Consider the following 71199-nt stretch of genomic DNA (forward strand, 5'->3'; position numbering starts at 1 on the left):
TACTGTCTCATTTTCCAGTAAATGGGAACAAATCCCTGACAAAGAAGCAAATCCCTGATAAAGAAGGGTGAAGACGCACTTCATAGATGTATAGGTTTATGTCTAAGTCTGTGTGAGTGTGTGTGTATTCTCTCTCCCTCTTTGGCCCACAACTGAGGTAGACAATATAGGTAAAATGACTGATGGTTAGTAAATGTTCTCCCTCCTTTGTGTGTCTGTTGTGGGCACCCTCAGGTCCAGTATCATGTCAGTTTAAAGCTATTACAGTTTCAGTTTCACATTGTTAAGAAATGAGTCTTTATACTTTATGAGTATCTCTCAGTCTACGGGGTTAAGGTTGTAGAGGGTTGGGGGTGACTCTGACAGTGCAGGGTATCAAATGAGCAGCACTGGAACATTGCGTTTAGACTCACAGGAATCCACACCATAGGCTATGGGTCCCATCTGGACGCATCAGAATCAATAAATCTGCTCCCTTACATAACCCATCCTGCAATTCTAGCTCTGCATAAGTATAACCCCCCCCCCCCCCCCCCCCAAGCTTCTCGAAGCTAGTCTCTGCAAGCAGTCGGCTGTCTGAGCCCACAGGAAGCAGCTTCCTGCCGCTTAGGTAAAATTGCACAAAAAACGCTTGGCCTCTCTGTCAACGCAGTGGCTCGTGAGGACTTCCTTTATGGAGCGGTGGAGTGCGCCGTGGAGAGCGGTCTGAGCGCGCTCGCGCCTCCGTCCCGGGCCGCGATTCAATACCGCCGTCCCAGGGCCTCATTTCCTCTCAGAGGTCCATATGAATGTGATTCCCATTTCCAGATGTTTCTCTTTCCCGTGGGGACTCTCCACGACTTATGTAAGACCCATGTGATGCTCTGCCCCCCTGAATAAGCGGGTAGCAGTGCTTCAAGGCAGCGCTACACACATGGACTGGAAGGAAGGTGAGAAGCAGCTTAGGATTTTGGAGGTTAGAGGGGCAGTAATTTTCCTGCTGGTTTTTAGGCCTTAGAGATTTAGAAAAGTGATGTGTTAATCTGTGACTATATCTATGTCACTGTAGAGAAGCTGGCCGACACTTCTCCATAAAAGAGCCCAAAAAGAACACAAGTTTAAAACAAACAATAATTTATTTTAAAATACAACAAACAAGACCAGCCTATGCACCAACAGCAGGCACACAATGTACCTTACCCTGCTCTGCAGCCACACCTGTATTGAGTCAGGCCTCAATCAGTAAGGTGTGGCTCGTTATCCAATAAGCTGGTACTCCCACAAATTAAAACAGGTGCATACAAGTGATTGACACCAAAGGACCATTAGCGCTTAGGGAGAGCTGGTGAAGGCTCTCCTTCACAGTCATATATAGGCAATCACATTTCCATCTCAGGAATCACTCTGTGTGTCTGTAATTACCTATTGACTGTGTCAGAATGAATGACTAATAGTGACTAGCTAGTCATGAGACTTGTCAAGTGCTTGCTCAAGGATTCAAATATTGCAATAACAGTGGATGTCTAATTAAGCTCATCTGCATGAATAACTGCAAACATGGGCTCTCGGCCGTTGTGTCATTGCTCTGTGTCAGAATGATGTTTCACTTTTGCGTGGTGGTTTCCCTACTCCAGTTATGGAACTCAGTGCCTGAGAAAATTGAGGGAGGAGGGCTTCTGACAGCAGTCTCCCGGAGGTCACTCCAGGACAGCCCCACAATACGTACCCCCCAAGGGCTCTGTTTTCTGATGTGGGGCCAGTAAAGGCCAGGACCCAGGTTATTTCTGGACACAGACCTTCCATCCACGATGCTCTCACAGAGACGCGCACTGTCCATCTGGCTTCTTGTGAAGCAAAACAGCAACATAGCCAGTCTGAGACTGTAAACCTGAAGGCCTGTTTAAAGGGTACCCCCCTCTCCCCCTCATTTGAAAGTATTGGCTTATTGATTGAACCCTGGCAATGACACTAAATATAGAGATGGGTTAGAGTAGTGCCTGTTCCATTGTTTATGGATTTTCCTGTGTTATGTCTGCATTGTGTCTGGATCACATCAGCCGACTGTCTTCTGGTGGTGAATGCGAACAGTACACATTTTCTGCAGTTCGCAGAACTGCAATTAATATGTCCCTCCTAAACTTGACTGTACCCACCATCCAACGGAAAGGAATGTAGGTTTGTGGTATGAATTGCATTAGTACAGCACTGGAGATTTTTTCATCTGCATTTCTCATAGTGTGTATGGTTGGTAATTACCATAAAGGTACTTGTGTAAACCCTGCAGTGTGTTGATCTTTCGATCTAACCGGTCAAACCATTTTGTCCCCAACCTGTGACAGTTAATAAGTTAAAAGACAAGTTAATAAGTTACTTCATCGGCATCAACTTTTATTATTATTATTATTATTATTATTATTATTATTATTATTATTATTATTATTATTATTATTTAGTAGTAGTAGTAGTAGTATTAAGATCGATAACAAAACACTAAACATGTCTGCCTTGTATGGTGAAACACTAGAACAACTTACAGCGTCATTGCAGATTCTTCTTCAGTCGCAGCCGAAGTGATCGCGTGATAAGACTTCATTTGTAAATATAGCATCAAATATAAATATAGATAGAACAACCAGAAACCAGATCTGTGGACATTTTGTGTGTCAATATTTATTGTACATTCCTGAGTAAATCAACATGACTGTGGACATTTCCGTTCGCCTTGCAAAGTTAGCTAAAAAAAAAAAAAAAACAATTAAAGGTCATTACATGGGTTGCCCGTGCGTGTGAAGAAAGGGAAATATTTCACGAAAGATGTCTAAGACGACGAACAGTAATATTCACTGAAAATCTTACTCAAATTCTTCTAATTTATAACTAGGCTACACCATGCAATGTGTAGATACAGTATATTCTTAATCTCGATGTACCTGTACAACACCATCCTTCTTCAACGTTCAGTTTCCGAGATGTCTAAAATGTCGTAGGCACATTTTAAACCGTCTGAAACTGGCAGAAACTTTGTGGAAGGTGTGTACGAGACATCTGAGTGGGTTTTACAGGTGCACCACTCACTACGCGCTCAGTATCGCCTCTGTCTGACGTCACAGGGTAAATATTGCAATATGGAAAGCTACAGTAGCTTACAGTTGTTCGGAAAGAAGCGCACACAACTTGAGGCACTACGAGCTGGTACGTTGCAAATATTATTTAAAAGAGCAGTGTGAGGGATATTACATTGCTGGATGTGTTCATGTCTGCCTGTGCTCCTTAAACGTGTACTTTATTTTGTTAGACTTTGAAAAAATTGAAAGGAAGGTTCTGTTAAAATGCATTCGGAGCTGCTGTTGGTTGCCCTGTGTTCTTTTACACGGTTTTTCGCTCTCAGAACAGCGCGCGGTTTGCTTGTCAGCGTATACTTGTAGTAGCTGTAATTGCTAAGGGATTTCTGTTTCTTCTTATCTGTTTCCCAGTTGCGCTGTTGTTTACTTGTTAAATACGGACGTCATTTGCATTGGAGCTGCGACTGCGGAGTGAAAAATCACTTCGAGGGTCCGCAACAAATCGAGTTCATCCACTTCTTTAAGAACTGTATTTGTGCGCAACAAAAAATGGCTGGAAGAAACGGAGATGGGATGGAAGGCATGCAGTTAGCGGAGGACCAGATCAAAGTTCTGGAGGAGAACTTCACCAAAGTCACCAAGCATCCAGACGAGGCGACACTCATGCTGATCGCAGCTGAATGTGGACTATCCGAACAGGAGACAGCGGTGAGTGTCGGGTTCACTGCAATGGTTATAAGCTGATTTCTGAAGTTCCTGGGTTTTATATATTGGGAGTTAACTACCTGGTATATTGAGATTTCAGACAAATCACTATTCGGAAAATAAGTGTATGAACCATTTGTGAAAGGACACACGGAAAAAGTAGTCTACCTAACTTGTTTATTTAAGTAAGACTGTTTTAAAAATGTTACTTAGTCATTTCTGTTTCGGAATTTACTATACATAAAATTGTGTAAAAAATTTCAATCATATTTTGATATATACATGCTTGAATCACTCCAGCGTCAAATACACAAATATTTACTTTTAAGGGAAGGATGTCTGATAGCTCAGCCAATGTGTTGGCATTGTCCAAAACCGCATTGTCCTTTCCAAAGAGTGTTTATGCGCCTGGGAACAAAAACCTTTCACTCGAAATCACGGGTAATGATTCGGCTGCCATTGTATAGAGTTACAAACGGAACCCGCTGGAAGCGAGCGGACGAGCGACTGCGGTTTGTGGAACGGATGCTTGTTTTGACAATAACGCTTCCAAGCCATGGGCGCAACTCAAACCCTGGCGCGACCACCACTCCCTGTACGCGCTCCGGGAACGGTCAGCCATGTGCCTCTTCGCTTAACGGCTGTCACACTGTTACTTTTGCGGTACTTTGACAGCAGTGAGCCAGTAATTTAAACGAATCCAGAAAATTCGGCGCTAAAATCGACCGCTGATCATATTTAATATACTCCAGCATCCCAGCGGTGTCACTCACGGCTGCTTTAGAGGTGACCAATGTCAGACCATCTGTGTGACATTTCTACCTTTTGTAATCTCTTATTCCTAGCCACCTTACGCAGAACGGTCTCGCAGCACTGCCGTGGCTTTAGAGGTGTGTTATATAATATAAAGGGGAATTCGCGACGGTGGCTTGTGTTACCTGGGCGGTCTCAACTGCGCCGCTACCGTTCTAGCTGCAGACGCATGGGAGATGGTCCAAGGGATGGCTGGCAGTGTGCCCTGCGCGAACATTAATCACGTCTGTCCGAAAAGGAGCTCATCAGCTATGCTTAGGACTTATCAGCAGAGCAACAGATGTAATATCTCAGGCCTGAATATCTGTGGTTTTAATGAGGTTGGGTCTGCAATGTGGATGAAACCATGCATGAGGGCGGTGTGGTGTTGACATTGCACTGGAGCTCTGCAGATCTTCCTGTTGAATTCCATATCTTACACAGAGCCATTTTCCTCCCTCAGTATTTGGTTAAGCAAATCTGAAAAGAGAGAGGAGGCGTAGGCGAAACAGGCTATAGCTGGAGCGCTTTGTGAGCATATATGGTATGCTACAGCTTCAGCATAATTCCTGGCAATTACTCAGACAATTCACCAATGAAGTAAATGTCAAAGTACCTACAACAAAATGGATAATGTAGCCCTTAAGAATGAATGCATAGGCTGTGTCTGTTTTAGAGTATGAGTCATGTTCATTTTATAGGGAGGCTGAATTCAGGGAGAGGATTTTGTGAACAATGCCCTCCTGAAGCCTTGGGCTGATTTTTTTTTCCAACCTCACATTATTTTCCTGTCTCTGCCTATATTAAGGATTATCAAGTACAAATGTACCAATCAAGCAGTGACAGATGCTTTTAAAATTTTCTCCCCCTCTCAGTCAAACCGGTTCTGCCTGCTCATGTTCCTTCGCGCACAAGGCGATCGAGAATGTTTCCATTGTGAGCGCACAAAAGCGGGAGAAGCACAGCCAGCTTGACTGGGCATCTTAGCTCTGGACGAGGTGGAGCGCTTGGCTCCCTGTCAAAGAGGCTGACTTCATGTTCGGCTGCGGTTTCTCGCCCCTGTTGTTCAGTGGCTAAGGAGCGGGCACAGAGGGCTGATTGACAGGCCTTACCTTAGAGTGAGTCACACCCCCCCCCCCCCCCCCTTCCTTTCAGAGCATTTACAAGAAGTTTCTTTTTTGCCCTCTCCAAATGACTAGAGGCACTGTTTTCCAGTCATGCTCAGCCAGGCCAGTGAGGTAGCTTGCATTCTGTTGCTCCGTTCACCAATGCAGATTTTATTTCTCAGAAGGTTTCTGTTTCCGAAACGGCTGCCATGACCTGCGTGATTGCAGCATGATTGTAGATTGTCATGAGTCAACGGATCAATCCTATCTGGACTGGCTGCAGTGTCTGTCAGTTCAGTTAACGACTATGTTCTGTGAGTTCTTTGGCTGTAGAAACCTGCCTGCTAGCAGCACTGTGCATAGTATGACAGATGATCTTTTTCCACAGTCAGTGGTGCAGTAATGTTTTGATTTTGATCAGTTCCCAAGGCACCTACTCTGACCTGAGAAAATCTGACTGCAAGTATATTTCATCAATAAGTCATGTTTTCTCCAATATAGCTTTTTAAAATATATATATATACACACACACACACACACACACACACACACACACACACACACACACACACACACACATTTTAAAATAACATTGATAGCTGCACCACTATTTCGCCATTTTAAAAATCAGACAAAGTTCTTGCCTAGGAGAGAGTCCAAAAGAAAATCAAATGTGTGCACGTCACCAAAATTGCCTGATTTCATTCCCCAAAATTCCCCAAGGGCATTTAGGTAATTGGCAGTAACGTCTGGAAACGCTGTTTGGGGATGTCAAAGTCAGTTTCGCACCTTCCCTAATTTCACAACACGGTCTCAATGATGTCACACATGCCTTGGAACTCTCAAAAACACAGAGCTGTTAACGGTCACATTACTGCAGCCATGACTACACTGCTTTTCCAGCGTTTTCTAATCATAGTGTAAAACCCTGCCTTGGGGGGCCTGTGTGATTACCTCTTGCAGGCAGTGATGCATCCCCCCCCCCCCCCAAAGAAACCCGCCACAAACAAACACTTTGTGTCCTGTTCTTGTCTGAACTGATTTAAATCTAGAATGCAGTGGCACCTTGTAGAGAAGCTGGCTGATACTTCTCCAATAAATGAGCCCAAAAAAGAACAAAAGTTTAAAACAAACAATAATTTACTTTAAAACCAAACAACAAAACAAAAGAAATGAAACCGGCCTATGCACAGCACCAGCAGGGACAAAGTGAGCTTCTCCCTGCTCTCAAGCCACACCTGTATTTAATCCACTTCAATTACTCAGGTGTCGCTTGTTAGCCAATAAGCTGGTTCCCTTACAAATTGCCAACATGTGCATACAATTACCCAATGATTAACACACAATTGGCAATTAGCCCTTAGGGAGAGGGGAGTGAAGGCTCTCCTTCACACACCTGTTAGAAAATACCACTCTGTCTCTGAATGGACACTTTTTGGGATGTGTTTGACAGCTACTCTTTTGTGAATCTGGATGCAATATAATTGGTTGGTTGATTGAGTAATGACAGCGCTGTGAGTGTCCATCAGGCATTACGTTATTGGCATTTAGCAGATGCTCTTATCCAGAGAAACAGTGTTATCCATTTATACAGCTGGATATTTTACTAAGGCAATTGTGGGTTAAGTACCTTGCCCAAGTGTACAGCAGCAGTGCCCCAGTGCGGGCTCAAATCAGCAACCTTTTGGTTACGCATCCTGTTCCTTAACCACTATGCTACACTGCCATCCCGAAAGTACTCATTGTCCTCATTGAGTTGGCTCCCTCCACCAGGTGTTGACTCGTGCTCTGGTTTGCCTTTGTTCTAGAAATGGTTCAGGCTACGCAATGCCCAGTGGAGACAGTCTGAGGGCCTGCCCGCTGAACAGGGATCAGTGAAGGACTGAGAGGGCATCATGGGTGAAGAGGTCATTCTGCCATCTCAAACTGACCCAAGGCCAACAGAGGAGCACCAACCTGTCTTTGCCTCTTGCCTCCTCCTCTTGTATCTAAGCTCTGCTCATTTGCTGAATGTGAACTGTATGTAAGTCTTGTTTTTGATCTTTTTTTTTTACCAATGTAACCACCATGTTTACATGAATAAATATATATAACTAAATAGATCTAACTTATTGTACAGATAATATTTCAAACGCAGTGTGCGTGTTTTTTGCATCTGGTGTGGAGTGTGAAATGGACACGCCGAAGCTGGCAGACTCTTTGTGTGGGAGATTTGATCAGAGCAGATCTGTGAGCCAGGAGCTGGATAACACTGAGCCCTATTAATGATGTAAAAGGTCTCTCCAGTTACCCTGATTAAAAAGAAATCAGACTGGAATCGCTTGTTTCTGCCTCTGCAGCTTAAAAGTGAGTGAATGTGGAAAATATAAACATTGATGTGAAAACAGACAGTCTGCTAATAAAGGATCTTCACCTTTTACTTTGTGTCCCTTCTTTAGAGTGAGCGAAAGCGTCTTCCACCTTTACATTTAGTTACATCACATTCAGTCATGTGGCAGACACTCTTATCCAGAGTGAATTACAAAGCAAAAGTACAGGTGGTAAGGCCACATGAACAGTAGTACATACAGAAAATGCCAGACAACATGTAAACAGGTTTCAGCTTGTCACACACTGTTCTAATAACCAGTGCCAGTGTACCAGTGTACTGAGTGCAACAATAACCAAAAATGTCAAGGAGTAATTTAACATAATGTAACGTACAAGTAAAGGCAAGCTTGAATAATTGTTGTGTTTGGGCGCCTGCATGATGGAGAGGAGGGTTTGATATGAAAAGTACATGGAGAGAGACAGAGAGATGGACAGGAAGGGATAACACCCTATAGTGACCCAGGTTACAGATGGTGGGAACTCCACACATAATAAAAAATACACACCAACAGAGTTTCAAGCTGATAAGGGCAAAAACAGGTATTTCTGGTACTTTAACCAATTTCAGTGACAGCGTGAATCAGACAGAGGGCTCTCAGGGGTGGTGTATACCACATAGCTGTTGACAAAGCCTGAATATAGCATATTTCCTTTTTTAAGCCTGATGTGCAAAAACAAAGCCACACCCTGACAGACTGAAAACAGAATTACATGTATGTTTATGTAATGCTAGCACATACAATGTGAGGACCAATATAACTTCTAAAATGGTCACACTCACCTCATGGATTAGGTCTGCTGCACTTATTAAAAAGGAATGGATGCATAAAATACTCAGAAAATACCAAATGGCATAACAATCAGTCAAGTCAATTAAGTCAGTATGTATTTTCTGTACCTCCAGAATAAAATGTATTAATTCATGTAATTGTATATAAATGTATATAAACTCATAAGACTGTCCTTATCATACCACAATGGTGCATAGGTTTACCCCGGTAAAGTGTGTATGGTGTGAATGTGAGTGTGTGTGGGTGGGTATGTGTGTGTGTTGTGGGGGGGCATTTCAGGGTACAAGACTGAGAACAGTGAGTACGGTGTGTGTGTTGTGGGGGGCATTACAGTGTATGAGAGTGAGGACAGTGTGTATGGTGTGTGTGTGTGTGTTGTGGGGGGCATTTCAGTGTATGAGAGTGAGGACAGTGTGTATGGTGTGTGTGTTTGTGTCGGGGGGCATTTCAGTGTATGAGAGTGAGGACAGTGTGTATGGCCTGTGTGTAGTGTGTGTGTGTTTGTGTTGTGGGGGCCGTTTCGGTATACGAGAGTGAGAACAGTGTGTATGGAATTTGAATGGACTGTGGCATTGTCTGTTGCCAAGAGGACTCTGCAGACACGTGTGGAATCTGTCACCCGGGACTTGAGAGACGGTGTGGAGAGGGAAGGCCATGCGGTGCTCCAGCTGGCTGGCACTCCAGCCAATCACTCAGCCCTGCCACAGCATTTACAGGGCTCTGCCCTACCCTTCAGGGCTCCGCTTTTACAGGTGAGGGATTGCCTGAAGTCCTGACAAGTTAATTTGTGTTAACTTTACCTAGGCCAACAACATGAGCCAGTCTGGGTTTGTGAAGCCAACACAGAGCCAGAGAGGAGAAATTATCTCTTCTCTCCATGAATGCCGTATTCTGAAACTGAACCATCCTTCCACCAGAAAGGTAGCCAGATTTCAATGGTTTTAGCTTTCCCGGTACTCATCATTTTATTGTATGAATAGCTGTCACTTGATAGGTGTTTGTGAGTTGAACATCCAGTTCAATGCAGTATCTATATCAAGCAAAATATTTCCCAATCACGCAATGAGGCTCTGTTCATAACAAGAGTGACCTTACCTTCTCTGATTAATAGATAATAGATATGACTTTGGAACATACTTTCATTTGAATAAGGACCATGTGTTTGCATGAGCATTTGAATGCTGCCGGAGAGCTGATGAAATTCTTTGTTAGCCAGATCAGTGTGGAGCACAGGACGGATTTAGTCTTCAGAACACACAGTGCACAATCAATCTATAAATCTGTGAACATGCTGTATGACAGAAAATGCATGCACAGAACTGGTATGAACCAGTTCAGGACATGCAGTCTTAGAATGAACCACACTCCTCAGATATGGCAAACAGTATGTAAACACTAGATTAACAGATAAAAATGATGACTTTACGAGCGGAAAAAAAAAGAATATGCCAGGAAATGTGAGGGAATACACTATCTAGCACTTTACAATATCAGCTCTGAAACATCTCTGAGTTAGCTAGAACATTTATCAGTTTTTAAAAAAATCATTAAACAATGCATTCAATTACTAAGTGAAAACTAATATGATGCATTAATGTGTCAAATTAATTTGACATTGTCTGTGGTAGTTTAAACATCATTGGAATGAAAGAAAAGAGTTTAGATCAGATTGAGAACCACTGGTCACGTGATCCACTGGGGCTGATTGAATTCAGGCCTGGTATATATAGTCTTTGTTATCTCATTATCATTTGCATATGCATTTTGAATTGACAAGAGTGAACTTGAGCCACAGCCAGCACAGACAGGAAATACGTGACATTTCTTACCATGATGGGGGAATTTTCCAATCTTCTCAGTTCCTCTTACACCAATTTCCTACATGGGAAAAAATTCTATATCTTAACAAGTTCTCCAGGTGAAATGGAAGTTTAATTTAATAAAAAAATTTATTAGGTTGCAATACACCTGCATTTTATCGCGTGTAAACTGGAAAATCTTTCTCACCTGCTTGACCTTTTAAGGTTTCTGTGCCTGTGAGAACATTTTGCAATGAGATCTTTAGAAAATCCTTTCATCGTCCTCCCACAATGGAGGAAAGAGTTTAAGCGACAGTGCTGTTAATGTTTAGTCAGATTTATTGCCTTCCCTGCACTAGGCTCTGAGCAGATGTGTGTTTGCATGGACCTTATTTGCCATGATTTATGAGCTGATTGTGGTCGCATCTCCAAAGTCAACAGCATTGAAAGACCAATGAAAATGATTGTTGAAGTGGTACTATGACTGCATGACGGATGAACTATAAACCAAGTTCAACATCACCGTATACTCTTTGATATAATTCTACGAGATCCAGACAGGGGATGAAATATCAGAGAGCAAGGAGAGATAGATTTACATTTAAATGCTGTGAGTAATGCCTCATTCCTTAGGGGTCCTTGTGCTGTAAATTGTATCCTATTCAACTGAAGCCTGGAAACCTGGACAGCACATAGAAAGCACAGGAACAATGTTATTCTGGCGAGGAGCATGAATACCACATGGCCAACCTTCAGGCCCAGTGAAATGTTAGCATGCACACATTATTGAAAGGTATGGACTACCGAGAGCTCTTACTGGCTAACTATGCCTATCTCAAAATCACAAGACAAATGCATACTCACACAAAGCCGTGGGTTGGTCTATACTCCATTTCTCTGTCTGATGGCCGCTCATTTAGCATGCTTTCCCAGGGGAATAATCAATAGCACGTGTCCATAATTGCAGATTAGACAATTACAATTTCCTTCTAAATAGCTTGGATATATGCTCTCTGTATGGTGCCAAGAGGCTTGCCTGTTACATGATGTGAATTCTTTTTCCATCAGCCACATGAGGTTGTTTTATTGTTATTTTCTGCAGGCATAATGCATGTGTGTCATTGGCTTGATCTTTAGCCGACAGAGAATTTAGGGTATAAATTCCATCCAGTATTAAGGAAAGATATCAAGCTGTTACCCTTTAACAGAGGGTTATTTTGCAGAAACGTCTGAGACATTTGAGTCTACAAGGGCTCCATGCAAACTCAGTGTGGAGTGTGGAATGAGCAAGAGAATGTGAATCATGTAGGAATTTAAATGTAATAAAACTGGTGCCCCCCAAAGGGATGCAAGCTCCCTGTGTCCCTCACCCCAGACTCCAGTGAAACCTAGGACCGCTGGCATCAGAGATGTTTGTAGAAATTTATATTATTGAATTTTTCTGTGGTAAATGCCTAGAAGCTTTTGTACATTGCAGAGAGTTCAACATCCCTGTGTTTGATTTTATTTTTCTTACTTTGCCCTTTGTTTTTTTGGGTGAAGCAAACTTCCTAATCGTCCACAATATTATATCGTCTGTGACTCAATTGCAGAAGGTTAACAATGTAAGCTAATGGCACATGTTACAGTATCACAATTTCCCCCTTGCAGAGGCAGTCATTTACATTGACATGATTGAGGGCATGCATTTTTGACTTAATCTTCAATTAGTTCCATCAGGTAAACCTACATTCTTCATATTACACAGCACAAGACAGCATTGTACCACAGCCACTCATTAAAACATACATGCAGAGTTTGCAATCATTTCTTACATGAAAAGAAACATAATTTGTTGTGCCAAATTAGTGTTGCAAAAGAGCAGACAGTTCTTGCAATCACAAAGCCTCCTATTAAAATCCTAATGCTAGAAGTGCAGATAAGTCAGAAAAACCCAGCTGAGTCTCCCTCAGAATTATGGCATCCGTGTTGATCAGAGTCACTGACTGTTGCTAGGGTTGCTGTTGGCAAAGAGCCAGACCCTTTGTTGTGAACAGATGCATTCTGGGAAATAAATGTCACACAGAAACCCCCTCCACACCGCCTCCCTCCAAGCCACAGACTGACCCACACCCCTCCCCTCTCCGTCCTAACCGCCAGGCCTTGGTGGTGATGATCGCTGGCTTATCCCAGATTACACCCAGCAGGCCCTCCGGTCGCTTTGAAGTCTGTGGCAGCACAAGCTCACTCCCTGCCAGTCCACCTCCAGCGGTCAACGTCGGCGAGCTTTGCCCACCAACAGGGATCAAAATCCAAGCGGTCCTTTGAGTTCTGCAGAGCCCAGTTGCTTACGCAACCCTGTGGTGTAACCAGGATTAACTCTGTATGAAAAATGGCTAAAAAATTTTATCGCTCACTGCAAATTTATATTTAACTGTACTGCGCCATATCACAGTTATAAACAAACCAGAGGAATGTTCTTGATGATTTTGAAGTAAATGAATTGTTTGAGTTTAAAGCTCTGATGAAGAAAGTCTTGTTATTAATGAATGAAGTTTGAGTGCCTCTACAAAAAAGTTAATGCATACAGAACACAAAAAAAGTTTTTGACAGCAAATTCCCTATAAATCGCTTAGCTCTTTCTCTGCGGCCTGGATACCGACGACCTGAACCATTTGATAGAGAGGGTTCCAGACAAAACAACTGCAATGGGGGAGGAAGCCAGCTTGCGCTGCCCACATGCCAGAGAGAAGGTAATACTTCAATCTCATCTGAAAAATGTTGAAAGCAAACTCCTCACAAGAACAAACATACAGTGAAAGAAAAGGCAGCCAGTTACCACCGCACGTGGAGCAGCTATGCTACAGATCACAACAGCCGTTTATGGGCTTTCAACTACATGTCTTCATTCTTTGTATTCTTTTATGCTGTTTTTTTCTTCCAGCTACAGGCTAGCGAAGTTCCTGTGTCCTGATGGAGGCTTCTGCTGTCCGTATAGTGCGAGGTGGGATCCATATCGGATCCCGTAAAGGGACATAGTCCTTCACAACTCCTTTAGGTACCGCCAGGCTTTTAATCCGAGGAGATGCTGTGGCCCTTCTGGCATACTTTGAAACCTGTTAATGATAGCAAATGTGTGTCACGCCATTATCAAACTGAATCATGCACTGCACTAAATACCACCTGGCTTTTGGAAAAAAAAAATTATAAACTCATAAACATTTTATGTGTTATATCTGGTACAGCATACGGGACATTTAATTAGGACCAATGACAGCTTCTCTAGGCACAATAACTATGGCCTGGAAGTTGTTTCACATGGTTCTCTGCACTCTTAACACCACAAGTTGTGATCACTGCATACATGTAACAATGGTAACCCCAAACAATTGTTGCATTTGCCAACCTAACTGGATATACAACATTATCAGCACATTTTTTTGTGCAATTTTCAATCTTTTCATGCTGCGCTGCAACAGCACTGAGAAATAGATATGTGATGACTAGCTGCACTGGTTTTGGGTTAGAATGGTTTGTAAGCATAAGCAATCCGAACAGCTGGTGCAGCCCCTTACTGGGCGAATGGGTTCCTCAGGGTATCCCAGCTCAAAGAACATGTTGCTCTCCCTCGTCTTGGGCCTGGAGAGCTGGTCCACCCTTGGGCTTGTGTGAGCTGATTTTGCAGAGTTGGAGATATATGTCTCCACCAACTCCAGAAGGTAGATAGATAGATAGACAGACAGACAGACAAATAGACACACAGACCAATAGATAGATAGATAGATAGATAGATAGATAGAAGAGAAAGAGACCAGCTTAAATATCAGCAGTGTCCCATCTGGGATTTAAACTAGCATTCTTTTGTTTACGAACCCATTTCCTGCCCCAGTCTATGTATTTCTTGCGTCAGAGGACAATGTTCCATTTAGTTAGACACCTCCAACTGAGTATTATTAAAAGAAGGAGAGGCAGGCAGTCTAGTCATGCTTGGACAAGAACGCTCACCTCCCTGTTGCCTTTGAAGTCGGGGTGCGTCCTTTTGGGGATGGCTAGCTGCAGGAGGCGTGGCGAGAGGGCAGGGGGGCGCGCGCTCGTGTCGCTGTTCCAGATCGGCCAGCTGTGCTCGCACCACGTCGTGTGAGGCGGCCTGGAACGTCACAAACAACAGCTTCCCGCCCTCAAAGCTCTCCTCGCGGCTGCAGCGCTCACCCGAACCCAGCCTTATCTACCCACGCACATTTACAACGCACAGCTCTTTGATACAGCAATCTGAAAAGCTGCACAAACCCCCCCCCCCCCCCAAATAAACAAACCCAATTGTTCACAAAGGATCTGAAGCCGATGCAGACTAGCTACCTTTCCCCCATTGTTCCAAGCATTTTTTTTTCCTCCACAGTGTGTCCTGAACCCAAATATGCCACCCCCTAAACCGCGTAAGGTTTATAAAAAGACTTCCGCCACAGTCGGAAAGTGTCCCAGGAGCTTCAGGTTGGGACAATGGGGCCTATTGTCTCAGAGCACGCTCTTTACCCCCACAGATCACTACTGAAATAACAGATGTCAAAACACTGGCTTCCCAGCCCACTGTGGCTAATATTAGTCCTCAGCAAAGAGTGTGCTGATTTTCTGGATTGCACAGATGAGACATCTTTTTGGCAACTTGGTCTCTTTACCTGATTTCTTGGGAGCTTCGAGACCAGTACTTGGGAGTTGACAGTCGGATCAGGTCCTCGTACTGGATGGTTTTGGAGGCTGGGCGGTCACTCCTGGAGGACCGTCCCTCCTCCACTTTCCTGCTGTAGAAAGCGAGTGATTCTTTTTGTTTTTTTCCCCATTTATTTTCATAAATAATTAGTAGAACTCAGCCTTTTAAAAAAACTACATTTGAATGAAAACTACTTTCATTAATGCGATTTGTCGAACTCAATATTTTGTTCATTTGCTTGAAACTCTTAGACACTATTCAAGTAGCTGAACTTGACTTCTTCATTATTTCATTTGAATTATCTGGTTTATTCGTGACCCGCATATTTGAAAAATGCCAAATATCTGTCTCAGTCTGACCAAGGGAGCATGGAGTTCTGTAGTGAAACCAATGCCCGCTGTTCTTCAGAAGACTTCTATGGACTATTGTGGTGTCATTAAAATGGATAGAAGGGTATTATGCTGGGAAGCATCCACAATGCATGTATCATGACTTCACTTGTATTGCACTAGTATTACATCAGGTCTTTCACATTCTGCAATGCTGCCCTTTCCAGTATGGTTCCTCTGAAATTCAATTAACCGGGCTTCCTGAAATGACAGTGAATGAGGTTATGACTTTTCGTTGAGTTATGTCTCTGCCAAATGTCCTCTTTGCCAAATGTTGCACTTGCATCAGCTGATGAGGGAAAAAATAGCTTATACAGCTGATGAAAAAAAATGTCTGGGCATAAGTATTTGTGCCAGAAATGATTTCATTCATATTCAAAATGCTCTCTTTTGGGGATAACAGAATGAGCATTATTTTTATGCTCTGAGCTTTCACAGAGAGTACACCCCGGTGAAACAAATAAAGAAAAAAACTGACTAGCACAGAGCTGACTTGTCTAAAAATCACAGACCTCTACAGGAGGAAGTGTAATTGATCATGCACGTTGCCGTTCCTGTTACTTTAATACAAAAACTTTCCATAATATTGCTACTGGCTTGAGGCAACATAGCAATGCTTCAAAACACTATAAAGAGACAGAACTGTTTTGAAAACGTCAGGTGACTAGCTTATACAAAAACGCACAAATGCACATCCTCTGGCAGTATTCAACAATATTCTGCATCTGAAAAGACAACTGGGGCCCTGTGAATCAGAGTCCGGTGATACTTTTCATAAAGGCAACTGTTACCTTGACTCATTTTCCCATGCAGAAAAGTCTCTCTTGTGCTTAGCGAGGTGCTGGATTCGCTCTGTGGGAAGTGTGCAGAGGGCAGCATAAGAAAGCGGCCATATGGTCTCCTGGTTCCCCCATGTCAACCTCCTGCTAAACCAATGGGAAGCATAAACAATATCAAATAATGTTTTTTTGTTTGAGGTACGTCAGCAACATTTTAAATATCATTTTAAACATTTTAAATCATTATCTTTACTGCTGTCACACTATTTGAGGAAATACAATACACATTAAATGGTGTTTTTCTTTTTAACGAATATGTAATTGTGTTTTGTGTGTGTAATTGTTGTTGTAAAAACAAATACATCTGAGTACATTAGTGCCCTTTAGAAGTACACGCATACACACGAAAGGTTAAAAAAATAATGAATCATGGTTATGACCTCACCAAGGTGTGGTCACCCATTCTGTTTTGGAGACTTTATGCTGAGCGAGCTGCAGGATTCTATGGGGAGAGAATGTCTGGGTCATATGTCTGGGTCATTAATCACTTTCTTTGACAATGTTGCTCAACAATGAGGCCCTGATGAGGTTACAGCTGACAGTGATAGTCTTACACTGATACAGATACTGTATGTAGACATAGATCTCATGTTGAAGCCAAACTCCACAAGTGGAAGCTCCGAGTGGAACTGGATATAAAATCAAAGATAAAACAAGACTTTTACTTTCACATTTTTTTTGGAAAGCAACTGTGCATTGAAAGAAACTAAATACCACCTGTTGGAAGAATAAACTAACCCTGCAGATATCCACACCCACCTGGTAGATGGACAAAATCTGCATTTACGACCTATCAAAAGGAGAGAATTAGTAATTTTTATGGTAAGATACAGGGATACAATCACTGCACTTAAAACTGGCAAAATGAACTGCTAAAAAAATTTGCTATAGCGAATAGTGCATTATGCCACTCAGTGCTGCCATTGCAATACAGTTTACATCCAGCTTAGCCTAGCGCTTACCTGTTTTTTCAGTGACCATCGTATTTCCGTCAAAATAGAGAGGCTTTCCCATATACAAATGCACAAACGGAAAAACGTTCTGTGTTTTACTGACAACAGAGACACTGGTGTTGCTAGGGCATTGGAGTACCTAGCAACTAATCACATGGCCTGCATGTCTGAAACCTGAGTGAGTGAGTTTCAGAAACCCAAGAGTGCCAAACAGCACACAGAGGAGACACACAAGAAATATTTTATTCACAATTTTAACAGGGTTCTTTTTGGAATAATGCAAATTGAAGGATGCTGCAATAAAGGACATATTGGATTTCATTCATGAAAAGAAGCCATTTGATTACACACATTTTCAAGTAAAATCTTCAAAAAACTGATTAATTTGAATCAATGACAAAAAACACTTCTCTAAATTTCCCACTCTGTACAGCCAGATGATTTTCGGTGTGAAATAAATGGCTGGTCCATGTGAGATTTGCCCGTCCTGGGAAAGGCAATAGTGCTTCTATCTTTGCCCCCAGACTTCCTGTACAGGATGTCACATGAAATGTGATATTTGAGATCAGCAAAAGGCAGTTGCTCAATTATTTATAGTGAGTTGTATTTAAAAATTATTCTAAAAATAATGCGTCACTATTGCTCTTGATATTTGAAAGTTTTCCAGAAAAGGCAAATGAGGTAGTAATTGCTGCATTTGTTGACAATAAAAAAATTTAATTTTATGAACTTAAAAAAATCCTTCATTTGTATTAGCAGCCATCGATATTGTTCTTGATTCTGTCCTGAAGATGACAACGCTGTTTTCGTTTAACCAGTGACTACTGATAATGTGAAAATATACAACATATCCTTGATCAATTTCTTTTCGGTATTTTCATTTATTATTTCTCACATACGACAAAAACAGTGAGTTATTAAATAACTTGTTGTTTTCTTACACACAGTCACACAGAGAAGCATTGGAGCATGGACATTAAGTGTTTTTAATTTGTTGCAGAAACCTAAACAAACATCTGCATTGTTTTTTGACATTTTCTCTCAAAATCACCACTCCCTAATACAAAAAGTCAACACAACCGTTTTATTTTTTCATCTTAAAATATACAGTACTCTGTCAGTTATTAAAATATTCATATAATTTTCCTGATAAGAGGACTCCACATCTCCAATTTTTTGCTCAATGAAATACAAAAAATAGCTCTCACAGGCAAGTACAAAAAAAAAGTTTTGAAAGTGAAAGCTGCAGTTCATATAGCAATGTCAAGGAGTTAAGCATCTATGTTGAACTGAGTACCAAACAATAAACTTAAGTAAGACGTAATATAATTAGTTGACCTCAGTGAGAGGAGATTTCATTGGAATTTTTGTTCTAATAGCCATTTACCTCTACAGCATTGTAGTGATTTGATTAACATCTATATCCAAATCATTCATACTTAAACTGGTAGTGTTTCAATGACGGACACCCAGTCAGTACCATTAGATAAACAATAAACACTATCATATTAATCAGGATGAATGGTTCATACTGTTTTTTTTGGAAGGACTGTTTACAATGGTGTATGATAAAAATAAAATCAGTCAAAATATAACTGACCACCAAATTAAGACATCACAAAAAGAGCCAAAGGATCCACTTTTTAATCACCCTGAACTACTCTTAGAACATGTAAACAACACTATCTTTGTCCATGCTGGAAACTTTGGGGCTACAACACAGCCAAGTGTAAAGCCATTTCTGTCTAATCTTTGGTCAGCTGCAGCTCTCTAATGAATAGCATCAGCACACTGCAATGAAAATGCACAGACAGGCTCCTCTAACTGCTGCCTGACACCATCTGAACGATCAGGTCCCGAGCGTCCTGGACGCTGGCGGGGACCTCGGTGTCACCCTTCTTCACGTGTGTCCCGATAAGGAAGAGCTTTCGCTGGTCTCCCACTTCCTCCAGGCTCAGAGCTTCATGGAGGTCTGTGATGTTACAGGCCCCCTCCACATCCTGCAAATACACAAAGAAAGGAAAAAGGCTAGTGACACAAACACTGGTGCACCTGAAGTATTCCTCCCTGTACTCCTGTGAACCAAACAGCATTTTAGTAACAGCATGTGCTAGTTACTAAAAAAAACATGACAAATATAGAAATATTTAGCTTATATGGCAGTTGTCTTCCCTCAGAAATGTGCAGCTAAATCAATCACGTGAAATAAAATAACAGCATGCATATGATCAAGAAAGTTGCAACACTCATCCACCAGGGATTACCAATCAAGGAGCTTTTTCACTGACCTGTTTGTTGGCCAGTAACACCAAGGAGAGATGGGGTACATCTGCAATCAGCTCGTGGAGGTGCTTCTTGGCCAATGAGAAGCGAGCATTATCAGTCGAATCGACCACGTACACCAGCACCTCAGCTTTGGGCAGATACATCTTCCAGTAGGCCCTGAGATTTTCAGTACCGCCAACTTCATGAAAAAAGAAAATGGCATCTTTAAAAGGCATCATATATTAGCACCCAGTATAAAGTTCCATTATAACCTACATATGCCAAAAATGCTAACAGCAAAAATGTTAAATAAAAAAAAAGAATATATATATATATATATATATATATATATATATATATATATAATGCCTACTTGTGACCATGTTATAACACACTATGAATGTGATTTGAAATACAATGCATTATTCTGGCTGCCTTGGCATTGTTTACTCAGGACATTGTGCAATGTGACAATAATATGTAGTAGTCTGCCTTCATTTACTTTCAAGGAACTCGATCTTGAGATCCTCTTTATTGATGGAGACAGCATTGAAGCCCTTGGTTGGAGACACATCCTGGTCCAGTGTGCCAGTGGTTAAACAGTGCAACAGGCTGGTCTTCCCTGCCCCATCCAAACCTAGAACCAGGACCTGCTTGTTGCCAGGTTTTACCTACGACACAAAAACACATTCTGTTAAACTGGGGTAAAGGTGGGACCATATACAGAATACTACTCTATGCCAATGTACACCTTCCTAATATATGCAAGTACCTAGCTCTGAACAACTCCTCGTCTGTTTAGGGACTGAGTCTATAACTGTGAGATCAGACGTACACATGCTCATTTTTCTTCACTGATGGGAAATCTACATAACAAACATGCTTCTGCAAATATTTAGGACTGGCACAGAATCTTTATACAGCAGCAGCCAAATATTTACCAACTTCACACAAAGGGGCATTGAATTTCTGTAAAAAGAATTTCTGCATCTCCCCAATATGTTCAAAGATAATTTTAAGCATACAGCGCGCTGATTGAAAAATGACTTACATCAAGACCCTGATTGCACTCTGAATAAAGCTGCGTTGTAACAACTTTGGCAGTTGTTATACTTGTTGAAGTTTTACTAGTGCTTGGGGGTATAACTATGACATTCACAGAAAAAAAAAAACTTTGCATTAAAGTTATTAAAGCTTATAGCTAATTTTTTTACCTTTTTCAAAAACATTTCCCCTGCATTAAATTGAACTAGCAGACAGAGGGACAGGGACTTTTACCGGTGTCAGGAAATGTTTCCTTTAAAAGACTTGGGCTTGTTACCAATAGTGTGGTACTGACAAGAAGTTCACAGAAGTTGCAGAGTATGCATAACCATTACCTGTTTTTAAATTTGTCACATCAACAATACATAGTTTGAATTCCAAGAACCATAAATTACAAGAACCTTGACATTTCTGTCATCTGGCTAGCTGCATGTTAAATGTTAATGCCGGTGAAGACTTCCACTCAACACATTTAGAATGTGAGTAATCTAAGCCACACAACCAAAATAACAAACAGTAAATACAAATGAAATACATATAAAGCATGAGATACTGATATGTGCACTGAATTTCCAGCAACTGGGTTTGACTCAGCATTTCTGTTTTTTTTTAGTAGGGACTGCATATCTTACATTCCATGAGGCAAATTCTCTGGACCTGTTCAAGATACAAGTGTATCTAGCCTGCAGCTTCATCTAGTCTGTGATCTGAGGCTCTGCAGCGTGACAGAGAGCTTTGGAGCTGCCAAGGAAGAGCTAAATGGCTAGATCGTCTGTTCTAAGAAAAGCCTATAATTTCTGTGTGTGAACTCAAATGCATATGATTTTTACCTTCAGTAACACAGCATATATTTCAATGATTTAAAAGATGCATTCATCTCAGTACCCACATTATGTTTATAATGGATCAGCTCCTAGGTGTCTAAACTTCCACTATGTACAGGAGACCTGGTGTCAAAGTGGTACTAATAAAAAAAAAAAGAGAAAGAGGGGAAAAAAAAAAAAAACTTACCATTTGTACGTCATTTCTTTCGTGTTCTTCTGCTACAGTCTGGCTTTGCTGGGTGATAGAAAAAAAAGGATCTCTCATTTCCACAGTTCTCTTCATCATACATTTGAATAGAAGATATATTTCAGCTGCAATGGTCAATACGCAGTTGTTATGACCTTTTTCCAAGTGGAGGCATTTTGGCATTTCCTGTCCTGTTTGGTCTAACGTGGAGTGCACCAATGATAATTTGGTTAGACAGTCAGACGGTATGCAGGGCTGCTGCATGTGGAGCACTTTTGTCGTGCTCTTGCTTTAAAGGGGGCAGAGCATCCACCTTGCTCTCATCTTTGTGCACCAGGCCTTGACACCTTTATTATTATGGGTAAAGTCCTGGGAGCTGGAAAACATAATATCTGTTCAAATGATTGTTTATGCTGTGATTAAAGCTTACATATTAAGAGTGCTGAGAACAAGAATATATAATTCTTCATAATCGCATTTTTGCTGGTGTGACATGTATTTGTATTTGTGATATCACGGAATTAATTCAATGTTTTGGAACGGTTACATTTTTGTACATCCAGGGTAAACATTTAGTTTCAGTTGATATTTAAGTCAGGCTTTTTGACATTTCAGATAGCAAAGCTGTTTCAGTAAAATAAGCTCAGCACTGAAAGTGGCCTAATTTCTCTCAGAAACTTTGTTTCTTCAGTTTGAGCATTGTAGAGCATATATACATTTCCTTTTACAGGCAGACTCTAAAGTAGCTGGAATGTAGCAATGTTAACTGTCTACCTGTTTACTTAACATTTCCTTTATTAACCCTGCCAATGAAGATGCTATCAATTTCAATGGGCAGGCAAGTATAAAAACACACAAGCTGTGGCCACAGCCATGTAGTGCAACAAAGCTGAAATAATAACTTTCATTGTTGTGTTTGATGTGTTCAATTACTACCCATCCCAGAGGTATCAAATATCTTTCAGCAAGATGGAAGACTGTCTACCAATACCAAATACTCTTAGGGCTGATTACTGCATGTAGCATTCATCTTTAATTGATCCGGAGATAAGACATTTATCCTGAGATTAGCAATGGACGTACTTGACTGTATGTAAGAATAAAGCCTGCCCACTGTCTAGTCTTTATCCTTGAGTGACAGCACTGTTTAAGCTTGCCCTCCTGAAGATCTGACTTTTTAGGAGCTGCATTACGTAATGAACGAATTTCAAAATTCAGAATGAGATGACTAACAGGGAAATCATTGTTTTTTTTTTCTTTTTCTTTTTGGTAGAACAAAGAACGGCAAGCGACAGCACTGCAGTCTTTGCACCTGGCATCGTGAGTGACAGCAGTTTGTGAAGCGATCGCTGGGATGCTTTCTAGCTCACTGCCTTTGAGAAGAGCAAAATGGAAACGAGACTGAGGCTAGTCAGACCTTATTAGGTTGCAGTCAATGCCCTGTCCTTTGGTAAAACCCAGGCAGTCAGACAAGGAAGCAAGCACATGTGTATGATAGACAGTTTTAGTTGTCGAGCCCATGGATGCCGCAAAGTCTTGGTAACTGGACATGCACTTCATCCAGTCACAGTTCCTACATAATCTCATATCCGCTATGCTCTTTCCTTGGCACTTCCTGCTTAAAGTTGGTATAATTGCGGACAATTGTTCTAAAGGATCCGAACTGTCCGCAAAAATACAGCAGTGCATAATGCATTATAGTCGCGCTTAAAACATTGCATAGTTTCGCAATATTTGCACACGTACATGGTTTTAGGCAAAAAAAGCTACTAAGACTGTTGACTTCGTGAAGGTTAAACCTCCCTCGTTACTACAAAACGTGTCAGCACTGTCGCAATTTCCGTTTTATCTGAAGGCAACATTTTGAGCGCTGAACAGTTTTTCGCAGATCAGATGCGCTGTAACTGTCGTTCACAATGGCACACTTAGATCAGTTGCAGTGTCTTAAAACTATGGAGGTTCACTGGTGCAACAGCTCAAGGAGCAACAAAAAGTTTTGTAATTCCCTGGTTCTCCCGCCATCTCGATATGATACAACATGAAATGTGAAATATTCCCTCGTGTAACTAGCTAAAAACTAACTACAAAGCGTTTGTGCTTGCCAAACAACTACCACGGTCTAACCACTAGCATTTCCCTATTGTGAGCGGATCACTTAGCTCAGCTAACGTTAGCTAGCACGTAAGCATCACGGACATTGACAAAAGTAGGCGTGTCGGAAAAAAAGTCTTGCACGAAAAAGGACAGTCAACGAATAAATAAATCGTCGTTTACCTCTGATACGATCGGCACCTCTTTATCGGTTTCTTTCTCCGTTTCCTTTTTAACGGATTCTTGTTTTTTCCTCGAAGAAACGCAGTTCCAGGTGACGTACGCAACTGCTCCCGTGAGCGCAACAGCTGCCCCAACGAGTCCCGCTTCTCTCAAACCAGGCATGTTTGTATGAACGAAAATATCTCTTTAAGAACTGCCACGGAAATATTACTGTTTCAGTCCATTTAGCGTGTTGATGCTTTCAATTACAACGGAAGTTTGTCACCATAGTCAACAGGTACGGTTGCTTTAAAAGCATTTCAGACCTGCTACAAATGACTGAACACAAAGAACCCTGGGCAACGCAGAGCAAAACAACAAACATCAACTTCGGAAGATAACTTAAGTCCTTGGTTATTACAGTTCAAAGGTTCGCAAGTAACGTCCTAAAAAAACCTCACACATTACCACAATTTGACTAACGGAGTGTCTTAAAATAGCTTGGCTACAGCACGAAAGTCGGTGGTTGAAGTCACTGATAATTAGGTACGCCCTAATCCCCACGTGAAGCTGCCCGTCAAACCGTATGAGCTTCACGGCAGAACCTTCCGACGTCGCTTTCGTCGCACTTGGATTACAAAATCCAATCCACGCAAGGCCAAGACCAACTGCTCAAACATTAATGAAACTTCTGTAATATGCATTACCTCAATGTCTGTATTGTAACATGAAACTGTGCCATCTGATGAAAACATTCAGATTTTAGTAGTACTTATTAGAAATTGATGAAATTGACAGTGTACTCCTCTGCTATTTGAATAACTTTTATTTCTAAATAATCTGCTTACAAACCATTATTAAGGAAATATTTCGAATGCTGGAGTATGCTACTAATCACTGTATTGGCAAAGCCACAACACGCAACAAATAGCCGTGACTCTTAACTGAAACGACAGACAAAGGCCTGCAAAACGCAGCCATACTGGCGAGGGGCCCACTAAAAATTAAAATTCATCTTTCAAAAAAAAAAAAAAAAGATATTTGTAAACGACCAACCAACACGAAATACATCAACACTGCCATCTACTGAGCGGTGTGCGTATAGACTCTGATAAGCTTCTACTGTGGGCCGATGGAGAAATATGGAGATTGTCAGCATGATGTTACTTCTTCGTTGCAGGGCAGTGTAACTCCAAGGCCTTATGGCCAACGCACCTGCTGAAACGGTCTGGAGGAAACACACAAAAGGGTTTATTCAGGATATTCATCAAGGAACCCAGTTTATTGAGTGTGTGCCAAACATTACACTTGAGGACTCATCTACCTGTCTGTTCATTATTTTGGATGGTTCCCTGTACAACTTGCAGACAAAGTACAGCAGCCTAAGGATAAATCTCATTTCTGAAATTATATTTGGGTGTATTCTATGTAGGGAATTTAAAAAATAAATATTTTTTAACTTTGCATACACAGAGTTTCTTCATTTGGTTGGTTAAAAAAATGTTTATCAAAGGTCTACTGTTTCATATGGAACATGCCTGCATCTTACAACCAAAAAAAAAAAAAAAAAAAATCCTGCCAGTGGCTAAACATTAAACTCAACTTATTGTACCCCTCCTGAAGAACAAATAACTCCCTTGCAAAAAAAAAAAAACTGCAAAAACAAAAGGATAAAAACATGTATATTACAAATAGTAAAGGAAGATGGTTTTTGTCCACTGATTTTTTTTTTTTTTCCAGAAATTGCATCCTCAAAAACAAAGGTGGCAGAAATGGCAACACGAGATGATTCTTTATTCTCTACACCTGTGCAGTTGTTCGAAAAAGGAAAACAAAACAAGGACATTAAAAACAGGAAAGCTCATGACTCATATCGCTTCCATTCCCATTGTTGTGAACTGGCTGTGGTGGGATCCGGGAGACCCCTGCAGTTACCAGCCTCCTTTCCCTCCCTTCTTCTTCTTCTGTTGGGGCTTTTTCCGGGTTGCTCCCGAGGCAGCCGGTTTCTGCTGCCGAGGCGGGACCACATTGGAGGCGGCCGCGGCGGTCGCTGACCCCGGCCGGGGAGACGTGGGGGGGCTGCTCGCCGTCTTACTCGCATCCCTGGGAACACGATTGAGAATTACGCAACATTACGTCATCCGTTTGTCAACTGTTCGTACAGACATTGTCTTCCAGGTGCAGTTTCCTTGATTCTGTGTGGAACAAAGGAACTACGGCGATGTCTTAAACACTGATTACATCATTAGCTGCGGCAAAGGAAATTATGATGATGGATTGCAGCACATGCCTAAGTGGTTTAAAAATACCACAACTACTTATCATAACAATCCTAAATTTGTACACTTATCTTTGCAAGGGAACTACACTATGTTAAATCTTGCATTCTAAATAAAGAATGCCTCATTTGTTGTCATGACATGCACTTAATTTACGAGAGCAATGGAGAGAACGAGACAGCGAGAGAGCAAGGCTGTGCTTGTGACAGGATGGGGAGACACTCACAGTTCAGCTGCAGCTCCAGAGGTCGCGCCCTGGGTTCCTTTTCCCACTTGCTCCTTCTTCTTTCCCTTCTTCCTGCCGCGGTAGTAGGAACGTTCTCTCATCGGCAGCCACCGCTCCGGGTCAGGGGTTACGTTAGGGTCATAGTTCTTGGGTAGTTTACCTGAACATAAACAGAGAAGAGAAAATGCCAGTGATAAAACTGAATGATACGGTTTGAAAATGTTCAGGCCTAAACATCAGGCAGGAAACATTACCATAACAAGGCAAGCCAAATTTCAAAGTGCCTAATCAATGTCTATTTTGTTACTGTGCAAAAAAGTAAGACCAGTAGTCAAATCTATGAAACATACCCTTCTTTTTCTTTTTCTTCTTCTTTGTATCCCCTTGGCTGTTGAATGAGAAGAAGGAGAAGTTCAGCCACTGTGACAACTTCCAAAATAGTTCATGCGAACTTTGTGTGTCCCCTTACCCCTGTTCCTTGGGTAGATTTTCACCCGTCACTTTAGCGGCCTTCTTCCTGACGTAGGTGGCCCCGTGCGAGTTCTCCAGCTCGTCCACGTCCACGTTGAACTTCATGGTGTCAGCGGAGGGGAGGTGTTTGCTAAGACTGAGGAAAATGGCTAAGGATTCCTGCTTATTTGTGGAAGAGAATGTGGTTCACTGAGCTAAATGTTTGCTTGTAAGACCCAAAAGGAGGGCATTTCATCGGTTTGGGGAAAAAACCAGACAAAAATACCGATACACTAAATATTTGCTTTACAGAGGCATGGAACAATATCAGGACCTAAAAGAATTTAATTTGTATTGCACACTTTAAGATACTGAATGCATTAACTGAATCCATATCTAACATTTTGAATTTGTATTTCTTAGTGTGTACTATGAATGAATAAACTGAATATGCACTGTACTATGAAATCTCTAAATCAAATTCAGAACCCTTAAATTCAGGTTTACCAATTCATTTTTATATTACTTTCTTCAGATTAAAAAATTAGGTTTCAGAATATTAAATATTAATTTCATTACCCCTTGTTCCTTCATTCATTATTTAATTATAATTCAATTTTACACACCCTAAATCCAGGTTAAAATGCAAGTTTTGTACTTTAACATTACTTGTAAAATGCATAAAGACCCAAACTGCAGCCTTACATACAGGTTAAATCACACTCCCAAGTCATGCTCACGTCCCCAAACTGAGGAAAGGATACGACTTTGCCTTTTCTTGATCCACCAAAGAGTAGGCAGAGATGAGTTGTGCCAAGGTGTGGATGTCATTGGTGTTTTGCCTGTGAAACAAAGTAACTGAAATGTGTATCAACAATGGCATGTAGCATCACCACTCCACCTTAAGAGTTTCCCTCAGTACAACTCCCAAGGACACAGAAATGTGTAATTACTGCAGCCCTGGAAGGGGGGGGTCACACACACTCACTTCCACAGCTGCTCCAGGTCACTTATGGCTTCCTTCTTCCTCCCGTACTTCAGCTTGAAATCCGCAGCTTCGCGAACCAGGGACAGATGAGCGGAGGACCCGGGCTGGAGAACGCGGAATTGGACACGGCTTAGCTGGTGTTTAATTTCGTGCGAGTGTTCCGCAGCACAATGGGCACTTAACTCACCAAAGTGTACTTCTGTACTTAGTATCTGCCATAACAGTTTGTAAAACTACCCAGAGAGCAGGCTTTCATTTCTCAGAATGACTTTTTTCAGAAGGTTAAGCAATAGCAATCCAGTTCAGCTCTGAATTACCTTACATTACATTACCGATGCCCTTATCCAGAGAGACTTACAGTGGTAACAATTTTAACACGTTATCCAGTTATACAGCTGGATGTTTACTGAGGCAATTGTGGGTTAAGTATCTTGCCCAAGGGTACAGGCTTAATGCCACAGCAGGGAACTGAACCAGCAACCTTTTGGTTACAAGCTCTGCTCCTTAACACTATACTACACTGCAGATTCAGTCAGCATGACAAAAAATAAAATGCATGACAAAATAAATACACACACACACATATTATATATATATATATATATATATATATATATATATATATTTAAATTCATCAAACTGTTCTATTGTAGAGTTAAAGTTAACAGGGGTTAGCCACCATGGATGTTTCAACATACCTGTTCTGCCTGGTAGTACTGAATGGCTTGGCTAAAGACATCTATAGCACTGTCAATGTCTTCTTCATGGCTGTACATTGTAACCAGAGCAGATATCTGTGGAATAAGTATAACAGTCATTGGATTTAGAAGTATGTTAGGAGGATGTGTTAATACCTATAACAGTACCAGTATTTTAGATTTAAAAAAAACTTACCATCCCTGGCTTGTGCTTAAAATCTTCTATTGATCTTAAAATATCACATGCTTTTGTAACGTGACCTTAAGAGAGAAACAAAGAATGACATGTCAATGTAAAATGCATGCCATGCAAAATGCGCCACAGTAACAGATATAAGGCAAGCGAACTCTACCGATGTGTTACACAGCATATGCTTCAATATTACTTCAGCCGATCATTTGTGGGAAAACAAACATTGTAACTAGATGTATTTTATGAACTGCATTAACCTTTGTAGCTATGCCTGATGTTTTTAAAATGGACAGACACCACAGGGTGGTTACCACAGTACCTTGAATTAAGTACAGCTGTGCCATGGTCAGTTTGATTTCAGGCGCGCTTTCTGGGTGCTGCTCTGAGAAGCGCTATGAGGAAGACAAAAAAGGCAACAAATTCAATAAATTTTTAATCATAAGCTGTGGATTTGAGAAGAGGAGAATGTGACAGCCAGCACCAGTGGGAATCTCAGCCTATGTCACAGTTTAATCTCTGGAATCAGTCAGAGGCAGAAGCAGTGGGGCTGTGTACCTGCAGCAGCTCTATGGCCTTCGAGTGCTGCTTCTCTCTGCAAAGCTGAGCCGCCTGGATGAGCGCGGGCCGCGGGTGGCCGGGGTTCTGCGACTGGAGGCTGGACGACAGCTTGCGACACTGATCCGCCTGCGAAGAAGCAGTCAGTCAAGACCGATAATGTCACGATTCACAGCTTCAACCAATAACGGCTGACAAGGAGCATTTTAATCAAGCTCAAAAGGTAAAGGAGGAGAAAGCTGAAAAAGCAGAAGACTACACATCCTTCATAAATAAACTTCTCAACTGTCTATTTTCATTCTTTTGTGTTATCTTAAGACTGCCATACCGAATGAACCTGAATCAACACTCGGTACAATGGTAAATGGAGCATCAATGGTATCAACATTCCATTTAACTTTACAATATATTAACACAACAAATGAAAACGTGTGTTAAAACAGCATGTACCTGATTGGTGTACATGGCAAGAAGGGCCTTGTTGAACTCAATAGCCTGCAGCTGCTTCTTGGCAAGCTTGTGCTCCACCCCATCCGCATTTGTCAGTTTCACCTTCTTCTTGGAGTCGAACACATTTTGGTCCTGCAGAAACAATTCAAAGAACATCAAAACCTATCATCAAAACTCATTTTAAAATACAATTAATTAAAACTAAAATTTTCCTTACTCTAAATATTATATATTTATATTCGTTTAGATATGCATTTACCTTGTTTATTGTAATGATGTTATTAGCCGTCACAGCAAGTAATCCCACATCTGTTGGCCTGTAAACCAAAAGTGTTGAACACACATTAAAATAAGTTTCCATTAGATTATATATTTGTTAACAGTATGTTCTGAAAATGTTTAGCACAAAGAAATTCATGTTATTGCAGTCATTTAAACTACTACACACTTGTATGAACAAATCAGGCATGGGCAGCCATTGTTTGTGATAGATACTGAAGGGATTTCGGGTAGAATTTGAGAAGGTTAAAACAGAAAAGAAGTGGTTTGCTATATACATGGGTTTACTTTTAGCATCTGAGACGACTTGCAGCAAGCCACTTAGGAGGACAATCTGCTCCTCAACGGAATTGCCAAAAGGTATCAGTCATTACTGAAAACTGCTTTCTGCGCCTTTGACAGATGCTCACTTTAATTTGATAACTTGGTTGTAGAGCTGCAGTGCATCCTCGGTTCTTCCCTGTAGCTGCATGGCATAAGCCATCTGGGAGTGGATCACTGCAAGCTCCGAGTCGATATCCTCCTCGGTCATGTCCTGATTAAGACACACCAGTTAAGACACTACAGTTATTGACAGCAAGGTTATAATCAGTAGCATTACACTTCATATAGCATCAGACTGGTAGTTACAAACCGTTAATATGTTCATGTTATCTAAGGACTTTGTTAGGACACACAGGTGGTGTAGTTTAGTACATGAGTACTGTAGTAAACCACAAACATAATATATTATAAAACAGTAAAATTGCAGTAATACAAAATAACGTACCGAATCCTCCGACAAAGACATCCGGCAAAGCTCTGGGAAAAGAAAAAAAACCAGACAGCGACAATCAGACTAATATAATGACCAGCTTTGGACATTTCTAAGATTTTCAGGGACCCAGCTCAATTGTACCCTGTGAAACTCACACTTGGAAAAAATTATGAAACGTACACAGAGGCAATGAACAGGGGGAAATAAATGCATTAAGTAGTGTTGCCTCCATGATGACAGATTCAGAAACCCCTTTTAAAAGCTGTTTATTAGAATCTTGATCTTACCCTCTGCTTCTCTGAGCTTTTTCATGGCTTCTGCAAGTTCACCCTTGCCAATGAGAGTGCAAGCTGAGTTGTAACACAGCTCATAGCTGGTCTCTGGCAGGCCAAGATCCTCCTAAAAAAAAAAAAAAAACAACTATGTTAGTGACACAGCAGCGGAAGACTGTCAAAAAGGGCCCACCTACATTACAGATAGAAATTCATAAATGATTCACTGCAACTGATTTTACTTGTGTAATATTTTGCTTGCGATTACAAGTGATATGAGGCATTCGCTAACAATATCGTCTGATTTGTTTGATATATTTTTCCAGTGGGAACATCTGTAGGAACCACTGTGTTCCACTGGGGACCAAAATAAGCTTGGCACTAAATGGCTGTCTTCTTGGTGCCCCTCTACAGGTGTTCGAGGTCCGGCAGCGCATATAGGACCGCAGTATACTCACCAGCGCAGCCTTCTCCCAGGTACTCATGGCTGCCATCACGGCCGACAGGTTGGTCTTCCTCTCCTCCTCGTAGTCATCCTGGGAGTTCCGGATCAGGTCCCTGTACACGGCCTGGCACTCACTGTAGCGCTCCAGCCTATACAGCTGTGCATAGAATTTCATTAGAAATCCGCACCTGCGCTGTTTATTTTACCTGTGACCTTCACTGGCTGTCTCAGGGGAGGGTGCATGTTGTCCCACAAGGTTAACATCCTTACAATGCCTTCATAATGACTTACAACTAATATCTACAGGCACCGGATCACTCCCAGGATTTTGCATTTCTATTTAATTCCCAGCTGGTAACAGCTCCATGCCAATTCTTTTTTTTTTGGGATAGAGGGAGACTATACCACTTGGCCGTAGAGCTCCTTTAGCTCGTCAGTCTGTGCAGCAGCACTCTCGATTGTCTTCAGGGCATTTTCCACACGGTTCAGCCGATATTCACAGTACGCTTTTTCAAACGCAATGACATCACTGAGGGGAAAATAAAAAGTTTCGTGTTTTCACTTTTTTGTTTTCCTCTCCATACAAGTGATAACTTCACAAAAAAATGGAAACTGTAAGTAAGTTCTCTATGCTTGAGGAATAGATTCAATACATTGAGCGGATGCACAATTTAGGTGTAAAACTCAGTATTGCTAATTTTACTGAACATAACAATGTGATGACCAGGTGGGCTTACCTGCCAAGTACTTTTGTGTGGGTGTTTATGACATTCAGCGCTTCCTTGAAGCTCCCATTCTGAATAAGGCAAACGACTTTACAATGAAGAGCAGTCACATCGTCTTTACATTCCTGGAGGACTACAAGAAACATAGAAGACATACAAAATGCCATCAATTCCCTCCCGACCACAGCGGTCTTCCTTTTAAACATTTATACAAATATTTGCCTGCTGGAGAAACTGATACAAGCTGACCTCCTCTCAAACCCACTACCTCAGGATAGACATCATAACTTTGCAAGACAGGAGTAGAAATGTTGTGCTTTAGAAACTGCTACACACGATTTGGTGAATCCTAGACTGGTCTCAAAATTTCCTTTAAGAAAATCATGTTCTGTCCACCATCTGCTGTAACTATACAGACCTGGACGTGCCATGTGTGTCCTACATAAGCAGGAGTTACGTAATCGAAAACAAAACCATAAGGGCGACAGCTAGAGGGCTGCATCAGATATCTCCATCAAGATATTTTGACTCATTATATATGCGGGCAGTTACTGAACGGTGATAAAAATGCCTGTGCATAAGACATGTCTACCTGAAGGTTAAAGGAGTGCTAACTAACAATGAATTAAAGGAAAGAGCTTTAGGACACACATTCATATACTAACCGAGTTTATATGTCTTAATAATTAACGACATCACAATTTTGCTAATATTCATTACATCGTTGTCAAAAAATGCAGTCAGCTTGGTGCCCAGCACAAATACTTTCTTCAGACTGCTGAGTGTGTGTATTAAATAGCCAGATAGCTTCTATGCTAGCTGGCTCACTCGGCCTTGGTTTGTGGAAGTCTCGCATGACATTGCTAAGTGTTTATTTTGGAATGACGTTAGCTGCCCAGTTATGAAAAACTGTCTAACAATTTTTGGTATCGTAATATGCTGCATGACTAAAAAGCCGGTTTAACAATTCAACAAACACACAAGGCATATAGCTTAGCCCGCTGCTTCGCTAGTTTCAACGCTACAGCTCTAGCTAGCTAAACTAGGACACGTAATCATTCACCACGACCCTCGGACGCTCATGCACAAAACACCACTGTGAAACAAAATGAACAGAGGAAACATGCTGGATGACTGTCCTTCTAAATAAGACATTGAAACATATATAATTCCCAAAATCATAAAAATTTAGAACTTGGCAAAACGTGACCATGTATCGGTGGCTTACTAGCAAGGTGGTGCACCAAAAAAACTGATACACTGGCAACCTAGCTAACATTAGCTAAAATGAATACACACTGACACTTGTTAGCAACACAGAATGCAACCGCGATGAATGCTGTGCATGACGGTTGTTATGTGACATATAGACGGATAATTTTACTTTTATTGACGGATTTCAGAGCCCGGGTGAAATCTCCACTTTGTCCGCATCGATTTACTTCGGTCCAGAGGGAAGCTACTGCTCCTCCACCGCTCGCCATCTTCGCTGCACATGAGAGAAGATGGGAAGAACTTCAATTCCGTTTCCGGGTTAAATCCGGGAATTCTGCCACAGTCGCCCCGCCTGCAGTCTGCCCCAACACTGATTCAGAATCAGTTTACACCGGCACAATTTCCATTCATAATTAAAAAAAAAAAAAAAAAAAGAATACTAAGCAGAGAGGAGATATCACCGGAACGCCGCGGACACGACTTGGCCGGAGGGCGGATTAAAGCAGAGATGCTCCGGAGCCTCTCCACTGTTGTTGAAGATAATTTAATGTAAACCAAAACAAAATAGTTAGTGGGCAGTAGGGATGTCGAATGAGGAAAGTTAATGTACAATCCGGAAAGAATGGAAGAATCGAAACAAGACTGGTGTAGTTCAAAAAGAAAGCAAAAATATCGAAATGTATAACAAATCTGGTTTCATGCTCCTTTATCTAAACTGCTATGACAGGTAAATCATTCACTCACTGGGGCAGTTTTTCAGCGGGCAGGTCAAATATTTATTATCTGGAGTGCTTCACAGCACCAAACACTTAAGTTTCACAGTTAACCTCAACGGGCGACTTCTTTGCAGCCATTTAACGCAAGAGTGTATGTTCGCGTACCCGTTATGGACGAGGACTATTGTGAGATAAACATGAAATCTAGTAAATTCCTAAAACACAGCGGCTGGTTTGCTAGCCAAGATATGACCAAACTCAAAATCGAAAGAACGCAAATACTGGTGTGCTGGATTTGCTGATCTGTGACTTGCATCGTGGAAGAAAAAACGATTCTATTTTACTTACACGCATATAATGATACAATACAATAGTAATACAATTCTGAATTATAAACCGACATATTCACGGCCATTAAATGTGTACAATTAAAGCAGGCATTGCATAGACCCAGTAATATACACAGACGCACCGTGGTGTCCATTACTTAGACCACCAACAATGTGGTATAAAAATCAGTCGATAAGCAGATGTGCTCTGAACTAAGGAAGCTTGAACAATTAGTTCGTGTTTGTATGGGCTCACGAAGAATACCAAATTGTCTTATTCTTTATTAAGAATAATTTTGTGTATGGATTTATCAGTAAGGAATGGGTAATAAAAGCTCTCATTGTACAGTATTCTGTAAAAGTGTATGATTCAATCCTCTTTTTTGTTTCATAAATACTCAAGCTACACCACTATCACATGGTTCAGCATATTAATACACATATCCATAGGTATAAAATTCAGCTGATGAAAAATAAATATCACTCAACAAAATAGGCAAAGACCATGGTTTGTTTATACAGTAAAAACAAGGATCTGACACTGTGGAAGACAGTATAGCATACTATGGAAAAAATACCATAATACCACGTGTAAGATGACCACAGAATATGTCACACATTTCCACATTCTCCCATCTATGTCACTGTAACATTAACAGGGGTTATACAATACAGTCCATCTGGAAGTGATGTGGCTAGCATCCCCTCCATATCTGTGAACAGCACACCTGTGGATTTCCCTTTAAGGGAGGCACATAAATTGTACTATCGCACATGGGGGCTTCAGAAGACTTTCAGTAGCTGTTCCCCCCGAATGCCCCTCCTATGGACTACAAAAAGGCGCTCTTTTCCCAGTACGCTACATCTCCAAAACAAAATTCATTGTGTTTCAATGACATTGTTACAACACAAAAGTAGACAGACAGGAAATGCCTTGGAAACCAGGCATGCTTGTTTTGTATTGCATTCCAGCTTCAGGAGGCTCTCTTTTTACTGTTCTTATTTGGCAAAAAAAAGACTGGTAAATTTTATTATCCCTCAGTGAAGCCTCCAAAAACCTTTCACAGAAGCTGAAGAGCCAAGTGCATTTTTCCAGCTAGATGAAGAAAAATTGCTGCAAGTTTTATTTGTTACACAGTGACTACCTTCTTTGAATATAAAGATAGATCAAATAAGCAATGAATTTCAGCTGCTGCATACATATGTACACTGAGGCTTGGTAAATATACAGCAGCAATCTTGCATTTGTGCTACAGTATGAAGCAAAAAAGAACTAAATTCCATTGCCCTTATATTCTTTACATTCAAGGGAAGTTTGTGTAAAAAAAAAGAGAGATGGACAAAATGTCCCAAAATAATTGTCAGTCAAACGTCAGAGCATTTTCACAAGTTGAAAAACAATTACATATATTCAGGTTATTGCACCGATTGTGTGCCCGTGGATAGCTGGTCGTTTAAATAATCATAATAAAATAACAGTGGTAATAACAGTTTTAAAGTTCAGGACCAGGTACCCAACACACGCGATTTTACCACTGCTGCCAACTGAAATCATCATTCGACCCAAAGACCAAGAAGAATCCCAGAATAGTTGCGAAGATGATGGTATTGCCCGTCACCACAAGTGCACATGCTCCCCATTCTATCTGTAAATGAAATACAAAATTCAGTCATTTCACTTATGATGTTCTTGAGGTTTGTACTTACCTGAGGCCTTCATGTAATAAAGAAATCTTGCTACTACTATACAAATAAAAACCAAATAACAAAACAACCAAAAATCATTATGTCATCACCATTATTAAATACTACAAATTCTACTATTGCGGTTACCATATTTATATGTTATAGGACACATTGCTTCATATACTCCGCTCTGTTTGACAAGGCAGACAGTAACTGTCAAATTCAATAAAATATGTTTTAAAATGCAGAGTACATTATCACAAAACTTGCCACACAAAGAAATACAAATATGTTACTTTATCAAAAAGTGGAAGATGCCGACCTAAATGTGCAAATACATTTACAGAACAAATAACAAAATAATAGATATTTACCACATCAGCTCTGGCAAAGATAATGGGGAGCCCAAAGGCTGAGACCACTATTCCTGTGGTTAGAAAAATGGCCAGCTCTTTACAAGCATTGCTGGCAGCGTCCGTGTCATCTATAATCCTTCGGGAGATGCAGTAGGGTACAGGACACAGGATGTAGAAGAAGAGAACAAACAGTGGCCAATATTTACTGTGGAGAGATGAGACAAAAATCAAGTCAGTGCTGAAAATGACAACTTCTTTGCCTTCAATTTCCATATCTACAAGCAAATAGATATGTCAGTCTGGAATGACAAAGATACAGTGCAAACACAGGAATTAAATCTTGTTGAAGTTGATCTTTGTACTAGGAAAATCCAATGTTCTTTGCATGACTTCAAAGCTGCAAGCCAGTGTAAATCAGACTCATATTCTGAAGGGACACAGCTGAAGCTCCAAATCCCTTTCTCATGCGTGCAACTGATCAAAATACACGCTCAACACTCACTCATACACAGGCAGTGCACATCCCAGCATGAGGAACATAAGGCCAATGGCTCCTCCGAAGGACAGGCTTATGAGTGCTGCAAAGGCAAGAAGAATGAAGGATAACCATTAACTGGCGAAAAACTGAAAATATTAAGACCAATGCACAATTTTACATTCTTCATATTTTGCATTACATTACAGGCATTTAGCAGATGCTCTTATCCAGAGCGACTTTCAGCACAATCAAACAAAAGTGTATCCATTCAAGTTAAATGAGCAACAGAGTCAGACCAGGCTAACAACACTCCCAGACCAGTGAGTGTGAGCATAACACTATTCCTACCACAAACTTGTGCAATCTGACTAGGCAACAGAAGCCAAGTATACTACCATACATCAGTCACTAGATCATAGAATCCATAATACCTCAACAATACATGTAAAATAAACATCATATACTATAGGTAGCAGGTGTTCGGGGGTGGGGATTGAGGTGGAACTGAGATGCAATCTGAAGATATGGGTCCTCAGTCTGAGTCAGAAGCCATTTTGTAAATCATTTGAACATCCTTCCATGAACTGAAGCAAGTGAAGGATCTCCTTCAATGGTAAAAAGCAGGGTACCACTATAAATTCAAACCTTTAATCCTCAGTCTGATTTAAAAGGAAACTTGCCAAAACACAATGTTGAATTCATGAAGATTACTAAAACCAGGTTTGTGAAATACAAGTCAGTAGGGTCTCAGTGTGAAGGTTTTTTTTTTTGGTATTCCAATCACTCCTGCCAATTAGGCAACTTCATTACATTTCCTTTAATATACTACTCATAATGCTTTGCACAAACTCGAGTAAATCACATGAGTGTCATTAGTGTGGGTAACACTGGTATGTTGCCAGCAGAGTACTTGTAGATTTGGACTGCAGTTGACTTTAGTTAGATATGTGATTAAGCCAGTTCAGACATTTTAACAAATTCCTATGAAGCAAAACGAGGCGGCATCTCTTCTAGCCCCATGAAGTATCAACAGATTTCTTATTGCAGGAAACTGTAATTCTCATATCCCTCGTTGGTCATGTTTATACTTGATGCTAATCATGTAATGCAACTCTGACTGAAGACTTCAGCTAATAAAGAACGGGCAACCTCGTGACGAATCAGATGATTTCACATGCAGCGCTTAAAGGTTTTAGTGGCGATGGTGGGGGAGGAGGGGGTGATCACCCACACTGTCGTTATTCAGTCTGATAAATATAATTTGTGTTGTTAGACACAAAAAGTAAAGTAGGTAAATTAATAAATAATAAAAATAATACAAGAACACTGAGACTATGCAGCATCTGAACTGACTAAACAAGCCAAGCTGCCTATACGGTGATCTACGTGATTGAACTTCTCTTGCTTTATTACCTTAGTTACCGAGCTTGTCATACGTTCCGTTAGCTGGTTAAGTAGCTGGGTAGACAGTTACATAGCCTACCTACGTAGTTTGTTTCATCCAGGCATATGCTGTTCTTCGCAACTGTCAAAAAGCTAACTAAAAACCTAACTCTTCCTACACAGTAAAATCATGATTTTGGGATCATCACTTGCTTCGGAGTACTCTGAAACAACACAGTTAGCAAGCTAGCTAGCTAACTATCATTACACTTAGCCAATTTAGCTAACAAGCTGTGTCTAACCACATTCTACATTCTGGTAAAAGCAGAACATATTACTACTACATATATTGCTACTGTAATTTAGTTAATGCTGGCCTGCTATACGCGAGAAATGAATGATGCTTGATTGCGTGGATGCCCTCACAGGTACCGTTAGCTAGCTAGCTAACACTCTCGTTGCAAGACTTTGGGGTTTCCTACACGAAATTCTAAATACACGACTGTGACCTCACCTTTAATCCCGGCCATTTCTTCAAAGCGTTAACAGGCTTCCCAGGGTATGCGCCAAAAAACGACAACCAGGACCGGTTCCTAGGAAGACGACGGGCAGGACAGTGTCATCTGTGCACTTTTCATTCTCAACTGATGCTGCGGGGACGGTCGAATCTGAAGGTTCGAATCCCGGCTATATGGACATTATACTGGTTGACACGCATGCGTACATGCTATGTCTAATCTGTCATATGCGAGTTATTAAAGACATCAAAGTGCATCAAAGAAATAAAATAGCTATGTATCGAACACATCTGTAAACCCAAGTCTAAAGCTGATGACATCGAAACCGTTCATCTGACCTCAACAATGTGGCTGACACAGGAAGACATTATTATTTATGCCGCGTAGGTAGCTCTCCCGTGTACATAAACACGGAAATGAGTCAGGAAGGAGGCGGAAGAGGGAGACGAGTGCGCAGTGCAAAGTTCTGAAACATGATGAAAGGATATGTAACAACATAACCTTATTACAAACGTGAATTACTGTGTACGCATTGCATAATTGTTGTCTCCGATGAGCAAGGACCAGTGATTTTTGATTCGACTATTCTCGCTAGACTCGACTCTGCTTATCATTTCCGTGATATACTAACGTCAGCTCAGTAGCTAACTTGCTAAATTTGTAGCAATGAAGACTTTGTCGGTGATTGTTCTACACTTTCTCTTTGTACTTCACACCGAAGGCTGGAACGATGGAGGTCAGTAACACTTCATGGCCTGTTAAGTTTCTCACATTAACATCGCTAACTAGGTAGCTAACGAGCCAGCTGTCTTGCTTGTCTAGTTGATGCTGCTAGTTAGCTTTATCTCTAATGGCTGACATATTTGCAAGTTTAGATAACTTTAGTCAGCGTTTTTTGTGACATTTCGTCAAAGTCTCAGTGTTTCCAACACTGAGACTGAATATTTATTGTGTATGCTAGGGTGACCATGCGTCCTCTTTTTCCCGGACATGTCGTCTTTTTGGGACACATTTTTTAGGTCCCAAAAAGAAGACATGTCCGGGAAAAAGAGGACGTTTGGTTACTCTAGTGTATGCACATTCATAGGGTGTCTTCATGTGGGTTACAAATTTGATCTTTGGTTTATTTCAGGGAGTGTCTTGCTACGAGATGTACAGGCACTCACACTGTACAGAGGAGGGAACACAAACTCCCGTCGGACAAGCCCTGTCCCACAGCTTCAGTGCGTGGGAGGGTCGGCGGGCTGTAGCTCATTCGTCCCAGAAGTAGTTCAGTGTCAGAACAAAGGCTGGGATGGCATTGATGTACAAGTAAGGGCTCCTCTTGTCTACAGAGTTTGTATCATCACATGGTTATCATCTAAGGGCTAGAGTGTTAACTTATTCCCAATGTTAGCTCATTGCCAGCTTTTAGTATGCCAATGTATTAGAAATACGCAAACCAAAACAAGGCGCTGACATTTGCTGACCATTGGTTTTTGGGTGTCTGTCCAGTGGGAGTGCAAAACAGACATGGACAACGCCTACAGATTTGGTAGGATCGAGGTAAGCTGCGAGGGCTTCAACCACCCAGACGACCCGTACATCCTGAAGGGCTCATGCGGACTGGAGTACACCCTGGAGCTGACGGAGCAGGGCAGACAGAGGGGCGGGGGCTCCCACGGGACTGGGGGGTTTGGAGACTTCGCCTCCAGCTTCTTCCAGGACTCCTCGGACAGCAGGAGGCATCAGGGGGGTGGGAACATGTATCACCAGAGCTCCTCGGGGGCAGACGTCAGCGGCTTGGTCGTGGCCGGCCTCTTCCTGCTCCTGGCCTACGGTGTTTACAAGATGTTCCTGTGTGGCCCCATGCCAGGACAGGAGCGTTTCCCTGGCAACGACCCTCAGGGCCCCAACGCTTATGGCTACCCCAATGCAGGACCCCCACCTCCGGGATTCAAGCCTGATTACACAGGTACTTAAGCCACCCACAAACTGAATTGTTCATGTGAGCAGTGCCTCGGTATTGTGCTGTGGTCTAAATATGAGGAAATGATTTGGAGAATAGGGATGCAGCTTTTGGCCACACAGTCGTAAGTTCCAATCTCTGGATGTTGTTGTGCAAGGCTTGAATTCTTTTAATCAAAAACTGGATAAATTCAGAATATATAAATGCATAGGAAGTGACATTTTCCAGTTTGTTAAATGCCATTCAAGTCTGTTATTAATCATGACTGTACGATTTTAGTTACGGACTGCTGTCTTAATATGTATACATTATGTGTGTGTTTGAATTACAGAGTCTTCTTCAGGCTACGGAGACTATACAGGCTATCAAGGGACAAGCAACGAGTATGGTTTCAGGAACGAGTTCACACGACCACATCACACTGGACACAGGTCTAACTCAGGTGGATTCTGGAGTGGAATGGGTACTGGAGGAGTCCTGGGATATCTGTTTGGGAGTCAGAGGTCAGTACTCTGTGTTCATCTAACACTTGTTCATAACTTAACTGTCATTACAAAGAAGTTGGTATGTCACGTTACCTCTATTTTTAGCACCTGACATGTTGTGGAAGCCTTGCGGCAATGTCTTCTCATCTTCTTTAGAGGCATTGTGTGTCATTACCTATTTTTTATTTTATTATTAAAATCTTCACACCTGCATTAATAACTTTGCTCCCCCACACTTAGGAATAACCAAACGATTTCAGATATTCTCTTTGCAGCAGTCTGTGTAGCCTCTGTCAACTGTATGGGAGGGAAACCAAGGGAATGACACCTTTTCCCTTCTTGTAGACGGCAGCCCACCATGTCCACTGGGAACTCAGGATTTTCATGGAACAGTGGAAACAGGAAAGCACCAGAAAGCACCGGAACACGCACTGCCTCAGGTAAGTAGGACAGTTCGTCCGAAGTTTGATGTCACCTCATTGGTAGGATAGCACATAATTCTTAAGTGAGGGCTATTCCAGGTCAGTGTTTTCTGCTTACTGATGCACTTTTTGAAGCTGTACGAAGTCTGTGGTGCTGTTGATAATAATACTGACTGATTAATACAGGTTTTGGCGGGACAAAAAGAAGATGAGTGGACAAGACGAGCGTTTCTGTGAACCTGGCGTAGGCCTTCCTTGTCAGAATTGAATGACATCTGGATTCAACGCTGCAAAAAGCAAAAAAAAAAACAAAAAACAAAAAAAAAACAAACAAAAAAAAGTGTGATTTGATTTGTAATCAAGTTGGCACTCGGGGAAAGAAATGAAGAGGTTGACATCCGGAGGGGGGTGGACTGATGGAAACACCTTTACATGGCTTCAGTGTGTCAGCTTTATTTGTATTTCTCTGATGTGCACCCATATAGAGTGATAGTGCCTAATAAGTATAGCTGTGTGAGTGTGAGTGTGAGTGTGAGTGTGAGTGTGAGTGTGAGTGTGAGTGTGAGTGTGTGTGTGTGTGTACATGTGCTGTGTATTCTCCCTGCTCACCTTTACTGCTGTATCCCTCTTTATACCCACACCTCAAATACAATGATTAAGTTTTCCAAGAGTGAAAAGAAAAATATGTCCATCGCTGACCTTTGTTTTGTGGATTTTTCTTAGTTTTATCATTGTGTGGTTATCATAACTTGTTGCTGTTATTATGCGGGTTAACTTTAGGGCTACATTAATGTTTATAGATGATAAAGGATGCTGTGATAAAAAAGTGAGCAAAATGTTGGTTTGTTAAAAAAATGTTGGACCTGATTTCCAAGACATGCTTTTTAATGGGGTAAAGATTAAAAAGTAATTATTGGTGAGAACAACTGCATTTGTGATATGAATGGCATTATTTTGCACTCTATTAAAGAAAATGGAGCTACACCACTTCTTGAAAGACATTGATGAATCTTTAAAAAACATTAATTTGAGATCATTTTTAAAGTAGGTGTTCCTCTTTAACCCTTTTTGATAAGATTATTCTTGAAAACTACACTGTAGGTAACACACAGTGTGCCGGTGTGCCATTTATAATTGTATTTATTTCATGAGGTTTTTTGCACTTAGATGAAATATAGTTCCAAATAAAAGCAATGGTTGTGTCCCCATGGAATACTGATTTTTAAATTGGATGCACACTTCATAGCTTCACCATTATCATTACATTAGTACATTTCCATTATAATGTGATGTTGGTATTATATCACTTTGCATGGCTGCTAAAAATGTTGCAAACACGAGTTTCTCACTCATTGTTCCTTAGCCATTGGCTTCATTTTTCATTGGCTTCTGTTCAGCAATATGTCACCATGAAGAATGACACTTGAGGTCATTTAGGTTTACACTTAGCGCACCGTCATTGCTCAGTCCAACAGCCATTGATAGAAATCAATATAGCAGGCGATGAGTAATATGCTTGACCAAAAGCATTGCTGTGTTGTGTGTGCATTGCTGCCATCATCTGGCTGCAAGAAGCAGCTCTTGGATAAGAAAATAAAATGTATTTCATAGCAAAGATTTTTTTTTCTTTTTCTGTATCTGTCCTTACTTTGACCAGTCTGTGCCCAAGTACCCAAACACTGCAAGCCGGGAGTTGCCAAAGCCACAGGGGAAATAAGCTCTCCAGACAAATGAGTAAACAGGTGGAGTCCATGCTGGTATTTTGGTGGTATCTGACAGGGACAGCATGGCACATGCTGTGCAGCCGTTATCTGTGGTTACAGTGGAGAATGTTTCATATCCCGGTGTGAAAATGTTTGGACTGCTAGCTGTAACATGCCTGTGATAGCTTAGTATTTTAATAAGCCTAATAGCCTAAAGGTAGACATGTTCTTCACTGAAGTGCATACTTCTTTTTATTTGGGGAATTGTTTTTTTGTTAGGTATTTTCCTCTGCCAAGATTATGAATTGCGCTTTGCTCATAAAGGTGACTTATCCCACCAGGATTATTTGTTTTCTCATATACAATTCTAGGCAACTGGTTGGAGTTGGCTTTAAGACCAAAGAAAATAGTTTGGACAGCAATATTTACATCTACTTCAGAGTTGCAGTAAGTTTAAGCATGAATCCCGCTGAATGGAAGCGTGGAGGCGTTTGAACTTGCTTGTAACCTCAAGCAATCAAAAGTGCGCTTGGAGTACTGTGGGCGTGGCTTACCCCAGAGCGAGCAGTAAATTAGTAGCATGCACCTCAGGTTCACAGTAATGGAAGCACCGTGTGACTCAGATGCAGCCTGATGCAGGTGAAAAGAAGAAGGGGAAATGAAGAGGTTTTTCGGGACTCAGAGAGATGAGGACTATGGACAGGTTCGGTATCTCACGGCAAAGTGTAGCCGACTCACTCAAGAGAAAGGTAAGACCTTGGCAGTGGTGTGTGATCTGCGCGACAGCCACAGGGCATGAGATTTCAGCTGCTGCCCATGGTAAATTAATGAACTGTCAGTAGTCAACATCGCTAGGAGCAGGCAACAATTTTGATGATTTCTGATTTTTTTTTTTCTTGAATCGCCTTGTGTGAACAAAAATTCCAAAAACTTTTCAACAGAATAAAATACACATGTCCGTGTTGTGATTAAACATTGTTCATGATTATGTTACACCCTTAATGGTGGAAGAACAAATGTATACCTTAAGCAAACCCTCAGGTATGTCTGTGTGCCAGATAATGTGTCATTATAAGGAATAACATCTATTCTGTCTGTCGGTCATTGAAACTGAGTTATTCCAGAAAGTCTCTGTCCTTCGGAATAACCTTCTGAGTGTTTTTTTTTTTTTTTTGCTTCCAATAGATGGCATGGTTTATTGGTTCCAAAGTTCAGACAGGCTTTAAACTGAAAGCAACCAATCTCTCAAAATATTTCAGCTTGAAGGAGCATGTCTATTGAACATTTCAAGCATGTTTCATGGTCAAGAACAACTGGGTTTTACATTTTAGACAGCTTTTTAGTTCTTACCTGAAATTTATGTCACTGGTATCATAGGTGCTCAAATGTGTAAATGAGGGTAGTCCTCCTTATCATTATATGATGTCACTGGACTCTATTACAACATGTGTATTTGTTTTCATTTTAAGTGTATTCAATTTTTAAGGCATACACAGAGGTACAGTTTTCAGAATAACACTTAGCATTTTGTCCACAACCTTGACTCTTAATCATCTTACAGTTAGACTGCCCACCCTGCTGCTGTAAGGCTCTGGGTTCAATCCCTGCCATATCAAAGAAAAGACTGTAGAATAGTGACACTGTTCCTCTGTTCGGCACTCAGAGAAATGTGAAATGAGGATAAGAGTCATGCAACAGATTGGAATCTTATCCAGCGGGTGTACTTCATGCCAGGGGAGTTGGGATAAGCTCCAACCCCGTGGGCCACCCAGGGTCAGACATGGAATTTGAGGATAAGAAGGTGAAGAAACACTGATAAAGCATGTATTTCACTCTGGGCGCCCTCCTGTTGAAGGCCGCAGTTGTTTTCCATCGAGCAGCACGAAGCTCCTATGATCACGTGCTCTCCTCTGGTACAGCAGTGCTGGAGAGGGAGTACCTGGTGGCTGAAGAGAGGGAGCGGAGCCTGAGGATGGACCTGGAGGCTGTCTCCAGGCAGCTGTGCCAACAGGAGCAGATAAACATGGAGCTGACAGCCAATCACGACCAGCTGCTTAGCCAAATGCGCCGCGAAAAGGTAGCCACTTGCTACCACTTCTCCAAAATCTTCTCTTACAGCACATCTGTTAAAATCTGTAACACTTCTCTGCTGTGTTGAAAAGACATATTTATTTTTATGCTTGCTGGAATCTGTATTTCATGGCTTCAGACACCCCTCTGGTATGTTCTTTGTCTGCTATCTGCATAGACACGCATAGACCTGTGGCCTCCATTTAGGTAGTAGGTGTATTTAGGTGTAGTTAGCTGTTTTTGAGTAAGTCTGACAATATTGTATTTATATAGACACACATTTTGTGCATACATTATTGAAATATACCTCAAAATATACACATTGTTTAAATGTAAGTCAGAATAATAACATTAATTTAACTTCTTCAATTGGTAAAATGAATCATGAAACATCACAGCAGATTTTTCAAAAGTTTTATTTTTACAAGGACTATTTCCTGCAAGGTCTATTTTATTTAATGCAAATCTTTAAAAAATAATTGTACGATACCTCACATTGCATGTGAGAGTGTAGGTTGTATTAGTTCTTTTATAAGGTATCCCTGCATGTATTGCAACCTCAAATTCTGTAATTCTCTATGTATTTTCCTCTCTCTCTATCTCCCATCTCTCTGTCTGTCTGTCTGTCTCTCTCCCTCTCCCTCTCTCTCCCCATCTCTCTCTCTCTCCCCGTCTCTCTCTCTCTCTCTCTCTCCCCCTCTCCCTCTCTCCCTCTCTCCCGCTTTCCCTCTCCCTCTCTCTGTCTCTGTCTCTGTCTCTCTCTCTCCCCCTCGCTCTCTCTCCCCTCTCCCCCCCCTCTCCCCCCCCTCTCCCCCCTCTCTCTCTCTGTCTCTCTCTCCCTCTCTCCCCCCCTCTCTCTCTCCCTCTCCTCCCCCCCCTCTCTCTCCCTCTCTCTCTCCCCCCTCTCTCTCTCCCTCTCTCCCTGTCTCTCTCTCTCTCCCTCTCTCTCTCTCTCTCCCTCTCTCTCTCTCTCTCCCTCTGTGTTGTGTGTTTGTTTCTGGCGTGCCGGGCTCCCAGGAGCAGGTGGAGTTCCTGCAGCAGCGTCTGCGCAGCGTGGTGGAGGAGGGCTCGCGGGACGCCGGGCTCCTGGGCCTGCAGCTGGAGCAGGTGTGCAGCGAGGTGCAGCAGCTGCAGGGCTCCGAGGCGCAGCTGGAGGGCCTGGTGGAGGAGCTGCAGAGGGAGAACCTGAAGAGGGCTGCGCAGACAGAGGTTCTGCATGCGCAGTTGGACAGGTGAGATGCTGCAGAGGCAAAAAGCACTGGGAATATAGCGCCAACCATCGCTTTTAGTAGGCTACAATTCTTAATAATATTCACAGCACTGCATATTTCTGGAAGGTGGAATCAACATTTGGGCAAATTCACACTCTCCATTGCACGCTTCATTACAGTCCTATGTCTTTAAATCCTTGTTCTCTCCAAACTTGTCTGTATGTGAAATGTTATCAGAGTCTGGTGATGTAGGGAGACTCCACAGCTGTGGAGATGGTAAGCAGAATAGAGTTACAATGAGCTGAGCTCAGCCCCTGGGGTGCAAATTCCTGCCCAGTTCTCGGCAGTGAAAGTTGATATAAGGCTATCAGAGGAATTTGTAGGGTTTTTGAAAATTATTTTTTCAATGACTCTTAACACGTGTCTGTAAAAACATTGATGGATTATAGCAAAGAGGGGGTATGAACATTCAAATAATTTACATCGCAAATGAAATTTGTGCCCGAAGAAAAAAAAGTGCTCGTCTTTCATTTAAATGGCGACCATGAACATGAGAAAGAGTATCAGGCCTTAGGATCTGGAGACTGGATACCTCCTGGGGTCTGAGATTGCTCACAGCCACTGTCTGACTTCTGTGTGTGTTTGCAGTGTGATGCGGGAGCTGGAGAACCTCCAGAGCACTCACCAGGAGACCTTGTTGGAGCTGGAGGCCCTGCAGAGTTCTCACCAGGAAACCATAATGGATCTGGAGGCCTTGCAGAGTTTCCACCTTGAGACGGCCTTGGATCTTGAGGCCCTCCAAAACTCCCACCAGGCGACAGTCGTGGAGCTGGAGGCACTGCAGAACTCCAACAGGGAAACTGTGTTGGAGCTTGAGGCCTTGCAGAACTCTAACCGTGAAACTGCCCTGGAGGTGGAGGCCTTGCAGTACTCCAAAAGGGAAACCGTATTGGAGCTGGAACTGCTGCAGACCTCCCACCATGAGACCGTACTGGAACTAGAGGCCCTGCAGAAATCCCACAACGAAACTGTGCTTGAGCTGGAAGCGCTGCAAATCTCCCACCAGGAAACCGTACTGGAGCTGGAGAACCTCCGTAGCTCCCACCAGGTGTCGGTACTGGAGCTGGAACACCTACAAAGCCCCCACCATGAAACCACAGTGGAGCTGGAGGTGCTGCAGACCTCTCACCAGGAGACAGCGCTGGAGCTGGAGATGCTGAGAAGCTCTCACCAGGAGACAGTGCTGGAGCTGGAGGCCCTCCAGAGCTCCCACCAGGAGACTGTCTTGGAGTTGGAGGCTCTCCGGAGCTCCCACCAGGTGACGGTACTGGAGCTGGAATCGCTCCAGAGCTCCCACCAGGAGACCATCCTCGAGCTGGAGCAGCTGCGAAGCTCTCACGAGAAGACAGTGCGGGACCTGCGCCGGGAGAACCAGGGCAGCCTGCGGAAGCTTCAGGAGACTGCCGAGCAGTTTGAGTGGCTCTGCGACCAGCAGCGAAACTGGATGTGCTATGTGAAGAGGTGCCCCATTTCTGCCTGTTTATGCTATCAGCATACTAGGACATACATACTTTAAATCAGTTTTTTACATACCATTCCTGGGAAGAAACTGTTGATCTGCTGTGCACAGATTCAGCCTCCAGTCCTGGAAGTCTAAGCTGACTGTTTAGACAAAGGCCGATGTAGTACAATATTACATTTACATTACATTTACATTTATTCATTTGGCAGACGCTTTTATCCAAAGCTACTTACATAGGTTACAGTTCTTTACAATGTTATCCGTTTATACGGATGGATATTTACTGAGACAACTGTGGGTTAAGTACCTTGCCCAAGGGTACAGCAGCAGTGTCCCAGCGGGGATCAAACCAGCAACCTTTCGGTTACGAGTCCTGCTCCTTAACCACTATGCTACACTGCCGCCCTATATTACATGAAACTCATTGCCAGTTACCACAATGCACTTTCCAAGAGGAAGCTTCAAAACAAATTCTAACAGCAAACATCAGGAAGTTGATTAAAAGCAGGTTTCTTACTTTCTTATACCTCTCACGTTCTTATACGTTTTTATTAATGGTCAGATAGCATTATTTTGAGAGAAATCTTACATTTCAGGTTTTTTCCTCTTCATAGTTCACCAATTTTCAGTGTCCACATAGTATAAAACCATTCTGACTTTACATGCATGGTACTCTAAATTGAAAGTGCAACCATTTCGTGGTGTTGAATTACAGGTATAAAGACTGCATGTCAGAAGAAAAAGAAGCTCTTCTAGAACAGATGGGTAGGATGGAGAAGGAGCTTCTGGCACTGAGAAAGAGTTCACAGGAAGAAGCCTCCTGTACTTCCCCATCAGAGACTGACACTCAACACTGCAGGTGAGCACGCACTCATGCTCAGGGATGCAGGTGAGCCCAGAGTTATACTCTGTAATGCAGGTGAGCCCAGACTTATACTCTGTAATGCAGGTGAGCCCAGACTTATACTCTGTAATGCAGGTGAGCCCAGACTTATACTCTGTAATGCAGGTGAGCCCAGAGTTATACTCTGTAATGCAGGTGGGCCCAGAGTTATACTCTGTAATGCAGGTGGGCCCAGAGTTATACTCTGTAATGCAGGTGGGCCCAGACTTATACTCTGTAATGCAGGTGAGCCCAGAGTTACTCTGTAATGCAGGTGAGCCCAGAGTTACTCTGTAATGCAGGTGAGCCCAGAGTTATACTCTGTAATGCAGGTGAGCCCAGAGTTATACTCTGTAATGCAGGTGAGCCCAGACTTATACTCTGTAATGCAGGTGAGCACACACTGACACACGACACCGCAGGTCAGTGGTGCCCTTTGTAATGTAGGCACTAGGAAATGAGGGTCCTCTTAGTATTCACTAGTAATAGATAGCATGAAGGTGGTCCTATTCACAGATGCTGTATATGGCCATGGAAAAGATTTAAAGACACACAGTCCTGCAAATCCCAAAGCCACATGTCAGGATACACCTGTTTAACAGCTATGATGAAAGGATACTTAAAACTTTAAAATCCCATCAATGACTCCAGTAAACCTGTCCGCCCGCGGTCACCACTTACAGAGGTACTGTATACTGTGGCCAGTGTGACTCCCAATGCCCTCTTGCCTCTTCACTTCCAACCGCAGTCTAACTTCTTGGGAAACAGACATAATGGCAGATCTGCAGACAGAGGTGGACAAGTGGAGGCGCCTGTACGAAGACCTCTACAACAAACTCACACTTCATCGGGTCAGTCAGGACTTTCCTTTCATATGTAATAATCCACACAGCAACACAGCCAGTTGTGGCAGCTGGTTAACAGTAGCAAGCTGAAAATAAACTGCTACGGGAATCAAATTTTTTTATGTTGTTCCTTATGTTACAGTATGGTATCATGCACGTTTAGAAGCAAAGATTCTGTTTGACTGCAGAGATGTCTCCATATCCAGTTTTTCCACACATGTATTCTAGGATGTATTATCCAAGGCATATAACGCATATCACGCAAGTTGTATAAATGGATAGTGCATAAATTGTTAGCTATGTAAGTTGCTCTGGATAAGAGCATCTGCTGAAGGGCAACAATATAAAGGAATTTTATAGTAAAGGTGTAGTAAGAACCAACATGTTAAATTGTTAATTTGCAGTGGGTAACCATTAACATATAACATCAGGAGATGAGTGACCTCATGGTTTGGTCTCTGCATTGTGCCTTATTACATTGCACTGATTAATGCCGAATAATATAATAATAATAATATCATTTTTCTCCACACAAAAATATTTTTCCTTTTTAAAAAAATCTTTTAAATCTTTCTTATTACTTTACTGCTGGAAATGCCAGCACTGGAACAGAAGGAGATACTTAATAGTGGATTTAGTACATTGTTCCTTATGATTGGGCCCCTAGCGCCTATATTCAAAGGACTGTTTTGGATCGACTTTAGTTCAAGTCGTTAAATTTAAAATGGGTATACAGAGGCCTGCTTTATGGAATGGCAAGGAAAACACACATAAGGAGGCCGAAACCCCCAAGCTGCTGTGATACGCAGCTGTCATTAAAAAGTAAAAAGATCCTGGAAGCTGCTGATGATGCAGGCCAGTGTCTTCAAACCGAGCTGGAAATGACATAAAGCCAGCAGGAAATGTAAAAACACGTGGCCATAACTTCTGTTTTATTTCGAGGCCCACTTTGTTATATCATGCGCACACACACACACACACACACACACAAAAAAAGATGGATTTCTGTTTTGCCTCTATTAAAGTTTAGACCGAATAAAAATATCATATTGTGTTTTATGCCCTGGCGTCTGGGAGAAGCCGCTGTGGAATCCGGCGTGACACTCTCCTCCCCCCCCCCCCCGGTGAATTGTGAGCGCCTCGTGTGGTTTATGTTCGCTGCCTTTGGCCTGACACTCCGTTTGTTTATTTACTTTATGTTCGCAGGAGGAGCGCACCGTCGTCGAGCGGATTCCAAAAGCCTCCCTGAGGGGGCAGGGGCAGGGGCTGGAGCTGGACTCACTCCTCCCTCCCAGCTGTGATTGCCTCTCATCCACGCTGAAATCTACTACCTCTCACCCTATGTGTTAGAATTGATTTCATCTTCCATGTTAATATATCACAACATATCCACACAACCAACTATGTACAGGTTGGCTGGAATTCATACAGATGTTAAAGAAATAATAAAAAGCAGAGTGGGCGTGTGTATTAGTATATGAATATGTTTATAGTAAATATGTGTATATGCAGTTCAAAAGCAGCTCAGTAATATCTCATGCATCTTACAATGTTATAGGGCATGAATAAATACTTCTAGTTTTCCATCTCCATGTAGCCATCTCCGTGATTGTTCACCTGCTTTGAAGTCTGCATATGATGCGATCTCCTCCCTATAATGATGGTTAGTCTCTGAGAAACATTGAAACATTCCACTTGCTTCTGTCTCACTCAAATGGTCAAATGTGTTGCATTTGGGTTGCATTTGCAAATGGGTTGCATTCATTTCCATGAAGAGAAATCCTGTCTGAGGAGGTCTAATAAAGAAAAAAGTAACCATTCGGACATCAAAGAACAGATTGTGCCTCTTTGGGAAAAGTACATTTTTCACTTGCAGAAAACAGCGCAGATATTTTCCTTTTCATTCTCATTCCCATTCCCATTCCATCTGAACTGCAAATATAATTCCAAATGATAGATGTGTGAACAGCCATCTTCCCCTTTACAATTCTGCAATCTGGCCCTAAGGGATTAATCACGTCAAATAAACAAGACTGCAACTATATTGCCAATAGCACAGCATATCACTGAGCATTAAAAATGTCAATAAATAAATAAAACCATGGATACAAATAATAATGACTAGCGCCTTGTTTTTTACTCTTTTTTTTCACGTGCATTTCCAAGTGCTGAATGAATTGCATGGCAGCTCGGTAGGGGGCGTCTGTGTCCGATTATCAGGAACAGTGGTGACTTTGTTGTTTTGTTTAAAGCTGCACTACAGAGGGCAAGGGTGATGAGTGGGGATTGTGCACTGGAGAGGGAGTCCAATAAATGAGTGCTCTGGTGTTTATTTGAATAGCTTCTCATGAGTTTGAGAGGCAGAAACCTGCAGTGAGTGCCGCGTCTGGTAGCGGCCCAGATCTGCGCACGATTCTGCATCTGCTAGTGATCAAGCAGAGCACAAGCTGTGAGAGGAAAACTTTGGGAATTATTAATGAGTCAATGTTTTGAGACCACACTGTTCTTAGCATGATAGGAATAGCATGTTCATTTAACCTTGTGGCGGCCAGTAAAAACACCAAGCACATAACGTTAAACGGCAAATTTTCATTATGAAACGGCTCTAAGACCAGTATCGCTACATGTTACATTCCATTTGTCTGCTAACCTGCAAAACCAGACATTAATTTCAGCGGCACAGATTTATAAATAGAGCACGCTGATTACACAGGAACTTACTGTGGGGGTTGGTCAAACGTTGAAAAATGAGGGCTTTATGTGGACCTGGGGGTCACACTCCATCTCCTCGGAAACCTGCTTCACTCCCTGCCACTTTAACGACTTCCAAGTCCGAGGACGTAAAAAGTGACAAATTGGCATCATCACGCTTTATGAGGTAAAAGGACAGGTTTACAGCGGAGCGAAAACGTCAGTGGTGCCGAGACCACCGAAATCCATCCGTGCCCCGAGTCTGCGGCCAAGGCGACTGGGATCCCGACAGTGCAGAGCGTTGTTTATGAAATGGCCCTCTCAGGTTATTGCCTGGGCTATACTGGTGGACTATTTTTAGTCCAGAAAAAGCAAAGCAAAGCAAAGCACTGCAAAGGGGCTGCTCTGGGTGCATACGCTATGACTTAGCCCTTTAAACTATGCTGATAATGATCTGTAAATGTTTAGCAGCAGGCTTAGTGCACATGCAGGTTAGGTGTTGATACTAACTGAAGTTAGATTTGATTGACGGCTTTCCCAGCTGGTGCATATTTTACCTGCCCGTGAGGGACTTGATAACACAGGAAGAAGGTTCCTCTGGCTTGTTTGAAAAGTCCCCGCTGAGATCATCTTGAGGGAAAGGCTGAGTGTGTGTGTGTGTGTGTGTGTGTGTGTGTGTGTGTGTGTGTGTGTGTGTGTGTGTGTGTGTGTGTGTGTGTGTGTGTGTGTGTGTGTGTGTGACACAGAGGAGGAGTGTTTTTGTTTATGTGGAGTGCGTCAGGTCCCGCGGTTTACACCCCACTCTCAGCGCTGTTGAACTGTGTCAATGAGCCCTCTGTATACAAAGGGAGCACTCCTTCAGTGAGGGAGAGAGAGCAGGGTGTCATAGCAAGCCTCTGACCTCCTGTTGACCTCTCACTGGGGATTGCTTTTATGGCTCACAGCAGCTTGTTATACAGCCCACACGGTGTTCCCCTGGGGTCAGCCCTCACAGGCCTGGACAGTGTTGGGGTCCAGAGGTGAGGCTGCCCTGGGTCACAGCTTCTCAGGCCCCTGGGAAAAAAAAGCCCTGTCCATTTCTTCCTTTCTCAGCCAGGTGTCTGCGTAAATTCAGTTCTTAGAGCAAATCAATATAAGGTTGTCAGAATTTGATAACGTTTGACTGTGTCCTTATTTTCCACAAATTGAATAAAAAATGATGCGCTAACTGGCAAGAGACTGACAAAATTAGTATGTATATCACTTGTTCTTTTGTTTGGTTTGTCTTTAAATCTGGTGAATACATTAATCCTTTTTCAGTTTTCAGAATTTCAGTGTTGCAGCAACAGCTGATAAGCCTGGTGATGACCAGCTCTGTCAAAAACACCAAGAACCATATACTAGGACAAAATATATATATTCAGCAGAATAGAAGTACAGTTTCTGTTAAACATTATTAATCTAGCAATCAACAAAACTGACTAACACAGACATGGTTACCAACCAACTCAATGATCTGTTTCATTAGGCATAATATTTAAAAATAGATGTTATTTAAATGTCAAGGGTATTTAGAGATTGCTCACTGCACTCTCAGGTTCAGAAGTATTCTGCAAACTTTCCACAAGCCCAATACTTTCTGTCAGACAGGTACATAATCGTTTTCCGGAGTGTTTGTTTTCTTCTTATTTTGAGAGCCTCCCACAATCCCACACCACCATGACTTAGCTCTGAAGTGGAATTTCAGAAAGCCTGCTTAGTACCTTGAGGGAAGTCAGACCCACTGATGGGAGAGAGGACTCTTATCAGCAGCTCTCCTCCCCTCCTCCTGGAAGCTGCCTGATTACAGCTTCCCTTGGTTCTGAATGCATCCTTCAGCCTGTGCCTTACCCCACTAAGAGAAGTTGCACGTCTGTCAAACCTGAATTATTTGCAAAAAGACAGAAGAGCAGCGAAACTTTCAACAAGGGAAACAGAGAAACCACCATGGTCACACTCGGTAAAGTACCTCCCCTTCCTCTAGTACAATACATACCAGCCTTTAATGTTGGCATGTATTTTTTGCATAAACAGCAGCCATTTTTTCTTTTTTGTCACATATTTAATCATTCATGAAGTTTCATCAATAACATGTCTTGACCGCCTTTTCCTCGGGTCAGGGAATAATTTTCCCGCTTTTTTACCCCAATAAGTCTGGGTTTTCTGGTTTTTTGATTCCCTCTGGAAAATGCACTATGTACAGCTATTTGTGACAACCGTGATTGTAAAAATATACTGAAACAAATAAAACTGGATTAATTGATTGTTGAGCCTGCTCACAGACAGTGGTTATGTTTCAATTAGACTTGAGAGTTGCTATGGAAAACAGGGTCAATCACACAATCTGCACTGTTGGTGGAAGTAAAAGGGGTAAAAACATGGTTTTGTAGATGTACTGAAGAAAAAAATGGGTGACAAAACAAGATTTTCTTTTCAGCATTGTCTTTTGAAAGTTCCACAAATCACCAGCAGAGGTCCATCTTACACCAGGAGTTAAGGTCTGTCTAATGATCTTTGGTACCAAATCTGATCTCTTTAAAATGTGTCCCCAGTTAAAAATACCACATTGTCTGCAGTAAATGGCTATGTCTGTCGAAGTCCTATTAGTGGTAGATAATCACCCAGTTATTTTTTCCACTAAGTTGAACAAATTATTTGTTCATCACTATGGTACAAGGTAGCAGCAAACCTACATACACACACGCACATTATATATATATATATATATATATATATATATATAATATATTTTTTTTAAGTTTGGATTAATGAAATTAATAGAAGATGATACAATTATTACAGGGCAGAGCTTGTGTTAAACTGCTTTATTTTAAATCTGAATCTTTCCTTTTTTGAGTGAGGACAACTCATTCTCATAATCCTCAGCTGTTTTGAACAGTTCTTCCCTGCATGAATCTGCATTGTCTGCAAGCAAAGAGAACAGGGCAGAGAGGCATTAATTCAGAAGCCAGTGTTTCCAGCTCCTTTTTACAGATGCAGTTAAAGAGGATTTATCCCGTTCAGTGGAGTCTATCAGCTTTGGTAGCAGCCGAGCTCTGCGCTTTTAAGGTTGAAAGGGGTTGGCTTTGTGTCTGGCCAGAGAGACGGAGCGAAACCCAGCAGCACGGAACATTCCTCCGCATCATTCTTGAGACGTTTGTGCAACGTTGTGGGAATGTCATCGCTTCTGTGACACGTTGCAGCGATGTTATGAGAATGCCGCGCATTAGCGGGGAAGTTTGTGGAGCCCCTCCTCCACGCGCGCAGTAGTCCTTTCTCCCCGGCGGTTGGAAGAGGGGCCTCTGCCGGAGCACCGGCTGCTTTGTCTCCCCCTGGAACGCCGCTCTCTCTTCCGCTTCACTTCGCCGCGGCAATAAAACCACATTTAAAAAACAATCTGGAAAGTGGGCCCTTTTCGAATGCTAATGCACGATCATCCCTCTCAACCTGGAAGGGGGAAGAAAGGACGCTCAGGCCCTCGGCCTTTCAATTAAAGCGACATTTTTCTTGTCCTGTAAAAAAACAAAAAGAAAGAAAGAAAAACAAAAAGAAACAAAAAGAAAGAAAAACGGGCCTCTAAAACTTCACCCCCATGCCATCTCGCGGTGCCAGAAACGTGTTTCGTATAAACCTCAGAAGGCGCGCAGCGCGGTCCGCGGCACAGCTGACTGAATACCCGGCGTGAAAAGCATGCATGTCGTTAAGAGGGTCTGGAGTGCCATGCTGGTGCCATGCAGACAAAGACGTGCTGACATGGAGCTGAACCATCTGCTTTCTGTCGTCTGCAGAGAAGCCAGCGAGGCTGTAAGTCACAGCAGCAGCTGTCCGGAGTGGAAAAGATGCCTCAACGAAACGGGGGACAGTGACACGAAAAAATGCAAACGGACGCAGATGTTACCCCCCCCCCCCCAAAAGCTACCCATGTAAATCTGGCCACTTGTTTTCAGTGATTCACTTCTGAGACGTGCTCCTCTGATGAAAACGTTCTGAGGCTTTAACGAGCCTTTGACGCCGGGTCCCGTCTCATCGCAAAACGTGATAGCGAGCACGTCCAGCTCGGATCCAAAGAGTTAGACCCGGCAAATGTTAGCAAATGTTATAAAGTAACCCGTGCCTTGGGCGGGGATGAATAACTCCCAGGTTTCCGGAAATCAACGTTAAAACAGCATGAAGCGGAGGCTGGGGGGGCTCATCTTTCAGATAGCGCTGCACTGTGCAGAGGCGCTCGTATCTGTGGACTTGTGACCCCGTAAACAAGCGTCATCTCGACGTACATCTACGATTGACATACAAACTCCTGTACTGCAGGACTTCCTATTCAGAGGTAAATCACTTCATGATATACAACAATGGCTCCACTCAACTGAAGCCAACTTCCAGCTCTGCACTTCCACACAGCCTCCCTATGGAAAATAAGGGTTTAAAAAAACACATCAGAATATATAAACTCAAAAAAGCAGCACACAGTCTAAGATGGTGTCTGTATTGGACCAGGCCAGTTTTATGGCTATTGTGACATGGTTAAAAACGGTTTGAGATTGAAAAGGTGTTTATTGACATGTGGTATGATTAAAAGTGTGTGGATGGGGGAGTGAGGGGGTCCTGACTGATGCTTGCTCTCACAATTTAAAGACATGCTTGAGAATTTTCTGTAATAACACAAAGGGGAAAAGTCAAGCGAACACTGAACAGAAATGTAGGGTCAAAGGTCATGTATTACTCATGAGTACATCCATGGTTGTTTCAACATGTCTATCCATAGAGAAAAGGACCATGATGTTTTGAGATGAGAAATGAGAGTTTCTCTCATCTTAAAATATTTACATTTTGGTATTAACATTTTGTCTCATTAATTAAAACAAATTCTTTAAAAGAGAAGAGTAAAACAATGCTTTTGGCCTGCAATCATTTATTTTAAACTCTAGTCTTAAAGCAGCATCACTGCATCTGTCACTGCATTATGAACAATAAAACAAAGGTCGCCCTGCTTGTTATTAATGTTGGAATAACTGCAATAATGTAATCCCCTAAATATCTTGTATATGTCATACCAAACTCCTACACATGTCCAAACATTTATACTGCTGGAGCACCCATCCAATTATCAAGAGTCAAGTTTGAAAAGAATCATATTTGTATAATTTTTCAGACTCCATTGTCTCCCCAGGCTACAGGTTTGCTGGCAATGGCAATTGTCACTAGTGATTTCAGCAAGGGCCAAGCAATACACTGTGTTCTGGAGCAGAACTAGTAGGCTCTGGTAAGCCTAGTTGCACAGAACGACAACTGTGCACCATAATGATAACAATCCATCATGTGCTACCGTTACATACATTTATTTTTACTTTGAAACAACTGTCAATAGGCCCCTTCCAGCTCAGCTATCTCTGTCATGACCTCTCAAAATAGGACTGATTGGTTCAACACGTTTTACCTTTGGAAGGTCGTATAAGACATTGCCACGAAACTGATCCTGTGATTTATCATTTAGAGTTCAATCGTTTTATCCCGAGCGTTCCCATGGTGAAAAGTGCTTCGCTCTTGTGCAGCGTCGTTGCATTCCTTCACAGCAGTGACCTGCATCAAGGTCTGCCTGTGAGGTCACTCGGAATTTCTCCCATACACCAGAACCTTCCCAGAGTTTCCTCCTGTCACTGCCCAATCAGAGTTCAGAGTGCAGCCCAATCAAGCATTCCTCCCGCACCAGCAGTGAGGTGTTAGACAGCAGGGCAGGCTGTCAGTATTCACAAAACCCAGATTTTCTTCACTGAGGCCCCAGTGCTTATGTGGCTCCAAAAAATTAAAAAAAAAAAAAGATGACAAAAAATTTACGATGTGCTTTTGTATAAATGAGCGTTTTCAGTGATGTAATCAAGAAAGAAAGAAAGAAAAAACAAATGGGCAATTGAGACAATAATTGAATAATCACAAGTACATATAATGAGGAATAAAATATTTTTTTACGCAAATAATAACTTAAATTGAGGTTTGCTGTAAATGTGTTCTGAGTAATCAGCATGAGTGCGAATATTACCTCCCATGTCAGGAGGAGAAAGCAGCAACCGAGTGCCAGGTAAACGGACCGGTGTGCTGGAATGCTGGGTGGGCTGCTCCCCTCGGCTTTTACAATGGAGAAAATGCGCGAGGGGAAGTTTGGCCATTTTTACAACACTGGAACCTTTTTGCCTATGAATGCCTATGAATTTTTTTGGGTACTGGTTATACATAAAACCTAAGGTTGTAAATGAGGTAATCAAAACAAATAACGTGCACAGAACAAAGGGAAGCAAAATGCCCTGTGAGTGCCGGTCTGGGATTTCCCATAATGCCATGGAACACCAGTGTGGAATCTCTGGAGTTGTTTACTGTGGGCACTCTCGCCTCCCTCTCTGACTTCTTCCGCGCAGATGCCTGTGCTGGTTAATTTGAGCGGCCCGAGATTTCATACTAAGCCTCTGCTGGTCAGGTTTGGTCAGACCATTTCTTGCATGCATAAACTCCGGGCCAGTTGGCAGCAGTCTTAATTGGTGCAAGGCCGCAGTGAAAGCCGTGATGATGCAAAGACAGCCGTGGTTGGCTGTGTCGCTGAGGAAGGCATGGCAGTCGCTGAGGAAAAAAAAAAAAAAAAAAAAAAACGAACAACAATTCCTAACTAATGAGAATAGTGTTGTCCCTGTGCAACCTGGGTTTCCCTGACATAAACCTGTGCCGGGTCTAATAGTCCTAAGCCACTTATGGCAGGAGATCCTGAATTCAAACCAACAGCTGCTGTTTTTATACCAGGGAAAGATTTTTTTTCCCAGTTTCAAAACCAATAAACAATACAGTTCGATGCTAACCAGAAGGGCCAAGAGTATGGAAGCAATTATTAGAAAAGAAAAAAAAAACACACACACAATACATGTCTATACTTCCAGTGCAGTGTTGAGTGGGCTGAGTTCACCATAAAGTTTGAAGAATAAAAATATATACAGTAATCCTTAATCATAATACAGCAGGACCTGAGCCAGTCTGATGATCCGTGCAGCCTTGTAAAGAAGGCAGAAATCTGCTTTTTGAAGGCAGGGTAGGGAAATGTGCTGGAGGACTTTCTCAGGGTTTGCTGATGAAATGTCTGGTTTCTTATGCCTTGGAGTCTAATGAGTCTGTGCACATCTTTGCTTCTCCATCCAAAAAGTGGGAACTAAATTAAATCATGTCTGAGAGCAAAGGCATTTTAATCAGTTTAAACCCTTACAGAAGAAATCTAAATTTCCCAAATCGGAGGAGGCAAATTGAATAGCAATATTAGGAGTAGGGCCTATTTTATTAGGGTTAGGGATTTGTCATTCGCTGAAGTTAATCTATAGTTTGACCTACAATAGAGAGTTTCAGTGAATGAGAGGCCCTAGTCAGACAGTAATGAGCGTTGCCTGTCCATTCCAAAATTCAGTTAGTCTTGAATTTTAAACTAATCCCCACTTCAGTTCCTTTGAGGGGTTGGTCCTCAACCAAGAATTCAATGGACCACATGTCACAGTTTAAAGCAAGAACTTAATCAGCACTCATCTATAAATGCAATTCCAAGTGGCATTGATAAAAGAGCATATCTATTGAAGCAAAAATGAAGTTCACTGACGTATATTAATAACACTGTTGGGACACTTGAACAAATGAGAGAAGTAATTTACATTTTAATAAACATTTTTTATTACTCACAGCTATGTACTGTGTGGCCTGATTTACATAATAAACACTTATACATCACAAATATCCATACATACTCTAATACCTGAAAACCCAGTTTCATTTAAAATTCAAAAAACATACTTCAGATGAAGCAGACCACTCTGTAAAAATAGTACTACATGTTAGATAATTAGTAAAATTCCTCTTCTAAGTTTCCTTAATGGAAGGCTGCAGTTCATTTAAAAATAAAAGTTCAATCTCATGCCTTCACTTTTCCTTGTCCAAAACCAACTGGACTATTTTTACTCCTCTGTTGGGAATGAGGACTTCCAGGCTGAAATAATTGTGTTATTTTTCATTTGAGGAAATTAGAAGCCCGCCATTTTTTTTAGGACCACTCTCCCGCATTTATTTTGTTTGACCGGACCTTGTGGTTATAAACCAAGGTTCTGTAATCCCCCACATTTGTAAGAGAGCTTCCTTCAAAAATACACAGCATGCCGGCTCTTCCTGTGTTCCGCGGAGCCCCAGTAAGGAGCAATTAAACAGAGACCACCGATTCGTGTAAACCGTAACGTGATTTCATAGTCTGAAATTTCTCAGATTGCATAGGTAGAGGGTGAATGATTGTGTGGTCCTCCGATACTGGCGGGTTCGTTTCTCTCCCAGTGCGTTTGTGTATTCTGAGCCACAGCGGAGCCCTGTGCGGCTGTGTGAAAAAGAAGGGCATGAAATGAAACAGACAAAATGAGTTAACCTTTTAATACGCAAATCCCCATAAAAAGCCAACAAGCAGCTGAAAATACGAGGAGACAAAATAAAGCAAGGGGCATGGCAGGCGCCCACGGGCTGCCATGAAGGGTGGTATCGGCTTCATGGTTAATCCGGGAGGGTTGGAGAGGAGACTGATTGGGTTAAGACTAAAAAAAAAAAAAAAAAAAAAAAAAAAAAAAGTGGTATATGTACTGGCTCGGTGCTCAGCGACAAAATCTCTCTGGTGGGTGTGGTAAATTTAGCAGAATGCCCCGATGACCCGAAATGTTGATAATGAGATCAATATGTTCAAAGTAATTGCTATGAAATTTACACCTTGTTTTATGGCCTTGTCCTGGAGGTATGTGACAGCAGAATCAGACACGGTCCTTTTATAAACAATATCCCTGTTGCAGGTTCTGAGCCTTGGATTTAAAAGCTTTGATATGATGCAATGAGATGGTACTTATCAGCACTTTGAAGCAAAAACACTCCTCAAAGCACTCTTGTCTGGGAGGACTCATTCAGAGCTTCACAACCAACATTTTTAATTACACTGTAACATGAATATGGCGCATAATGATATTCCTTTCAAAAGCGAAATGAAAGCCAGCCCTTTAGTTGGAAACACATTTTTGGAGGCCATCTCATTTCTTTGTATTGTTTACAGTGTGTTTGTTTAATGTGGCACTTGAGATTCCTTTCAGAGCGAGCCACCAAAATGAGTTTTTCATTAAGCTGTAATAGCATCCTCTTTGCATCGCAGCTATAAAACCCCTCAACATTCGCAGTCAGATTTCATGACCTGTCGTTTGTCTTCAAGGCAACCAATTTTAAAAAGGTCAACTGTCCTCCTTGTCATAAACTGTGGCGGAATCTTTGATAAATACAGTAACCATTAATCATTTCTCAAATACACAAGGCTTTCTACTTCAGTCAGTTTTTTTTACTGAAAATAAATGAAGGAGACCTGAATTAAGACTCTTGTCCTCAAGGGTCACAGGTCTGCCGGTTATAAATTTTAATTGTTTAATTTAGGTCACCCCTGGGACAGGAGGTGGACTCACCTGGTGTTCCAGCTGTGAACCAGATGCTAAAGGTAACTAAGAAACCTACAGGGTTCTGGTCCTGCTGATCGCAGTTTCCCATCCTTGAGTCAGTGCTTCATAAAAAAGGAAATCGTACAACTCAAGTTCAGCAGCTTTCCTTCTAACCTTTTGTCCCAGACCTCTTGGCACTGTTACCAGTGTATACCTTTTAGGTATGTTCAGATAGTATGCGAAATGTTTTACAAAATGTTTTACAAAATTACACTACATGCATTTTGCCATGATGGCCCCATTATTCACTCAGGAAAAGAGCGTCTATCAAAATGATTAAACAGTACTGAAAAACCTTCCATGCTCTTGAAAAGGTGGAAATGAATAGACACATCAAGCCCTTTGCATCTCTCCCATGCACCTAATCCAAATGGAAGTGTATTTCAGAATCCAGTCCAACAACTTTGGATCCATTGAGAAAAACAAAGTCACATGCAAGTTTGATTGTAAATTGCACAGCACCAAATAACGGCTGACTGATTGATTGATTGGAGAGACAGCAAGGGTTAGGCAGCAATAGAAGATGACTCATATTACACTTGTCATTTCCTTCCAGCTCTAAGCTTGCTGAATAGAGACTGAAGAGGTGCCAAAGAGAGCTGTTCATTGATTCAGATTTTAGCAGACAGACAGTTCTATTTTGACATGTTACATAGTCATGTTTCCTGGCACTGCATATGCTGATAGGACCTCTTAAACTGGTCATAAACACTTCATATCTCGCACGCTCTCTCTCAGCACCTATGCAGCAGAAAAAATGTGACATTCTCCTGATAGATAATGAATCAATATGATTGATGGAGTGTTCTCAAGCCTAATAACTAAATATGACACATATTCAAATATTAAATTAGCCCTTTTTGTCCGAGTCAGTGATGCTGAATTGACTGACATCAGTGATCATGCAGTGACAAGTGATACTAAGACTATATTTAAACACAGATTAACAGGGAAAAAAAACTGGCATGAATGCAGACTACATTTTAGCTGTGGTTTGATTTATCAGTTTGTTGAACTGTGCCAACATTCAAGAGACTGAGGGTTGATATTTCAGGACTTTTGTTGTGGAATATCCTAAACCTCCTTGATTCAGTGCTATTGTCATTTCAGTCAGCTGTTTATATGAGAGTGCTTTTAAACTGACCACATTGTCTCCATGCAGACTTGCTCACTGCCCAGCACCTCTCACATTACCCCCAAGTGGATTGTTGTTGTTGTGTCTCCATGACAACGCTAACCTTTGAACCCTGCAGGAAAAGGAACGTTTGAGAAATGGGTTTGAAACTCGGTAGCTCTTGTTCGCCACACTCTCCCAGAACAAATAATTTAAAGCTTATGTTCTTTTGAACTCGTCTGCTCCCCGAGCCATCCGAGGTTAACACCGCGCTTACTTTTTTGGTGTAATATATCGTTTTACTTTTGTGGATTTTTACTGCTCCTTCAGCTCCAAGTTCACAAAGGGTCATTACGGAAGACCACATGAAACGGTTCAAATGATGAATACTGTGGTGTTTACCTGGTTCTGTTCCTAATTACAGCCGGTTTGGTTTTACGATAATGTATTAATTTGCATGTGTTATTCACACACAGTGCACTTTCTGCTCTTACCAGAAGTCACACTTTGTGAAGTTTGCATAAACAATATGGTAATAAAAGCACACGGTTCTTGTCCTGAGAAATTTCATGTTAATGAGACAGTTAAGGGTAATGGAAGCCTCTTTATGTATCTGGATCCGTTCTTACAGGATGGGGAAAGTTGTGCTATAATTAAAAATGTGCCATAAAATGCATTTACAAACAATTAACATTACAGAGATTATAGAAAATCCCCCTCATCTGAAAATAAATAACACAAAAATAAATCTGCTGTTACCTGCTTATAGGTTTGAAAGGAACAATTCTGGAGGAAAATAGGAAAAGGAAAATTGTCAAGATCTGAGCCATGCTGTTCAATTCTTGGGGATCAGTGTGCTGGACAAAAACAATTATACCAGTGATCCTCACCTGGGGTGGGTTAACATAGTTTTGTAAGCGGAGCATCAGTTATGACCCTGCAAGACAATCGCCTTGATGCATCTTCAGCCAGAATAATCATAAACTAGAGAGCAAGACTGTAATATCCTCTAAGGACTAAATAATGTCATACACCCAAAAATGCTCTCTTCACATTGTTTGGGGATTGCTGACAGCAGCACGGGCTTCCCAGCATCATAAATATTGTGGTGTATTGATACCTCCATCATTAAACTGATATACCACACTGCCTATTATTTTTAATAGTTGCTGTCCATTTCCCAGGCCTTGACTCTCATTTACAGGGATGTTAAAAAGAGCCACAATGTAGGGGGGGAGTAACGAGAGAATCCCTTGAAAAGCATGACTCATGAATTTATGTGTGTTACTCAGAGACTGAGATGAGCTTGAGCAGCATTGCTACAGACTCTGAGAATGCTGATACAACATGCTGAAGAAAAGAATCGTTTTCAGATCATTATTCAGCCGTTGGATAATGACAGTAACAATAAACATAAGCATTTGGGTTTGTATATCATTTTGGACATCTTAATATATTGAAATATATGATGTTGTTAATTATTTCTAGGTTGTCAAGCAGCTACAAAATGAGGTAAATATTAAAAAGATGCAAATAATCTGTCTCCTCCAAAAGCAGTTCACACACTGGGGGAAAAAAACTCACTTTTTTGCAAAATGGTATCAGGAACAAAAATGCATATTTACATTTGTAATATATAATATTGGTGTGCGCAAAGAACAGGAATGCAGCAGGTTTGCTTACGTATCAGAAGGAAATTGACTAGTTTTCTTTAAAAGCTTCTGAAGATAGAGTTAAAACGCCTTAACAACCGCATCTGAAAAAGAGCCAGACGGAATGAGGAAATACAATAGAGCCGCATTCTCACAGAAGCCTCTAAAGCCAAGGTGGTGAGGACGAATGGACACCTGACCCCGAGGCACAGCCTTCGCCTTGGAGACTGGAGACAAGGTGGTTGGGCCAGATGGGGCTCCGTCAGGCTTGTTATCTGTGTGCCCTTTTGGGTTACGATGCGTCCACCAACACTAACCCTCCCATCTGTCTAGGAAAAGGAGGGGACAAGGTATGAGTCTCCGGCCGTCACACCGGGCCTGGCAAACCTGGCTCAGCCCGGGCCGCTCCGTCAGCACGATCGCCTGCCCTATTGTGTCGGCTTGCAGCGTGGCTGGGAGTGATTCATTCCTCCTGGTGCCCAGAATGAGAGCAAGGGGCTGTGGTTTCTCAATCAGTCCCACATGGTTGGAGATTGGAGCCTGGGGGATGGATGAAGGTCTGGGCCAAATTGCATCCAGTCCTCCCACTATTGTTGCTTGTAGTCGAGGGGGCTCCATAAAATAGCTGCAGCAATCACTGTGCTGTTCAACGCTGCATGCCTGAGCCTTTTTTTATGAACTTGCCAACTTGTTAAAACGGAAGGAGGACGTCAACAGATTTTCGGCTAAATGACGTCTGAATAAAATACAATGCCAATCGGTAAGGAGGTGTACATTTCCACAGTATTCCCTTCCTGTAAGTTCATACGACTACAATCTGTTCTAAGGCCAAATGACGGGTTTTGAGGAGGGGAAAAAAATGGTTTGTTATTGTTTGGTAAGATTCAGTAAAAGTAGTTGTCATTATGTACAAAATTAGAAAAAAAACAGGTCTGTTTCAAATAAAGCTTGTAAATGCCAAGCAAATACAATACAAAAGAATTGCATCACAGATGGTAAGACATTCCCAAACGCAAATAGAAGAATGAGGTATGTAGTGGGATGGCAACATACATACTCGTGAGAAGAGAGAGGCCTGCAAGTTTGTGGTCGGGCACATGGGTTGACGCCAGAAGCGAGACTCTCCCAGTTCTGGGCCGCAATTGGCTATCACAGCAGCCCAGCAGGGTCGAGACTGAGCAGCAGATAGGTCTAATGACATTACTGTCTGCCACTACTCAAAACCAGATGAAGTTTTGGAGTCGGGGGGGGGGCTTGTGGTAAGTCAGTGAGGGGAGGGGGAGGGAGGTGGTGACCGCAGGTAAATGACGGGACATCTGGAACTGGACTTTACTGGACTTGTGCAGAGAGAGGGCGCTGCAGGAGCTCTCATGGCTCTGTTGCCGCCGGAGACCATCGCATGTTGTACTTGTCTGCCAAGCTACAGGGGATCTTAGCAGCGAATGCACGAGTTGATGATTGTGGGGGGGTGGTGAGTCACAAAATCGGGAACATAAATGAAAACAAAGTTCCCTGAATGTTCCCCGACCTTTTGACTCAAGAAAAAAAAAGAGCACAAGAGACTTTACTAGGAGATGCATTTTCTTGCTGTGTTTATTTTTTCGGAAATTGTTTATGTGTGCAGGAAGTCAGGAAAACACCGTGTTTTGGGTTAGCTAGCTGGGATCTGCACATCTTCCCTGGCACCGTGCTATAGAATTACCACAGGCAGCGAAGACTTTCAGAGGCATGGCTCTCTCAGACTAGTCTTCTAAGGCAGAGAAACCTCCACAGACACATGCAGAATGGACCTCTTCCAGCTGGGGCTATCCCATGCTTTACCCCTGTACCTCCTGGGTGCCCAGGAGAACGGGGCTCTAACTCCACTACGAGTTCCCTCTTCTATGTCCATTTAAAATCGTTTATTGATAATGGTAAATGAGGCTTACGGAATTATGATAAAACAGGTGTTCACTAAATGCCTCATTCACACATGGCCTCCTCAACACATCTTTGACCAGGGGACACACATATGCATAAAATATATATCTCTGTCTGCTGTTAAACACCATGCAGGTCTGCATATTTACATGCAGAGAGAATGTTGGCTTTTACACTGTGCATGCTCACCACATGTATTAACAGAGTTAGATGTTGTTTTCCCGCAAGAGGCTCTGCAAGGTATTCATTTGAATATCAAGTCTGACTGGGTCGGGGCCCATAGACTAAGACAAAAAGAGATCCCACACCATCGTTTCACAGGTCAGAGTTCAGAGTTCACAGTCTGGCCATGGAGTATACTGCGTTCTAGCAACTGTCTATCAGTTACGAGCTCAAACCACTGTTTTAATGTATTGGTCCATTTAAGTGGAACCCAGGCCAGGCAAAATTAATAAATAAGAAGGGGAAATGTAGCTGGCTGGATCGCACAATTATTTCCTTTGTGCAGAGTTCCCTTGGATCTGAGAGGCCTATCAAGAGAGCTTCCAAAATCAAATCACAGCACTCCTAGAGGCACTGAGCGGAGGACGAGAGACAATTTCCCATAATTAGCCTGCTGAGGATCTCACCCGGGTGTCGGAGGATTCGAGCTGAAAGGCGGAGCGCCTGACTGCAAACACCAGCGCAATCCAGCAAGGCCTGCCTCCACCCTCAGGACATGTGGACGTAGTTTCAACATCCTCTTGCAGTTCGCACTCCAGGCTGCAATTACACCCAACAAATAACCCCGCGCCTCCGGAATCGGACGTCAGAAACATGTTAATAATAAGGTCCCGGCTGAATGATGAATTACACGTTCAGGCCCGGGTATTGGCAAACTACCTGTTTGGTTTGGAATCCCTCTGTAAGCATCTTTTCAGGTTTCGCTTTCCAGTCAGCACCAATTTCGACTTTTTGCCTTGATAACTCCTCTGTTTATTTCTAAGTTTGCAAATCCTGCTTAAAGGGATAAGATACTTGCAGAGAGAGAACACTTCCAATGACCCCATACAAACATGAAATTTTAAAGATAGATGCATGAACAGAACACGTTGATCACCCATCTGAACCTTTTCCATGCATTGTACCAACAAATTGCTATGCAATTTATTTCACAAGTGCATTTTCACTATTAATCCAACCACAGCCTTTCAGACTACTGCCCTTTAACAAAGACATCACAGTGCTCATACCAAGTTAGAAGAGTCTAACAGATCTAATCTAGTTACGTGTATTTACTGAAACCAGAATGAGATAGAAAATCCAGAGACAGTTATGTTGCCACAATGCAGATTATTTGATTACGATCAGGATATTGCACTTCAAAGGTCTTGATACTTGATATTGATTTGTTGTGCTATTTGTCCAGCCGCCACTGATGTAGCGCCAATATGACTGCATCTGATGCTATAATTCAGATAAAGGAGGCAGAGCCGGCCAAAAATCATTTTCATGTAGTCTTTTATTGAAGTAAGGGGAACAGCAGTTGTTATTGGTAAACTATCCCCCTTCTTGACACATTGGCAATGGGTGCTGGGTGTGTTGGAGCTTATTATTTCTTTTTTATGTGAGCCAAGTCTAATCTGTGACCCAGTGGCGGTGTGATCTGGCACTGCTTTCTGGCTTGTTCCTACAGCCAAAGCATATAGCTGACAGTTGATATACAGATAATGTGTGAAGGCTAGTCCCTTGTTCCTTTTCGTTGTCAAAATTATCCTGCTGCTTCTGACAGGTATGAAATGAGTTATGTCACCGCTGGGTAGCTCAACACACACACACAGCCTGCCTCTGCATTGGCTAAATTTGTAGCGTATCATGAAACGACCCCATAAATGTCACCCGTAGACTCTTACATCACTGACACTGGGGGGATTTTAACAGCCGTGTTCTCCCCATGCCTTCCTGTGTATCACGTACCAGTGTGAGGGCTCTCCCAAACTTTCTGTAAAATAAACCTGGGCCATGTTAGTCCATGTGGGGAAAAAAAGATAATTGGACAAGATTTACTCTGCATCACAATAAGGACATATTTCAAGGGACGCCTTCCCTCAGCTTCCAGCACCTCATGGCTCTGTCAAGACCTGCTTTGTTCCTGCAAAACTGTCTGCTACAACCGTTTTCCAAATCTGCAGACCAAACCATTTTCATGCTTCCCATGAATATTGAATCCATAAAATAATGCTTCAACAAATATTTATTTTATGGTTTGTTATCAAAAGAAATGTACCTTTTTGTTTGTCTAGTTTATTTATTTTTATTCTTTGAAATATGGAAGTTGAATGGATTTTGTGGAAGATTACATATGAGGTGTTATGTGATTATTATTAGATTATGTGACGTAGGAAACATCTGTGAATGTAAATGATATGAGATTGATATTAGGTTGCACACAAAGAATATGTGTGAAGGAAGTCTCATAAGAGGTTTCATCTTATATCATGTGACATGTATTACGCCACATTTTAGAACAGCATTTAACATAGCATGCATTATGTCATCCTTCATAAAGCCTTGAATTTTCTTACGAATGATTTATAAATATGTTATGTCATGTTAATGAAGGCATTAGACATACTTCATCAAGGCTTTACATATACATACATTTTTCAAAAATTACCAAATACACTCTAAATAATACATTTACCTATTTTGCATATTAAAGTTGTGAAATCCCATAGAATCAGTTTAAGGTACCCATTAGATTTTTTATGAATTGACCGGATTTAAAAAAACAAACAACAAAAAAAATCTGTTTTTAAATTACATTTTTTTTTTTTTATTTTGCTGTTGTATCTGATATTCATCTGTATATCTATTTTAAGGGAGGGGCCGTGTTGCTTAGTGGAAAAAAAAAACAGATGAACAAAAATGCCAATAGCATGGTCTACATATCCACAGATCATACAGTTTTGTTATTTACAGAAGCAATTCTGATTAACCTTGCTCAAAGCTGTGACAGCACTGCCCTACCTGGGATCAAATCTACCACCTTCTGGTAGCAGCACAGATATCACCTGTAAAAGCACACTGTCATTTACAAGATTTATCATTAGGAACCCAAAATTATATCACGACGTATGGAACCTTGTGCACTAAGAAGTACCCCAGCTGTATTCAGTCATGATAGGAGATTTTTCAAAGAAGAAGTATATGACTGTTTTACGACTTCATGGTTGATTAAGAAACTTCATACAAAATGATTCGTTGTTTGAATATTACGGCAGTTGATCATTTTTATGTCTTTCGGACAATTTCCTTCCCTTCAGCATATGAAGTGTAGCTTCAATTACACAAAATGGGTATGTGTGTCATTACAGAGTTTGCCGAGAGTCAATCACAGATGCAGCAGCAAAAAAAAAAAAAAAAAAAAAAAAGATTCATATTTAACTTAAAACACCCCACACAACCATGAAGCACACAGACATGCAGATAATGTGTAACAGCACAGTGCAGGGCTCCACTCTCTCGTCTCATTGCCGCAGGCTTGGCAGAAACTCTGGTCTTCATTCTAGAAAGGAAGTAGCATTGCTGTTATGACGGTCAATGTGCCTGGAGAAATAAAATGAGAAATAATAAATGATAACTGATCATCTGCTATATTCATAACCCGTTAGACCCCGCCTAGTCTGCTGTTAAATTGATAGTGTTCTACGTGGATTTGGCTCACTTTTACTCTCGTACAGAAAAAGGGTTTTGGTAGAAAAAAAGATGGTGAGAGGGTGAGATGTAGCTGCTTGACAGATCACTATTATGAGGTGAACAGCCATTATCTGCTCTTTTTCTAAACATGAACACCGTGGAATTAGTATGGTGGCAGGTAGGACTTGGTGCACTAGGTGAAACGAGTCATTTGGTGCATTTTTTCCATACATTCAATACATTTTGAAACCACCCAGCTGTATACCCAAAAATAATTATTGCTAAGAGGCAATAAAAAAAACATTCTGTCTAGCCTGAATATGAATGTCAGTCCTTGAGTAAGCTGAAGGAAAATGTATCAGGTGTTCGCTTGCGAGAAATAGATGGATGTTTGAATTTAAAATGACGGCACGTATTAGGATTTGAGAGATTTTTCTGTTATTACTGGAACGATGTGGTTTTTTTCTCTCAGGCCA

At 41.8% G+C, this 71199-nt stretch overlaps 5 protein-coding genes across 5 annotated transcripts; 1 reads left to right on the forward strand and 4 right to left on the reverse strand.

Annotated features, from left to right (window-relative positions):
- Nucleotides 1–13299: 13299 nt before the first annotated feature.
- On the reverse strand, nucleotides 13300–16984 carry LOC118793570 (testicular haploid expressed gene protein-like). The gene is made up of 6 exons (XM_036551794.1): nucleotides 16902–16984; nucleotides 16469–16600; nucleotides 15257–15379; nucleotides 14589–14730; nucleotides 14159–14293; nucleotides 13300–13699 (listed from the first exon to the last, which is right to left on the reverse strand). The coding sequence occupies exons 1-6, from the start codon at nucleotides 16982–16984 to the stop codon at nucleotides 13535–13537; spliced, it is 780 nt and encodes a 259-aa protein (XP_036407687.1). The 3' UTR covers nucleotides 13300–13534.
- Nucleotides 16985–18773: 1789 nt separating this feature from the next.
- Nucleotides 18774–24589, reverse strand: arl9 (ADP-ribosylation factor-like 9). Its single transcript, XM_036551449.1, has 5 exons — nucleotides 24064–24589; nucleotides 21790–21837; nucleotides 20237–20405; nucleotides 19758–19933; nucleotides 18774–19469 (listed from the first exon to the last, which is right to left on the reverse strand). The coding sequence occupies exons 1-5, from the start codon at nucleotides 24223–24225 to the stop codon at nucleotides 19290–19292; spliced, it is 735 nt and encodes a 244-aa protein (XP_036407342.1). The 5' UTR covers nucleotides 24226–24589; the 3' UTR covers nucleotides 18774–19289.
- A 557-nt stretch (nucleotides 24590–25146) lies between these two features.
- On the reverse strand, nucleotides 25147–33860 carry srp72 (signal recognition particle 72). The gene is made up of 19 exons (XM_036551450.1): nucleotides 33744–33860; nucleotides 32372–32492; nucleotides 32040–32163; nucleotides 31648–31791; nucleotides 31205–31316; nucleotides 30930–30961; nucleotides 30571–30695; nucleotides 30141–30198; nucleotides 29882–30013; nucleotides 29432–29560; nucleotides 29196–29268; nucleotides 28880–28944; nucleotides 28684–28779; nucleotides 27986–28089; nucleotides 27762–27839; nucleotides 27017–27154; nucleotides 26898–26935; nucleotides 26548–26707; nucleotides 25147–26145 (listed from the first exon to the last, which is right to left on the reverse strand). Exons 1-19 carry the CDS (start codon nucleotides 33841–33843, stop codon nucleotides 25974–25976), a joined length of 2001 nt encoding a protein of 666 aa, XP_036407343.1. The 5' UTR covers nucleotides 33844–33860; the 3' UTR covers nucleotides 25147–25973.
- Nucleotides 33861–35210: 1350 nt separating this feature from the next.
- Nucleotides 35211–39386, reverse strand: LOC118793414 (leptin receptor overlapping transcript-like 1). The gene is made up of 4 exons (XM_036551587.1): nucleotides 39037–39386; nucleotides 37164–37239; nucleotides 36680–36866; nucleotides 35211–36265 (listed from the first exon to the last, which is right to left on the reverse strand). Exons 1-4 carry the CDS (start codon nucleotides 39050–39052, stop codon nucleotides 36149–36151), a joined length of 396 nt encoding a protein of 131 aa, XP_036407480.1. The 5' UTR covers nucleotides 39053–39386; the 3' UTR covers nucleotides 35211–36148.
- Nucleotides 39387–39470: 84 nt separating this feature from the next.
- Nucleotides 39471–42877, forward strand: saraf (store-operated calcium entry-associated regulatory factor). The gene is made up of 6 exons (XM_036551586.1): nucleotides 39471–39776; nucleotides 40173–40351; nucleotides 40535–40994; nucleotides 41320–41491; nucleotides 41819–41913; nucleotides 42082–42877. Exons 1-6 carry the CDS (start codon nucleotides 39707–39709, stop codon nucleotides 42105–42107), a joined length of 1002 nt encoding a protein of 333 aa, XP_036407479.1. The 5' UTR covers nucleotides 39471–39706; the 3' UTR covers nucleotides 42108–42877.
- The last annotated feature ends 28322 nt before the right edge of the window (nucleotides 42878–71199 follow it).

Source organism: Megalops cyprinoides, chromosome 18 (genome assembly GCF_013368585.1).
Source record: "Megalops cyprinoides isolate fMegCyp1 chromosome 18, fMegCyp1.pri, whole genome shotgun sequence".
In the NCBI taxonomy this organism is placed as follows: domain Eukaryota; kingdom Metazoa; phylum Chordata; class Actinopteri; order Elopiformes; family Megalopidae; genus Megalops; species Megalops cyprinoides.

Coding starts and splice junctions, on each gene's coding strand:
- LOC118793414 (XM_036551587.1), bottom strand. Junction 36,867..37,163: donor TGTGCACTGCCTGTGTATGA/GTGAGTGTTGAG, acceptor ATCTCTCCACAG/TAAATATTGGCCACTGTTTG. Junction 36,266..36,679: donor TCTTTGCCAGAGCTGATGTG/GTAAATATCTAT, acceptor TTTCATTTACAG/ATAGAATGGGGAGCATGTGC.
- LOC118793570 (XM_036551794.1), bottom strand. CDS start 16,984: ATGACCCAGACATTCTCTCCCCATAGAATCCTGCAGCTCGCTCAGCAT. Junction 14,731..15,256: donor CGAAGCTCCCAAGAAATCAG/GTAAAGAGACCA, acceptor GTGACGTTCCAG/GCCGCCTCACACGACGTGGT. Junction 14,294..14,588: donor ACTTCAAAGGCAACAGGGAG/GTGAGCGTTCTT, acceptor TACCTTCTGGAG/TTGGTGGAGACATATATCTC.
- saraf (XM_036551586.1), top strand. CDS start 39,707: ATGAAGACTTTGTCGGTGATTGTTCTACACTTTCTCTTTGTACTTCAC. Junction 40,352..40,534: donor GGGATGGCATTGATGTACAA/GTAAGGGCTCCT, acceptor GTGTCTGTCCAG/TGGGAGTGCAAAACAGACAT. Junction 40,995..41,319: donor ATTCAAGCCTGATTACACAG/GTACTTAAGCCA, acceptor TTTGAATTACAG/AGTCTTCTTCAGGCTACGGA.
- srp72 (XM_036551450.1), bottom strand. CDS start 33,843: ATGGCGAGCGGTGGAGGAGCAGTAGCTTCCCTCTGGACCGAAGTAAAT. Junction 31,792..32,039: donor AGGAGCTCTACGGCCAAGTG/GTATAGTCTCCC, acceptor TTCTATGCACAG/CTGTATAGGCTGGAGCGCTA. Junction 30,199..30,570: donor AACCAAGTTATCAAATTAAA/GTGAGCATCTGT, acceptor TTTGGTTTACAG/GCCAACAGATGTGGGATTAC.
- arl9 (XM_036551449.1), bottom strand. CDS start 24,225: ATGCCTGGTTTGAGAGAAGCGGGACTCGTTGGGGCAGCTGTTGCGCTC. Junction 19,934..20,236: donor CAAGATCGAGTTCCTTGAAA/GTAAATGAAGGC, acceptor TTTTTCATGAAG/TTGGCGGTACTGAAAATCTC. Junction 19,470..19,757: donor TGTTACTGGCCAACAAACAG/GTCAGTGAAAAA, acceptor GTGTATTTGCAG/GATGTGGAGGGGGCCTGTAA.